The sequence below is a fragment of the Magnolia sinica genome, chromosome 19 (assembly GCF_029962835.1).
Source record: "Magnolia sinica isolate HGM2019 chromosome 19, MsV1, whole genome shotgun sequence".
NCBI classification, from domain to species: domain Eukaryota; kingdom Viridiplantae; phylum Streptophyta; class Magnoliopsida; order Magnoliales; family Magnoliaceae; genus Magnolia; species Magnolia sinica.
The window spans coordinates 16,789,408-16,861,496 of NC_080591.1; the positions used below are offsets into that span (position 1 = coordinate 16,789,408).

The 72,089-nt window shown below is 38.5% G+C and overlaps 5 protein-coding genes, 1 long non-coding RNA gene and 1 other non-coding gene across 8 annotated transcripts; all 7 read right to left on the reverse strand.

Moving 5' to 3' along the window:
• Positions 1–17,062: 17,062 nt before the first annotated feature.
• On the reverse strand, positions 17,063–18,480 carry LOC131234532 (probable LRR receptor-like serine/threonine-protein kinase At3g47570). Its single transcript, XM_058231473.1, has 2 exons — positions 18,070–18,480; positions 17,063–17,116 (listed from the first exon to the last, which is right to left on the reverse strand). The coding sequence occupies exons 1-2, from the start codon at positions 18,478–18,480 to the stop codon at positions 17,063–17,065; spliced, it is 465 nt and encodes a 154-aa protein (XP_058087456.1).
• LOC131235040 (putative receptor-like protein kinase At3g47110) lies at positions 18,075–20,820 on the reverse strand. Its single transcript, XM_058232130.1, has 2 exons — positions 20,472–20,820; positions 18,075–20,379 (listed from the first exon to the last, which is right to left on the reverse strand). Exon 2 carries the CDS (start codon positions 19,752–19,754, stop codon positions 18,549–18,551), a length of 1,206 nt encoding a protein of 401 aa, XP_058088113.1. The 5' UTR covers positions 19,755–20,379; positions 20,472–20,820; the 3' UTR covers positions 18,075–18,548.
• Positions 19,848–20,825, reverse strand: LOC131234533 (putative receptor-like protein kinase At3g47110). Its single transcript, XM_058231474.1, has 3 exons — positions 20,472–20,825; positions 20,034–20,379; positions 19,848–19,969 (listed from the first exon to the last, which is right to left on the reverse strand). Exons 1-3 carry the CDS (start codon positions 20,823–20,825, stop codon positions 19,848–19,850), a joined length of 822 nt encoding a protein of 273 aa, XP_058087457.1.
• A 12,330-nt stretch (positions 20,826–33,155) lies between these two features.
• TRNAR-UCU (transfer RNA arginine (anticodon UCU)) lies at positions 33,156–33,228 on the reverse strand. The gene has a single exon. It is a non-coding gene; the product is annotated as a tRNA-Arg (tRNA).
• A 1,666-nt stretch (positions 33,229–34,894) lies between these two features.
• Positions 34,895–44,508, reverse strand: LOC131235540 (RHOMBOID-like protein 8). The gene is made up of 6 exons (XM_058232731.1): positions 42,940–44,508; positions 39,377–39,540; positions 38,452–38,615; positions 37,175–37,437; positions 36,895–37,026; positions 34,895–35,258 (listed from the first exon to the last, which is right to left on the reverse strand). Exons 1-6 carry the CDS (start codon positions 43,293–43,295, stop codon positions 35,141–35,143), a joined length of 1,197 nt encoding a protein of 398 aa, XP_058088714.1. The 5' UTR covers positions 43,296–44,508; the 3' UTR covers positions 34,895–35,140.
• A 386-nt stretch (positions 44,509–44,894) lies between these two features.
• LOC131234344 (uncharacterized) lies at positions 44,895–46,236 on the reverse strand. The gene is made up of 2 exons (XR_009165685.1): positions 45,568–46,236; positions 44,895–45,467 (listed from the first exon to the last, which is right to left on the reverse strand). It is a non-coding gene; the product is annotated as an uncharacterized LOC131234344 (long non-coding RNA).
• A 105-nt stretch (positions 46,237–46,341) lies between these two features.
• On the reverse strand, positions 46,342–54,671 carry LOC131234345 (serine hydroxymethyltransferase 7-like). 2 transcript variants are annotated; one of them, XR_009165686.1, is made up of 5 exons: positions 53,392–54,671; positions 50,310–50,715; positions 47,129–47,230; positions 46,754–47,036; positions 46,342–46,421 (listed from the first exon to the last, which is right to left on the reverse strand). XR_009165686.1 is itself a non-coding variant. In XM_058231153.1 (4 exons), the coding sequence occupies exons 1-4, from the start codon at positions 54,376–54,378 to the stop codon at positions 46,813–46,815; spliced, it is 1,719 nt and encodes a 572-aa protein (XP_058087136.1). In that variant the 5' UTR covers positions 54,379–54,670; the 3' UTR covers positions 46,423–46,812. The 2 variants fall into 2 exon arrangements, 1 of the variants encoding a protein (XP_058087136.1); XM_058231153.1 differs by lacking the exon at positions 46,342–46,421 and having other exon boundaries at positions 46,423–47,036; positions 53,392–54,670.
• Positions 54,672–72,089: the final 17,418 nt, after the last annotated feature.

The following is a 72,089-nucleotide window of genomic DNA, read 5'->3' on the forward strand; positions in this document are numbered from 1 at the left end:
CCTTTGGTGTACTCTTAATAATCCTGTACAATTTAGATACACGTTCCTCGTATGTAGTCTCAACATCCACAACAATACTTTTCAACTTTCCACCCTTGTACATGTATCAATTATTTTCACATACTAACTCCCCACCATAAGAGCATACTATGATTCTCACAACCATTATCTGAAAACAAATACAATGACATATTCTCAACGAATCATAAAACAATAGAAGCATACCATAAGATAGAACTCTGTTAATATTCACATGCATGTGCTAGGTGAAATTGACCTACTAGTAAGTGATATTAACTAGTGTATACTAAGTGAATTTTACCAATTACTTGGTCAATTACAAAATCTCAATTAATTTTCAGGGAGTTCTCGGTAAATATGCCCGAGTTCTCAGTCATTTACAGTGACTACGTGGTTAATTTTTAGCGAGTTGATTGAGAACTCACTGAAAAAGACCGAGAACTCGATGAAATTGATCGAGAACTTCGTAAAATTGACTGAGAACTCACTGAAATAATAGATGAGTATGATGTAAAGCTAAAGGAAGTAAATAATAAGTGGGGCGTTAAAGTTTTCAAGTATGTAATTAGAACTTAGATGGATATGAATGAATATAATCCCAGTGGACGATATGTCGTACCAGATCTATGAAATTTCAAAGAGGAAAGGAAGGCAACCTTGAAAGAGGGGATCCAATATATACCAAAGCAATTAAATAATACTCGTAAACATAAGATATGTCAAAGAGAAGGTAAGTAAGTAGTCTCATGTTCCATTTAGGTTCGATGTCATGGAAAATTAACCGAGTACTATTCAGATTGACCAAGTAGTTCGTGAAATTGACGGAATACTTCTTGAAATTGACTGAGTAGTTCTTGAAATTGACCGAACACTTCATGAAATTGATAGAGTACTTCGTGAAATTAATCAAGCACTTCATGAAATTGACCGAGTACTTCATGAAATTAACACATGAAATTGACCGATTACTTTATGAAATTGACCTTATGGATAAAGCCCGATCAATTTCAAGAAGTACTTGGTCAATTTGATGAAGTCCTCGGTCAATTTCAAGAAGTGCTCAGTCAATATCATGAAGTATTCAGTCAATTTCAACAACTGCTCGGTCAATTTCATGAAGTGCTCGTTCAATTTCAAGAAATACTCAGTCATTTTCGTGAAGTACTCGGTCAATATGCCCCAGTTCTATTGACCGAGTACTCGGGGAAATTGACAAAGAACTCGTTGAAATTTAACGGGAATTTAGTGGAAATGACCAAGAACTCATAAAAAATTGACCGAGAACTTCATGAAATTAACGAGCATTTCATGAAATTAACCGAGTACTTCCTAAAGTTGACCAAGTACTTCGTGAAATTGACCAAGTACTTCATGAAATTGACCGAGTACTTCATGAAATCGGTCCAGCACTTTGTGAAATTGACTGATAACTTCTTGAAATTGACTAAGTATTTCATGAAATTTACTGAGTACTTCTTGAAATTGATCGAGCACTTTGAGAAATTGACCGAGCACTTCATGAAATTAATCGAGAATTCTTGAAATTGATCGAGACTTGATGAAATTGACTGAGTACTTCATCAAATTGACCTTATGGATAAAACCCAGTCAATTTCAAGAAGTACTCGGTTAATTTCAAGAAGCACTTGGTTAATTTGATGAATTACTTGGTCAATTTGAAGAAGTACTCGGTCACTTTGATGAACTACTCGATTAATTTTAAGAACTACTTGGTCAATTTGATGAAGTACGCGATCAATTTCAAGGAGTTCTTGGTCAAATATCAGTGAGTACTCAGTCAATTTTCATTGTCTTCTTGATGTATTTCAGTGAGTTCTAGGTCAATTTTTGTGAGTTATTCGTCAATTCCAAGCGAGCAGTAGTTAAATTTGACCAAGTAATCTCAGTGAATAACTAGCTGAATTTGCACATGTAGTCAGTGAATTGTCATTGACTGCAACAAAAATACATTCATTATTGAGATTTTTCTCACTATAAACTTGACCTTAACCCATCATCTTTTTTAAACATCCTCACCTCCCACAACCGCCGTACCAATGAAACCTGAGTTGAAGAAGTAGAAGAAGAGTTCTTTGAAGTGAAACAAGATTTAGAACCCTTTGAAAGATTGTAGAAAATCTTTATGGAGAAAACCCGAAAGATTCCAAGTTTTTCAATTCAACAGTTTGAAGGAATGAATATAACCCTATGCAAGATTGCAAATGTAAAATAATAATCTCTGGAGATTCAATGAAGATTTTAGTGAGAAAAATGATGCAAATAAGATGCGTTGATAGGTTTTTAGGTATAAGTGAGTGAAATTTAAAAAGTAAAGTTTGCATAGTTTAGAAAAGTCGGTGGGGTGGGTAAAAGGTGACATTTACAATTAAAAAAAAAAAATCTCTATCAGATTTAACACCAAAAAAATTTATGAAGAGTTACTGAGTGTGATGGCCTAGTAGTAGGTGATATTGACCAGTGTATACTAAGTGAATTTTACCAATTACTCGATCAATTACCAAATCTCAATGAATTTTCAGGGAATTCTCTGTAAATATACCCAAGTTCTTAGTCATTTACAGTGACTACATGATTAATTTTTAGCGAGTTGATCGAGAACTGATGTAGAGCGGGTCGCAGAAAGTTTCATGGCCAAGATGGATCAGAAAAGACCCAGTCGACGATAGAAGTGATCCAGGCCGTCGGACCTTAGATCGGGCGTATCTCGCAATCCGGAATGAGTTATCTGACGTAAAATATATGATTTTGGGGTAGAACAAGCTACTTTAGCCAACCAACCCCGCTATGCCGGGTTACACAGCCCAGAATTGCGAAAAACCCCTGGATCGACGGTCGTTTCCCTGTTTTAATTTCATTTTTACTATAAATAGTAAGTTTTAGTTTGATTATAACTCTTCATCCGTCGGGCTTTAGGAATTGCACCCAACATGAAAAGAGCTTAGAATAATTAGGAGAACGGTTTGGTGAAGCCAAATAGGACACTTACTATTTTTGGTCGAAAACCTTGTGCACTAGTAGACATCACGAACGTCTATAAATAGTAAGTTTACTATTTATAGTAAGTCGCGAATTCTAGGAGTTTGAGTTGTAGTTTGATTCTGATTTCTTTCCCATTGCTTGGTACCCCTATTTAAAGGGTTGTGAACTTGTTTTTATTCATCAATTAATCAATTTCGAATTTATTAGAATTTATTTCTATTTTCTGCTTTCTTTCCTCGTGGATTCGAGAAGTCTTTGTGAGGAGTCCAGAGAAGCTCCGTGGATTCGGAATAGTTATCCTCATCACGTTCATCCCTGCGTCAATTGGTATCAAAGCGAAGATTCCCCTTAGGCCGATGGCAAACAATGAAGGTATGAATCAAAGTCCTATGGACGGTGATCCAGGGATTCGTTATCTTTCGGAAAGAATAGAAGCTTTCCACCGGGAGAGTCAGTTGACCATGCAAGGGCTGCAAGCAACTGTAACATCATAGATTTTCATTGTTTTGGATTTCCAAAAATCCTTGAAATTTTTTTATTATTAATTAACTTATAATATCACTTAATGACCATTAACACTCAATGATAGTCTAAACACGGGTAGAACTAGTAAAGAACCGCACAAGTCTGTTTAATCAGCCGTATGAAGCCAACGAATCCGCCCGATCACCTGAACATCAAGTTAACCCCATGATTCACTTACAGGGGGCCCAAATCTAACCAACCCATCGCTAACTAATCAAGACAAGTATAACTAAATTAAAGATCTAACCGAAGCCGAGTCAGATAAAACCCGGATCTTAGCTAATAGACCAAATCAACCCCGTTGCTCTTTTAGCCTAAAACCAACGGTTCAGAGTAATCATGACCAAATCTCTACTTTCACTAGTTATAAATGGGCCACACTATGAACATAGTTAATCCAAACCTTAATCATTGCCCACGAAAAATCTCACTACCAAATTCATTCTAAAAACGCCCTGATTTTTCGAATAAGCTCTAGACCACTCGTTGGTGGGCCATTAGTTCCAAAATTGTAGAGTAATATTCTTCTTACTGGGCTCGACGTCCATCGCGGGAGTCGGACCTGGGTAGTGTCCAGAACTGCTCAACTTGAGCCGAAGGACAAGTGCATGAGAAACGCAAATACCCTAAAGAAAGGAGCTGGAACTTAAGTGAATTAAGACATCCACTCTTATACAAAGTTGAGGATTTTTGACCGTCAGTTTGCGATCAAACTTCACACGTGGAGTAAGAATATTTCTCTACTCATATCCGTATAGTCGTGGCCCCGATTGACCATCGGTGATCGTTGAACAGACTTTTAATCATATCTATCAATCGACGCATTCAAATGGCGGGTTGATCATGTTCATACGTAGATCATCATTAGGGCTATCTATCCTACGGTGTATATCAATATGTACACCCCATAGTGGGCCCTAGAGCTTAGAAAGACCCTTCCATAGGTCTAGTATAGTAAAAACCCAACGCTTTGGGCCATTTTCACCAAATCTGGCATTATAAAAGCGCCTCATTTGGGCACCCCCTCTCCCCATACGATTTTGACCTAGAAGAGAGAGAAGAGAGAAAGGGGAGAAGAGAAGGAGGACAAAGGGAGAGGAAGAAGAGAGTGAAGGAGGGTGTTGTTGATAGTGGGGCCCAAGAAAGCTCAACCTTGCAACTCTCTACCTCTTCTCCATGGAAACCCTCCACCACAACCGTAAGAACCGCTTCCGTTGATTATATAGGTAAATTCCTCACCCCTTTTTCTTAAAACCCTTGTGATGAGAAGGGATTTCATGGATTTCTAACATGCAAATGATTGTTTTAGGGAATCCGGTCGTCCGACCCCAAAAGCCTCATTCCTAGGTCATTTTTCAAGTCTCCACGATCCATAGGTGCGGACTATTATCCTTAGGTAGCTTAGCACCAATTATAGTAGGAGTTTAATGATTTTGGTTGTTTGAGATGTTGTATTGAAGAATCTAGAGGAAACCTCGGAATGGTTTGTTTGTTGAAATTGCATGGAATGACATGTTTAGTTCTCTTTGATGTTAATCTTGCCTCTCACATGCTCTAGTGGATGGATGATTACATGCTCATGTTGTTTAATTTCTTTTTCTGATATGTGTTGCTTCATATTGTGTATGATTCATTTACGCTTATGTATTTGATCCTTTAAGGTGTAGGAAGTGCTTAACTTCCTCACCAACCCACACCACGCACACACACCATATTCGTGATATTAATAGTTTGCTTGCTATGAGAAATTTGAATTGTATAATGAAAAATATGAGAACATGGTGTTGTTTATGCTTGATGATACATTGGTAGTTGGCATGCTATGAATCACTATTTATACCCTTGGGTTGGTCAGGAACATGAGAAGAGCGAAGGTGGTTCCATTTGTAGTACCGCCTTGAGGCTAAATTCATGGATTTGGGCGAGTGCGTGTGGGCGGCAGTAGTTAGACTACATGGGTCGCTTGCACTCGATGTCGTTCCGCCACGTACTTGCCTGGACTCGTGTGGTCTAGTCCACTGGCTGACCAACCTTGTTTGTTAACCTTGTTTGCCCACATATGTATAGAAATCGGGATACCTTACCACCGTTTTAGCCCATTGATAACGAATTGAATGTTGATCCACTGTCTTGTGAGCCAGGCATGGTGGAATGGGACACTGTGTCCGACCTATCGGTCTACGCTTGGGTGACGTACCTCCCCGTAGTGACCGCGATCGATCCTACATTTTAGCACCCCCTATGTGCTGAAAGTCGGGGATGAGGGAAACCTGATGAGATCAAGGATCGCGAGGACTCGGCCTCACACGTTGGGGGGCCTTGGCCTCGCAACCAGTTTAGGGCATTGATACGTGGGGTGTACCAGTTTTCCCAACCTGCTGGATGAATAGAATTAACTAAGAACTTGGCTAACATGACCATTGCATCGCACTAGCTAGGTTGGCGACTTGGCAGTCGAGGTCACTCTGAGGGAGTGTTGACATATGCGATCATTAAACAGAGTTGCTCGAGGGAGAGTTGTGGCGAAGGCATACATCATATCATCTACCATGCATGTGCATTAATAAGATTAGTTAGGTATTTGTGAAAGATTATTTTTCATTAAATTCTTATTATAACTGATGCTTGTTACAACTTATGGCTAATAGCACCCACTGAGTTGATCACTCGCACCCACTGAGTTGATCACTTACTCCCACTCTGGGACGGTGTTTTAAAACACCAACCAGACCCTTTTCTAGATGCAGGTGAGGCGGAGCTCGATGAGCCGAGCAAGGTGAGCAAGGATAGGGAAGAGGAGCTTCTCTGCTTCCAGACTTTCGACGGATCCGTTTAGTTGAGTTCAGGCTACCAGAGGGTATGGATCAGGGCCCTAGTTGCTTTGGGTTATGTATGGGTGGGATTAGTTCCCTATTTAAATGACTTTGGATTCATTGTCTAGATATTTTTATAATTAGTAGCAATTGATACTGCTTATGACGTACTTCTGTTTCATGCCTTGCTGAATCCTTCATTGTTTATAAGATTATCCAAATGTAATTAAAATATGAAGCCCATTAGGGCACCCATGACACCTGGGAATTCGGGAGCCGAGTTCTTACACAGCCCCTGAAAATCCGGGGTGTTACAGCAACTCTCGACCATCTTGTAGATGCTCTACTTCCGCCCCGAGCCCTAGGTGGTGCTCCACCACCCATGGTTGTTGTACGAGGCAACCCCGATTTTCGTAGAGCACAACCAGTGGCAAACCGTAGCGCTACACTAGATGATTCAAGTTCTAGCGACGAAGACCTTAATGAGGGTTTTGCTCGACGACCAATCCATGGAGGTAATCATCTAGATCGTGCTGAAAAAGACTATCGAGGTAAGGCTGAACTTCCTAGTTTTAACGGTTTATTATATATAGAAGATTTTCTCGATTGGCTAGCTGAAGTAGAGAGATATTTTGATTACATGGATGTGTCAGATCATAAAAGGGTAAAATCGGTAGCGTTTAAATTAAAATTTGGTGCTTCTGCATGGTGGGAACAATTACAACTCTTATGAGCTCGCTAGAATAAGGCGCCCATCTCATTATGGCCATAGATGAGATGTCTTCTTCGATCATGATTTCTCCCCAGTGATTATGAGCATATATTATTCCAGCAATATCAAAATTACTGACAAGAAAATCGAACCGTCACAGAGTACACTGAAGAATTTCAATGGTTGGCTATACGAAACGATCTGTCAGAATCTGAGTCACAGAAGGTGGCATGATTTATAGGTGGGTTGCGACCGAGAATTCAGGACCGAGTTTAGATGTACCCAGTCGGGACCGTGGATAAAGCAGTTCAATTGGAGGGTAGGGTAAAAACACAACTTACAAGAGCTTCTGCTCGTCCATATCCTTCAACTCGACCCCCCATGATGGGTCCCACGCAGGGTCCAGTGCTGGCACGAGGAAAAGATCCAGTAGGAGAACGTCCTCAACCTCCTACAACCGCAAACCGTGATATGGGGAGCGGCTCATTCAGACCTTAACGCACAGCACCCACAATAGCGAATCTGAGTAGGATTCCAAATCCTTATGCTCGGCCAAGGTCGAACAATTGTTACCGTTGTGGCCAACTAGGCCACTTATCAAACACTTGTCCTCAACGTCCCGCAGCACACTTAACTATAAACGAAGGAGGCACTAAAGATGAGGCCGCAGAAGAAGACCATTGCTTTGATGAACATGAACAAACTATTGAAGAAATAACAGGTGGCAATGAAGTGACGGGCGAGGATCGTGGCAAATTTCTAGTTGTGAGGCAATTACTGTATGTCCCACGAAAAGAATTACATCCACAATGACACAATATATTTCGTACTCGGTGTACTATCAATAGAAAGGTTTATGATGTGATCATAGATAGTGGTAGTAGCGAGAACATCGTCTCAAGAGTGATGGTGGACAAGTTACAGCTATCAACGACGAAGCATCCTTCCCCGTACTCAATTGGCTGGATAAAAAAGGTGAATGAGACCAAGATAACTAAACAATGCACCATCTTAGTTTCAATTGGTAAAAATTATAAGGATCAAATACTTTATGACGTGGTCGACATGAAAGCTTGTCATATGTTACTCGGTTGACCCTGGCAGTCGGACCGTGATGCGACCCATCGGGGATGAAATAATGTCTACATATTCATCAAGGATAGTCGAAAAATAATTATTGCCCCTATGGCACCAGAGAACCACCCTAAAGCTTCTAAAGTGGAGGGGAGTTCTCTCTTGACTATTCGAGATTTTATGGAGGAATCTAAGGAAACCGGCAAGGTATACGCCATAGTGGTGAAGCACGACTAAGAGGAACCCTCAAATATCCCTCCAAGTTTAAGACTGTTGTTAAACGAATTCAAAGAAGTCTGGCCTGAGGATTTATCTAATGGATTACCCCCATGAGGGACATCCAACATCACATAGACCTCGTCCCTGGGGCTAGCCTGCCCAACTGCCCTCATTATCGGATGAGTCCGAAGGAGTGTGAGATACTTCAGGGGCAAGTGAAGGAATTGATCCGTAAGGGTCTCTTGAGAGAGAACATGAGCCCATGTGCTGTACCAGCATTATTAACGCAAAAAAAAAAAATGAAAGCTGGCGCATGTGTGTCGACAGCCAGGCAATCAACAAAATTACCATCAAATATCAGTTCCCAATACCACGGTTGGACAACATGCTCGATATGTTAGAAGGGGTCAAGGTATTCTTTAAAATAAATCTAAGGAGCGGGTACCATCAGATTCGTATTCGACCCGGTGATGAGTGAAAAATGGCATTCAAGACTAAGGAAGGGTTGTATGAGTGGCTGGTCATGCCCTTCGGCCTATCGAACGCAACAAGTACTTTTATGCATTTGATGAATCAAGTTTTAAAACCGTTCACTGGCCGATTTGTGGTAGTATATTTTGATGACATATTGATATATAGTCAGGATGAGGCGGAGCACAGGAAACATCTCAGGCAGGTGTTATAGGTCCTACAAATTAACAAGTTGTACCTCAACTTGAAGAAGTGTAGTTTTTTAACTGACAGCCTGTTATTTCTAGGATTTGTTGTAACGTCCACAGGCAATCGTGTGGACGATGAAAAGTTGCGAACTATTAGGGAATGGCCGATCCAGACAAACATTCATGAGGTGAGGAGTTTTCACGGGTTAGCGACTTTTTATCATTGATTTATGCGAGATTTTAGCACCAAAGTCGCACGTATAATAGATTGCATGAAAAAAAGGACCGTTCCAGTGAACCGATAAAGCTGACAAGAGCTTTTCTGAGATCAAGCATCGTTTTTCTACAACACCGGTCTTGGTACTTCGTAATTTTGACAAATTGTTTGAGGTTGAGTGTGACGCTTCATACGTTAGAATTGGAGGAGTATTATCACAGGAAGGCAGGCCGGTAGCCTTCTACAACGAGAAGCTCAGCGAAGCCCAAAAGAAGTGGTCGACTTATGAGCTTGAGTTGTACGCAGTTGTTCAGGCGCTGCGACATTGACAGCATTATCTGATTCAAAGAGAGTTTGTTTTGTACACTGACCATCAAGCATTAAAGTTTATTAATAGTCAGACTAATGTGAATCGTGTGCATGCTAGATGAGTTACGTTTTTACAGGAATTCATGTTTGTTCTGAAGCACAAGTCAGGGCAGCAGAACAAGGTGGCTGATGCACTTAACCGTCGTGCATCACTACTTGTTACGATGAGCAACGAGGTGGTCAGCTTCGACTGTCTCAAGGAGCTGTATGCCGAGGATGAGGACTTCAAAGATTCTTGGATGAAGTGCCAAGAAGGTCACCCCAGTGACCTTCATATACAGGACGATTTTCTCTTCAAAGGGAATCGATTGTGTATCCCTCAAAGTTCTCTGAGGGAGCAGATTATTCAGGAGCTACATGGAAGTGGCCCCGGTGGACACCTAGGGCGAGACAAGACGCGAGCTCTTATGGAAGAGCGATATTACTGGCCGCAATTAGGACGCGATGTGGGAAAAGTCGTACAACGTTGTCATGTTTGTCAGACCTCCAAGGGGTAATCTCAGAATACGGGCCTCTATACCCCGTTACCTGTGCCTAACGGTCCTTGGGAGGATTTATCAATGGACTTCGTGCTTGGTCTCCCATGAACACAACGCGGCATGGATTCAGTGTTCGTGGTGGTAGATCGTTTCTCCAAGATGGCGCACTTTATCCCATGCAAGAAGACCCTCGATGCAACATACGTGACGAATCTATTTTTCAGGGAGGTCGTACGGCTACACGGGGTCCCCAAGACCATTACTTATGATCGTGATACGAAGTTCATTAGCCACTTTTGGTAGACTTTATGGAATCGATTATATACATGACTTCAATTCAGCGGTGCTTACCACCCATAGACTGAAAGGCAGACCAAAGTTGTGAATCACACGTTGGGAAACCTCCTTCGCTGTATTTTAGGAGAAAAACTGAAGCAGTGGGATTTGACTTTATCTCAAGCAGAGTTTGCATTCAACAATATGGTGAACCGCTCGATAGGGAGATCACCATTTCAGATTATCTGATGAGTGCATCGCCACACACTTGACTTGGTCCCTCTACCCAAGCACCCATGCACGAGCATTGCAACAGAACATATGGCAGACAAGATCATGGGCATCCATACAAAAGTATAGACCAAGCTATATGCCTCGAATGAGAAGTACAAGGAACAAGCGGACAAGCATCGACGACAAAAAGTGTTCGAGGTGGGCGACCGCGGTATGGTCCATCTGTGCAAAGAGAGATTTCCGACCAGGACATACAACAAGTTAAAAAATAAGAAGATTGGACCCATCCCAGTCATTCAAAAGATCAATGACAACACTTATGTTATTGATCTTACAGATAACATGGTGATCTCATGGACTTTCAACGTCACGGACTTGACCAAGTATCATGAACCAGCGCAGGATGACAACTCGAGGACGAGTTCTTTTGAAGTGGAGGGGACTAATGTAGAGAGGGTCGCAGACAATTTCATGGCCAAGATGGATCAGAAAAGACCCAGTCGACGACAGAAGTGATCCGGGTCGTCGGACCTTAGATCGCGCATATCTCGGAATCCAGAATGAGTTATCTGACGTAAAATATATGATTTTAGGATAGAACGAGCTACTTTAGCCAACCAACTCCGCTATGCCGAGTTGCGCAGCCCAGAATTATGAAAAACCCCTGTATCGACGATCGTTTCCTTGTTTTAATTTCGTTTTTACTATAAATAGTAAGTTTTAGTTTGAATATAACTCTTCATCCGTCGGCTTTAGGAGTTGCGCCCAACGTGAAAAGAGCTTAGAATAATTAGAAGAACGGTTTGGTGAAGCCAAATAGGACACTTACTATTTTTGGCCGAAAACCTTGCGCACTAGTAGACATCACGACCGTCTATAAATAGTAAGTTTACTATTTATAATAAGTCGCGGATTCTAGGAGTTTGAGTTGTAGTTTGATTCTGATTTCTTTTCTATTACTTGGTACCTCTGTTTAAAGGGTTGTGAACTCGTTTTTATTTATCAATTAATCAATTTTGAATTTATTAGAATTTATTTCTATTTTCTGCTTTCTTTCCTCGTAGATTCGAGAAGTCTCTGTGAGGAGTCCAAAGAAGCTCCGTGGATTCGGAGTAGTTATCCTCATCACGTTCATCCTTGCGTCAAGAACTCACTGAAAAAGACTGAGAACTCAATGAAATTGATTGAGAACTTCGTGAAATTGACTGAGAACTCACTGAAATATTAGATGAGGATGATGTAAAGCTAAAGGAACTAAAGAATAAGTGGGGCGTTAAAGTTTTCAAGTATGTAATTAGAACTTAGATGGATATGAATAAATACAATCCCAGTGGATAATATGCCGTACCAGAGCTATGGAATTTCAAAGAGGGAAAGAAGGCGACCTTGAAAGACAGGATCCAATGTATACCAAAGTAATTGAATAATACTCGTAAACACAAGATATGCAAAAGAGAAGGTAACTAAGTAGTCCCATCTTCCATTTAGGTTCGATGTCATAAAAAATTGAGCAAGTACTTATTGAAATTGACGGAGTACTTCGTGAAATCGACTGAATAGTTCATGAAATTGACCGAGCACTTCATGAAATTGACCCATGAAATTGACCGAGACTCAGTGAAATTGACTAGTACTTGATGAAATTGACCTTATGAATAAAACCTGGTCAATTTCAAGAAGTACTCGGTCAATTTGATGAAGTCTTTAGTCAATTTCAAGAAGTGGTCAGTCAATTTCATGAAGTGCTCGTTCAATTTCAAGAAATACTCGGTCAATTTCATAAAGTACTCGGTCAATATGCCCGAGTTCTATTGACAAATACTCAGGGAAATCGATAGAGAACTCGTTGAAATTTAATGAGAATTTAGAGAAAATGACCGAGAACTCATAAAAAATTGACCGAGAATTTCATGAAATTGACCGAGTACTTTATGAAATTAACCAAGTACTTCCTAAAATTGACCGAATACTTCATAAAATTGACCGAGTAATCCGTGAAATTGACCGAGTACTTCACCAAGTACTTCATGAAATTGATTGAGTACTTCGTAAAATTAACCAAGTACTTCATGAAATTGACTGAGTAGTTCGTGATATTGGCCGAGTACTTCGTGAGATTGACTGAGCGCTTTTTGAAATTGACCAAGTACTTCTTGAAATTGACCGAGACTCGGTGAAATTGACCGAGTACTTCATCAAATTGACCTTATGGATAAAACCCAATCAATTCCAAGAAGTACTCAGTCAATTTCAAGGAGCACTCGGACGAAGGTGCAGCAATCGTTGCAGTCGGACAAAAAAAATGTCGTGAGATGATATGAGGGGAGATGCAATTTGAACTCTTACTAAGAAAGGGATCACCAGCTTAGTTGACAGTAGCAGAGTGTTTCCTGTAGTAGTGTGCTGATGAGCGGAGCGGTGGTGATTCCGGAAACTGCAACTACAGTTAGCCCAACCTATAAGCATAGGTGGACAGGTTATAAGACTAAGCTCTTCCTTCAGATCTAGTGCACTATCATAGACGGGAGGGAATTACTGCTACTGGACCGATTGCACTACTCTTAAAACTAAGGGTCTATGGTTGATAAGCAGTCGAGGGTTCAATCCTAGACTAAGACAAACAACATTGCACTATACTGATTTCAGATTCAATCCGAAACATCTTGATTAAAGAGACCGAGAGAGACTGTTTGTGTTTTGGGGGTTGGATGATTTCTTCTTCATCAATAATCTTCTCTTTATATAGCTTTTTCAAAGTAGAGGGAGAATAATCGATTGTCTGATCTGCATCCCCTCATGCAATCAGTTGGAAAAGAGCGGCTACACTTTCTTCTTTTTTTTTTTCTTTCTTTTTTTTTTTTTAACCGTGGTGTCTTTGCCGAACGCATTCCATCATTGACGTGATGATAATGGTCGTCCATCCTTAGTTGGAGAAAACTGTAGCAGTAATGCTTCTTAAAAAAAATTGTATGCTCGGCATGTGCCTTAAAATATCGTGTGTGCCATGTGTCATGATCTACAACATTGATCTGATTTGCAATATTTTAGTACAAACATCATCCCCTCACACTTCTTGTTATTTGGCAAAGAATGGAGAGAAAGTACTTTATTTTTTCCACAAAAAAACTTATTCCGCAAACACAAATTATAAAAATATAAAACTTGGCAACTTGTCCTATTTACTTGTATTGTCATAATTTCTATCTTTTATGGGACCTAACTTATTATTTTCATACCTCTAAATTTGAGACTTTTCATAGCAAATATAGAGATGAATGACTTTAATATTTTATGTTTGTTACGTATGGTAACATGAATTGATTATGTAAGAAGACAATTGTAGATGATCCTCATCGCAAGGCGCGTTGGTTTAACGGGCTACACCATTGATGATTTGTTTTTAGTTGAAGAAATAACTCAAATATCTATTTGTTAGGGCTTATCATGAATGGCTTATGATCCTAAAGAATCACTTTTTAAAAAAATCACAACCATCTCATCAATGGCGGAAAGGAATTGGCCATAGAAAATAAGGCCAAATAATGGATGGAATATTCTATCATCCAATTGGTGTGGTTTTGCATGGTAATCCATGAAATGGATTGGATCATCCCCTTGGTATTGAAAGGAAGCGGATTGCGTGTTGAGTTCGTGGGCCAACTGTGGCTGTGTGTTATCCTGCCTTCCATCCATTTTTCCATATCATTTTAGGGCATGAACCCAATGTTGAAGCATATCAAAAGCTCAAGTGGACCACACCGCAAGAACACAGCCATAGGTGGGGATAATGACGACAATGACGTCCCTCCTTGAAACCTTCGTAGGGCCCACAGTTATGTTTATTTGTCATCCAACATGTCACACAAGGGAAAAACAAATATCAGTTTGATCAAAAAATTCTGTGCCCCCACGAAGTTCTCAATCGTAAGTTTTTAATTCACATTGTTTCCAATGGTGTGGTCCACTTGAGCATTGAATACACTTCAGTTTCGGTCTCTTGCCCTAAAATGAGCTTTTAAAATAGATGTAAGATTAGGATAAGATAAGATATATACATCATGGTAGGCCCTACAGTTTCTCTGTATATACATTGAATATGGTCTATTAAAAAAAATGAGGTGGTGAACCTTGATGTCCATGCAAAACTCATGTCATCCCATCATTTTTCTAGCTTGTTTTAGTGCATGAGCCCAAAAGTGAGGCAGATCCAAATCTCAGGTGGACCACACCACAGGAAAATGTGATTAAAAACTTCTTGGGGCCACAGAAGTTTTGGATGAAGCTGGTATTTGTGTTACCCTTCATCTAGGTATGTGTGACCTAATCAATAGGATGGCAAATAAACATTAAAATGGGTCCTGGGAAGTTTTTAGTGGTGGGCATTCAATCATCCACTATTTTACTGTGGTGTAATCTGAATTTGGATCTACTTCATTTTTGGGTCCATGTCCTAAAATGATCTGAAAAAACTGATGAATGGCTTGGACATGTAGCACATACATCAAGATGGGCCCATGGACAGAGCAACACCCGCTAATGTGTTACCGCGGTAACACATAATCCGCAGCCTGTTGCCTTCTTGCGTAGCGTAAAACATAATGGGAGAAAGTTCTGTGGGCCCCACAACGATGTATGTGTAATATCCACACCGTCCATCCATTTTTTCAAATCAATTTAGGTATGAACCAAACAATGAGGAAGATCCAAAGCTCAAGTGGACCACACCACATAAAACAGTGCGGATCGAATGCCTACCATCAAAAACTTCAACGAGCCACGGAAGTTTTGGATCAAGCTGATATTTGTGTTTTCCCTTCATCCGGGTCTGTATGACTTTATGAACTGGTTGTATAGCAAATGAATATCACAGTGGGCCCTAACGAAGGTCTCAATTATGGGTGTCATTGTGCTCATTGCTTTCTGGTGTGGTCCACTTCAGCCTCAGATCTGCCTATTTTTTGCTCATGCCCTAAATTGATCAAGAAAAAATGGATAGATTGTGTGGATATAACAAATACATCATGTTAGGGCCCACAGAACTTTCAAAGCCTGAAGGGATAATATTGCTTTTTCAAAATATTGGTAGGGATGACACTCATTAAAAAAAAAAAAAAAAAATTTAAAGGAAAATCACTTCCTACATTTAATGATAAGTGATAAGTGAAGCGCCGGTCGCTGATAAAAAAATTAAAAATTAAAAAATAAATAATAAATAAAAATAAAAAAATAAAAAACCATCAATTTTAAGTGATTTTTAACATTAATCTTTTATCTTTAATAAACAGTCTGAATTCTCAAAATAGTTGAAAATGACAATTTTCAATGATAAATCGTGAAATTAAGTTTTACCAAACAACACCTTAACACAAGCACAAATTGAAATAAACCAACTTGAAACACACACACACACACACACACACACACACACACACACACACACACATATATATATATATATATATATATATATATATATATATATATATATATATCACATTCCATTGAGATGAGAAAATTTCTTGTTTTACTAGCTTCGATTAGGACCAATCAATGCATATGCGGTTCTCACAAGAAAATATTCACATGATCACATGGTTGGATTTGCTTTTGTTGGAATTCACCTAATTAGCTGGACAAGCATTTAGGTTAAGCAGCAAGACATTACAATGTTTGAATGACTCTAACATGCTTATTAATGGTGTATCAATGGCCATTTGTAAATAGAGCAATGAGACACATTCATCAGGCAGAATATCTTAATCCATAACAGGGTTCTGCTGGATCGTAATCCAATTTGAAAAGGGTTTTATAAAATGATTCGTTGATTAAATATCTTAGTAATCCAATAGTCTTCTTACCATAATAAAATGATATCTTTATCATATTACATTCATGATACAGTCTCCCTTTCCCTAACACCAGGATGAAAAAGAACAAAAGAAAGAAACTCATAAGCCAAGAGAAATGCATCTAAAGCTTGTTATTTTGAAATCTTTCTCAACATAACTCCTAGTAATATCTCAGTGGAGGTAAGATGGACCTTCACCATACACCTGTGAACTAACTTGTTTGTCTTGGTGAATCCTAACCCCAAGATATAAGTCATTGATTGCATGCATTTCCGTGATAACATCTTTCATCTCCATTCGTTCTCTTGGAGATTCCGCAGAACACAACACACCAATTCTGACCATTGAAATCAAACAGCCTAGTATTCTGTTTCTGGTATTGATATGATTTCCATTGGCTTGAGTAACTTCAGCTTCTTCTACGAGTAGTTGTGGATCTACGATCTCCATTACTCGTTCAGGAAATGCCAACTTAGCGAAATGATGAAGGCTTAGATTGTCTTTAAACATGTCATCAGTTGGCATCTTTCCGGTTATCATCTCCAATAGAAGGATTCCATAGCTGTAAACATCTACTTGCGTAGACGCTTTACCACCCATCCCATATTCTGTAATTTATGTCTCATATTTCAATGTAAGCAACCACTTAGATACAAATAAAGATAGTGGCTGAATTTTAAGATAAAGAGAGGATAGAGAAAATATTCCATTTAAATAAGTAATTAGCATTTCTGTTTTTCCTTAAGTTTGGAATTTGTAACATCAATTGATGTGCTATGAACTTTAGCCTTCCAATCTTATTATTAATGTTATTTCTAATTACTTGAGTAGATATCAGAATCCTACTCTGGCTGTAGGTACAGGAATATACTCTCACTTCTAGGAATAGCCTAGAATTTTGCAGTCTTATCTAAATGTGTGCCAAAGTTGTAATAGAAAAACAAAAAAAAAAAAGAAGACAATCAGAGGATTTACCAGCTAGAGCCCACCTAAATTAAAAACAGGCCTTCATCATATGTGTAGTACATAAACGAATGCGTTTCAACTAGTGGGACCCACTATGAAAATAGTCGATGAAGACAACAAGAAGTTCCATTAATCAGTTGGGCCACCAGTATGAGAAAAATTGGAAACTTAAAGCTATATGACTAATGACGTTCAAGGTACATGTAGCTGATCAATGCACATGGGTCAACCAATTCAACCCAAAAGCATGAACTTAGCCAAATACTTGTTTGAAATGGATCTCAGAGGATGAATGGCTCTGATTTTATGAATGTGTGCCACGATGGTATAGTCTACTATATATTGTTGTACATGTGCCACCAAGAAAATCTATCCATCCATCTGATAATTCATAAATCTATAACTAGAGAAATTCAATGTTTATGTGAACATTTACATGTTACCTATGTAGAAAATCCACCATGCAAAAGGAGGATGCACCATAAAGATTATTTGGGACAAAAACTAGCTAGGATCGTCCACTCATTAGGTAGCCCAAACCATCAAAATTAATTAACATTCGAGTTGTCAGAGTCAGTATGAAAACAGTGACAACTTCACAAGACATACTTAAAAATATATATAATAAAAGAAAAGAAAATAGATAAACTTCTTACCGTAGCGATGTAGCCGGTAGATCCCTTCACCCCAAGCGAGTTGGTTTGAGCAACCTCAGATAAGAACCTCGCTAATCCAAAATCACCCACATGAGCAATCATGTCATCATCAAGAAGAATGTTGCTCGGTTTTAAATCGCGATGAATGATTGATGTATGGCAATGGTGATGTAGATAATCCAGTGCAGAAGCCACATCAATAGCTATATTTAGCCTTTGAATAAAGTTTAAATTTCCCCTCAACTGATCATCCCCATCTCTGTGCAACCACTTCTCTAAACTTCCATTGGGCATGTACTCAAAAACCAAAGCCTTGAACTCGTTGCCTTTAAAATCAATGCTTGAGCAACAAGTTAAGACTTTAATAAGATTCCGATGCTTAATGTTTCTCAAGGCTTCGCATTCAGCCATGAAGCTCCTTAGAGCTCCTTGCTGCTGAAGATTGAGGACTTTCACTACAATAACAGTTCCATCTTGATCTAATGTTCCTTTATATACACGTAACCAAAACTTCCAATACCAATCAAATTTGCAGAAGAGAAGCCATCTGTCGCTTTAAAAAGCTCCACGTATGACATGTTCATGAAAGGATCCTCCATAGAAGGCACAGGAAAAGGTTTCCTTCTCGACTTTCTTACCCAATAAAGAGTGGCAAAGGAACACGACAATGAACTAAGACACAGGACAACAACAATTATCGAGATTTTTACTTTTGAAGCAAGAGACATCCCCCGTTTCTTGAAAGCTTGGCTAGAGCATGCTGGCAATTTCAATTCTTGAATACCCCCACAAAGCTTACTATTTCCGAGTACTGAAACTTCACTGGCATTTCTAAAGACACCTTGTTTTGGTAATTCACCCTCGAAATTATTGAAAGATAGATTTAGATACCGCAAAGCAGGAAGGTTCTCCAGGTATTGTGGAATGTTTCCAGACAAGTTGTTGCTTGAAAGATCCAGGGATTGAAGGCCTGTTAAAGTAATAAATGATGAAGGAATTGATCCTTGAAAGAAGTTCCCATCCAAAAAGAGATACTCTAGTCTTAGACAATTCCCTAGCGAGCTTGGAATTTCGCCTGACAATTTGTTATTGGAAACATTCAATACCTGGAGATTTTTCAAGTAACCAGCTTCCAATGGCAGATTACCAGTAAAAGAGTTGTTTCTAACATTGACTTCAATTAAAGAGGGAAATCTGAAAAGTTGTATGGGTAAGCTACCACTAAGATTATTATCATGGAGGTATATGAACTGCATGTATGTACAATTTCCAAGACTTGAAGGTATGCTCCCAGTCAGACTGTTTCCATCTAAATCAAGTTGATACAACCGAGAGATGTTTCCCAAGGAAGATGGAATTTGCCCAGATAATTCATTTGCACCCAAGAAAATTTCCTCCACTTTCTTAAGCTTCCCAACACCAACGGGTATAGTACCTGTTAAGAAGTTATTCATCATATCCAACATTGTTAAGCCGACAAGATTCTGAATCCCAGACGGGATGCTTCCGAATATCCTGTTTCTTGCAAAAGCTAGCCATGTCAGTTGGGTCGAAAGATTAGCCATGGAGTTGGGCAACGTACCGTCGAGATGGTTACCGCTTACGTCTAGCCATTTTAAGCTACTGCAATTGGTCAAAGAATCGAGAAAACTCAAAGTCATGAGTTTTCCCAATTCCAAGTTCATTGTCCCACAATAATAAGATGGAGAGATCCTTGAGGCTTCCAAAATTCATAGGCACTGATCCACCAAAACTATTATTATCTAGTTGAATAAGTCTCAGTCCTGAAGCATTGGATAATGAAACTGGTATGGGTCCTGTGAATTGATTGCTTTCGGCATAAAGTTCTTCGAGATTTGGAAGACTGAGGCCCAAGTTAGGAGGAAGGTTTCCATGGAATCTGTTATCTCCCACTGCCAAAATGTTAATAGAGGAGAGATTGTATAGCCGGTGCGGAATCTTACCTGAAAGTTCATTTCCACCTACGCTAAAAACATTTAAATTCACTAATTGACAAAGTTCTTCTGGAATGCTGCCATCTAGACTATTTCTTGTCAGATGAAGGTAAGTGAGAGACGAAATGTTTCCGAGTGAAGGCGGGATGCTTCCTACAAGATTGTTGTGAGAAAGAATCAAGTAGCTGAGCTTGGGTAGAGAGCCAAGCTCAATTGGAATCCTCCCTATGAGCTGATTCCTATAAAGATGAAGGAATTCAAGTTTCAAACAGTGGGTCAGATTTTCTGGAATTTCTCCAGTGAATGTGTTATTTAGTAGACTAAGATACTGCAAGCGAAACAACCGGCCCATCTCCTGATGAAAAATTTAAAAGAATGAAGTGAGATTACACTCAATCTAAACAGAAAGGGAAAACTGTAGATGGAAAATGAAATCTTTTCCAATACCTGAGGAATTGAGCCATGAAAGTAGTTTTCTCCAAGATCAATTGTCCTGAGGAAGGTGAGATTCCCAATGAAAGGAGATATGGGGCCCACCAACTTCTGTCCAGTGAGGTTCAATTCAGTGACCCTTTGAGGGTGCCGGCGACCATTGCATGTGACTCCTTGCCAGTGGCAAAAGTGGAGAGTATGGTTCCATGAGCTCAAGGAATGGAAAGGATCTTCAGTTATTAGATGTTTGAAGTGGAGCAAAGCAAGCCTATCTGTTTCATTAGACAAATTAGCAGCAGATCCCAATAACCATGGAATGTAGAGGAGAAATGACCAAATTGCCCTTAGCCTAATAGGTGGGAATTCCATTACTCAGTGATGATGAGTGAAATATGAAGGGGATCCTCCTATTTATAATAAGAGAAGGCTCACCTACTATATAATTGATGAGTTGTAGGGAGGCTCGTAATAACATAATATAATATAATTTTGTGGCTCTGAGTTTTCCTTCATTATTATAATTTTTTGTTTTTTGTCAAATGATCTAACCGCCCTCATTAAGAATCCAACCTGTCCATATGTTTATGAGATCCACCCATGATAAACATTACCCTCGTTACATTGATTTTCCTTCCATGTATGTCCATTTTTCCTTTCATGTATATCAGCTCATTAATATCTTTCTTTGTATAATCATTTTACATCTCTATATAAATTTCATTTGGGATAAATTAAATAGATATAAAGTCTTAAAAGAATTCTCCAATTTGTGGCTTCGCTCGAAGCAATCGAATTTGATTGTATCGCGGCTTGAGTAAGACTTGGCTTAGATCACACAAGGTAATCAGACAGTTCAAGAATTTTATAATGTAATAGTGGGCATTACGGGACTATTACGAGAGCATTACGGGGCTGTTACAGGGCTTTTACGGCCTGTTTTTCTGTAATGCCTTTATGGCCATTTCAATCCCTAATGCATAACCGTTATGACCATCACCATTACATGGACATTACGTAACCATTTTTGAATACCTTATCCCAAATGCTTATACAGGTAATGCATGGGATAGTCATTGAACCATTTTGTACAAACATTTGTATAATGGCCAACACATATCTGATGCAAATGTGATGTAGAGCGGGTCGCAAACACTTTCTTGCTTAAGATGGATCAGAGAAGGCCCGATTAGAGGCAGAAGTCATCAAGACCGTCAGAACCTTAAAACAGGCATATCTCGCAAACCGGAATAAGTTACTCAACATACCATATATGATTTTGGGGTAGGACGAGCTACTTTAGCCAGCCAACCTGGCTATGCCAGGTTACCAATGCCGAATTTGCGAGATTCCATCATATCAATGGTTGAATTCCATGTTTAGTTCTGTTTTTACTATAAATAGTAAGTTTTAGTTTGATTATAACTCTTCATCCATTGGGCTTTAGAAGTTGTGTCCAACATGAAAAGTGCTTAGAATAATTAGGAGAATAACGTGGTTAAGTCACATAGGACACTTACTATAAAAGTAAATTTACTATTTATAGTAAGTTACGAATTTCTAGGATTTTTAGTTATAGTTTACTTCTGATTTCTCTCCTATTACTTGGTATCCCTATTTAAAGGGTTGTGAACTCGTTTATTTTAATGAATTAATCAATCAATTTCGAATTTTATAGAACTTATTTTCTATTTTGCTTGCTTTCTTTCTCGTGGATTCAAGAAGCCTCTGTGAGGAGTTCAAAGAAATTTCGTGGATTCATAATAATTATCCTCTTGAGGGAGACAGTGCTCGACCTCACCACGTTCATCCCTGCATCAAAATGCCTCTAGAAGTCCTTGCAGAATAAGCTTAATTATTCTACAAGATATTCTCGTATATGTAAATAGTTATTCACTTGCTTGTATACTATGGCCTGTTGGGGGCAGACAGCCATACAATGTATGCATTAAGTGGACCTCAATAGAATAATAAGATGCACTAAGAATCAGGCCTGTCCCATATTTATGTGCGACATGGAAAAAAAAAAATCAACCAAAATCCTCAAATTCACTTGATGGCCCATTGAATGGTTGGATCAGCCAGATTTTTGGAGCGTCCATTTTAATGTAGGGAGACCCTGCTGGACAGGTTGGAAGCCACACAGACAAGTCAATGGGCCTATATGCATAACTGTTATAGAATAAGCTTATTCTATGAGACACTTGTAGAAGAAGGGTCCTCATAGAAATAGCACAACGTTGGTATAGATATTACTAGCATTGTATGATAAAAATTTCTTGCAAATAGAGTTTTAACTAACTAGCACTGATCACCATACACGTCATGCATATGTATGTATCTACAGTTTTCTTCTACTGAAGGCCTCGTTGGAGAAAGATTTTCTCATTGGATATTCATCCGATGTGAAAGCGGTACAAGTCTACTGAGAAAACTGACATCTCCTCCGAGTACTGAAAAATAAGTATAGGGACAAAAGTCGTGCCATCATCCTCTACTTTAGAAAGTAAGTCTCCCATGGATTTAATATTTAGGGCGTTTGGATCGTATGTTGACAAAAGTGACGCCGTGTATCTTCCACCATTTTGAGAAGTTGGGGATGCCACTAATCGTAAGTTGACAAAGGTGACGCCGTGTATCTTCCTCCACTTTAAAAAGTAAATTGGAGAGAGAGAAGATGTAACAATCCAAAATTTTGAATACGAGTTTACCTTCATGCATAGATGTATGATTACACTTGTTAACTATACACTTGTATATCTATTAATATTTCTGTAATTTAACCTGAATCTAATCATATAGAGCACTTTTCAACTGTTGATTAATAGAATGACCCGTTAAATACCCTTATATTCTTACTTGTACATTAAAACTAACCATTGATATAACATATCACCATCAGACGAGGATATCTGACTATCCATTTTGAATTTGGACCCTCTTATCAAAGTAAACTAATTACTAAATCTTCACATCCACTTGTTCACACATCAAATTAAAATTTAAATTCGCTCATTTTGTTCGTCACTTATAAATATGCTTAACTTACCGTCAAAACTATGATCTAAACATTTTACACCGATGAACCGAATGCTTGAATCTAACGATATACATTTCTAACATAGATCACATCCGAAAACTACTTTTTATGTATCCGTTTACAAAACTGACCGTACAATAACCCGTAAGTATGATTAACATCCTAATCATTCAATTACTTAAATTTTAGCCATTCATCTTCCCGTCTATCATGTTTGTATCCGCCAAATGGACCATCAAAATATCAAAATAAATTATTCATTTGAAATATTATAGGACATACATTACAATTGCCAGTAAGTTTTCATATGAAACATTAATACACATTGATTTGAATTATAGGTAGATGTGAGTCATTAAAAAGGCATTTTGGCCATCTTAGTAAAATCAAGGCTCGAACTTCACTTGATAATAGAGTAGACAAAATGATGGGCCATGGTAAAGTTTCATCTGAAATTGATGGTGTGAATGAAAGTTATTTACATTTTAAAAAAATTCCAAAAACTAAGGGAAGTGGGACTTCGGGTCTATGCAAATTAATGTCCTATCTTAATATAATATATTATATTTTAAAGAAAAAAAAAAGAGTAAAATAACTATTTTGGCATCACACGTTATTTCTCAACTCCGGTGGTTGCGAAACGGAAGTGGATATTTACCAGTCGAACACATCACCCTTTCATCATAGTAGGACCCACTGCGAAATCCAAACCAATCATCAAATCTAGCCACGGAAAATTCCAATAATAGCCGGGTTCAAATTGATTTCCAAACTTTGTGGCACACATGATTACCAAATAAGCTCCATTTTTAGTCCATAAGTTAACAAGATCCAAGAAGTTGAATGAACGGGGTGGATTTTCCCAGTGATCTACACTGTCCCAACTACGTGACCCCTAGTCACTATCAATCCAATCCAGCCAACCATCTATCGTCACCACTCACCCATTGTTAGATATGTCTTGTCCTTTCGTTCATAACCTAACATAGATAGACAGAAGAGATTGCTCATAAGAAATATGATGGACTCCATTGGTGAAACAAATCATGTTAAGAACTCAAGATTTGAAATCATATGCACGGAGGATTTTCTTCCTTAAAACGATTTATTCAAAAAAACAAACCTGTCAGCAATGCTGGAGAGATCATCTCCAACAGGATCATTTATTCTTTATAAGGACGGATGTTTCTCTCCGATTATAAAGAGAAAAACAAAAATGAAGAGAGAAAAGATAAAATGAGAGAGATTAGATAAAATGGAAGAACGGCTTGCAAGGTTAGTATTTATTTTATTTTAATTTATTTTTTATTTTAAATATGCTATTATGCTTTCGGTTTGCATGATGGACGGTGTGGATTTACCATTGGTGCAATGCATGTGCACATATATCAATATGTGCGCATATGCACGATGCACCTTGGAGCACCTTACAATCTCGTAAACAAGAAAGAAAATGAAATGCCTAAGTACTTCTTTGTTTTATTTTACTTGAATTAAGTGTGAGGCTTATTTTGCATATGGGGCCTAATCAATTCGGTCCATCAGGTTCTAAGGAACAAAATATGGCAAACATCAAAAAATTAGGCCAAATTAGCCTTTTGGTAGGCCATAATATGTAAAATAGAATTTATTATGCATTCGCCGTTGGAATATTCATCGAGACCGCAGGAACTTCCGATGGAGATACTAAATATTTTGACCATTAAAAAATAATTAGGTGATCCAATGAACAACTTGGATCTTACATAGACAGTTAAGAGGGTCCGAAATAAGAAATGCATATGTTTTAATGGTGGAAAAACAGTTGGTGTTGTTCATAATGGTTTGGCCCACTAGAATCACGAATCTGGTTCTTTTTTTTTTTTACAAATGTCCTAAAACGATATTGGTAAATTGGTGAAGGGAATAGATTTAATATACACACATTATGTGTGTACCGTAAGGACAAAATTATAATAATATAAAATAGGTATAAAAACACTACAGCGTGCAAAAGTAAAGTTCATGTATTTTCGGAACGGAATTGATCCCGATTGGTGGTCCTTCTATACTAGGCTTTCTTGATATGAGTGGCAAATTCATGCCGTCTATTAATCTTGTCAGTTAATAAGAGACATGTGGTTAAAAAATTTATTCGAAAGAAAACTCATGTGGACCATAGTGCATGCTTTAAACAGTGAAAATTAGATGGTTACCATTTAGTGTTTGTGTGGGCCACAAAAATGTTGTTTCGAGGAGATTTTTAGGCTAGTCCTGTATGAAGAGATTACCCATCTCACTCATGGTTTAGATTATCACAGGACCTATTCAAAAATTAAATAAATAAATAAGTACAAAAAAAAAAAAAAAAGTTTGGTTTCCAACGTTGAAACAAGTGCGATTTCTAACTTTACAGACCATCTTAGGCCATGAGATTGTGGACCCACAGTGATATATGTATTGTATCCACTCCATCCATTTGATTTGGAAGGCTACTTTGGGTTAGGAGTGTAAATTTAAAACATATCCAAAATTTGTGTGACCCATACAGAAAGAAAATAATGATAGTTAGCATGGCATAGAAGGTGACATCGAACAGGCTGTCGATGGCATCGACAGACCCAGTAAAGTACTTGATTTAAGACATCTCTTACAACATATGTTTCAGCCATTGTGTGTGTGTGTGTGTGTGTGTGTGTGTGTGTTTGGTTTTCAACATCATATAAGTATTTATCCCTCATGTTGGTTCAGTCCACTCTTAATATCCATTATCCATCATGAGGATGCACCTTTGACCTGTCTTCAATGTGAACCATCAATCGTGTTGGGCCTATCTTCACGTGGACCATCCAACTTGTGAGGCCCACCCTCAATGTGGGTTATCCATCATGCAAGGCCATCCATCATGCAAAGTCACCTTTAATGTAGATCATCCATCATGCTAGGGCCAACTTCGAAGTGAGTCATCCATTAAGGGGGCTGCCTTAGATGTGGGTCATTCATCATTAGAAACCAACCTTCAATGTGAACTGTCCTCATGTGGGATCCATCTTGTCATGGATCATCTTTCATGTAGGGCCTACCATCAATGTTATTGTCCATCATGTAGGGCCCACCTTTAATATCCACTACTCATCATGTGGAGCCCGCATTTTATGTGGACCATCCATCATGTTGGCCCCACCTTCGATGTCGTCATCCATCATGTGGGGCCCAACTTGATGTAGGTTGTCCATCATGTGGGGCCCCCTATCAAAATAAATTGTTCATCATGTGGGACTCACCTTCAATGTCCACTACCCAACATGTGGAGTCTACCTTTAATGTCAACTAAGGGTGATAAGTAAAAACCAAGGGTGATAAGTAACTTTCATCACATAAATTACTTTTACAATAGTGCATGCCAAACTTAAGTAAAATAGAAGTAACTTATTAATTTTCATAAGTTAAAAAAGTTACTTATTGAGTGGTATCCAAATGGTCCCACCAAATGAGTTACTTTTAACTTCTTTTTTTAAAAACTTTTGTTTATTGACATGGGATGAAAGTTAGTTACTTTTAACTTATGACAAGTCATTTAGTAACTTTTTTTCACTTAAGTTAGTTTGATAAACATGGTTGCAAAAATAACTTATGTGCTTAAAGCTAATTATGTCCATGAATTCTTATTTTTAACTTTTGACTTCTCTTTCTCTCTCTCCATATGAAAGGAGAGCTCACATGATGGACCATCCACATCGAAGGTGGGACCCACACCTTGGACGGTCCACATCAAAGATGGACCCCACATAATGGATCACCCATATTAATGTGGGCCCACATAATGCATGGTCCACATCAAACATCAACCTCTAATGATAAATAGCCCCATGAACCACCCCCCCCCCCCCCCCCCAAGAAAGCGGCGACGAAATGATGCCCATGCTTCCTTGGCTTTTTCCATTGGTTGATTATGGCTTGATTTAATTGAAATACAAGATGACTCAAGTATAAAAGTGAGTTTGATTTGGAATATGTACTAGCCAAAACAAAGCTTCAGAATATACGGTTGCCTAGAACCCTTAGAAGCGCCTAAAGAGCAAAAAATTTGAAAAATTATCAAGTCAAGTGACTCCTGCGTTGGTCTGCAACATATATAGAGCCTCAGTTATGAAAAAGAAAAGGGTTAGGCACCCTTTTTCCACCCGTGCGGAGCACGGTTTCTACTTTACGGGGCTATGCAATTTTTAGGGGGATTTGGGGAAACTTCCAATGTTACATAATTACACCGTACTATGCGTGGCCATCGGGGGCCTAAGTAAGCAAAATGCAAAAAGTAAGAAGCAATAGTAGGATGAGGAGAGTGTGCCGTATTAAGCCCTACTTCGCGGGTTTGTTAGGACCTGGGTAAGGTAAAAGAAGAAAATAAAGTAGTAGTGAAGTAAAGAGAACATGCGATATTAAGCCATATTACACAGATTTTTTAGAACCTAGGTAGGAAAAACATAAGAGGAAATGAAAGCGAAAAGATATGTGAGTGGGTGCAAATGTTATTGCTATATAGGGGATGTGCGGAGTGGAATACAGCTTAATTTGAAATATGAGAGGGAAAATGGAAAATCAGACATCCTTTTTTTGTCAAAAGAGATGACCAAACGTCCCGAGTCCCGACCCTACTTGTCGACTTTAGTGTTGCTTTTGACTTCTCAATTAACAAAATGGTGGTCGGAGAGTGTTTCCTAAGGCAACAAAGGATCATGTGCGTTTGATAGCTTATAGTGTAACGTCCCAAAACCTGGCACCCAAGTCCGAAGACTCGGATCCTAAATTCTAGAGTATTAAACATAAGATGGTCGGTGGATTAACATTAACTCTTCTAATGCCCTACTTTTCACAGCTTAAGTACAATGCCCTCGTAGTGGAAACTCGGGTTTTACCCCAGGAGACACCTTACATGGGAGAATTTTTCACATGTCTACACAATTGGATTAACATTCATCATATACACAAAATAAATACATATCTTACCCAGAGATAAGTAAGGATAACTAAACCATTAAGTTAGCATGCCAACTATCCAAATATAGATATATGAATCCAAAGGCGCCCATAGGGACCGCCACAAACCATACACATCCTAATGCATAAGATATACACAGATAAAAAAAAGGAAAGACTGAAAAGATGCATCGACTGGAGCTTCCAAAGCTCAACCAAAGTAACACTACTTCGCTCCTAATTGCCTAACTCTCCTCTGAGCTTTACCCTTGACATCCTAAACTCCACGACTCCACCTACCTACATCACTGCTATTTTTTGAATTTAAGTCGCGAGTGGCCAAATTAATAAGAAATCCTTCCAATTTTACACAATGACATATTAATCAAGTATAATTTTAGAAGATAAAGCTTGCAACACAATATCAATCATAACGCATTCTTGTTTAAAATGCATGGATGTTATGAATGCACATCACACTAAGGATGCTCATCTAGCTGGCTTTTGGGAGTAGCTACCAGTAAAAATACCTCTAGGTATATGCCTAAAAAATGACTACCCACCCATAGTAATGGTGGGTAGGAACTAGCAAAAATACCTGAAGGTACATGTATCTAGCCACAAATGAGCAATTCGAATAGTGGACTAAAAACCAATGAAAATAACCAAATGTAGAGCTCCTGGTGAAATGTGGGCCCCATCCATGCACCGCCCACCATGTGGATCACCTCAAAATCTAATGTGGGGTTAGGTAGAGGAAAGAGAATTTGAACCCCACCTCGAGGGTCCCGCTCATGTTGAACAGACTCCTTTGTCCCTAGTTTTTCCAAAATTACTCCATTTATCACCCATCCAACCAATGGCAAAGTGCCACATGGTACACCCATTCACACAGACAATCACAACCTTCCTAGCCTCTTTTAAGCCTCAAACTTTCCAAAATTCACCAAAATGCCACCCTTTACACCTATAAAAACCCCTCCTCTAGTTACTTTCACATCATCTAATCATCTCTTAATCCCATGGGAATCACATCTCACATTCACGTCATCTCATCCATCCACCAAGGAGAGAAGGAGAGTACTGGAGAGAGCCCATCCAACCCCTAAGCTATCTTAATCGACCCAAGTCTTTGCCCAAACCAACTAAAGGCCGATCCAACCACACTCCAACTAATCCTTGCGATAGCTCCTCCACTCCTTCAACCTAGCTATTGATCAATTGCATTCGCATACACATTGACATTTTACATCATCATTTTCCCCTCTCAATCCTTCTGCTTCCTAGTCTACCTAAGTGTATGCTCTACAACTTACAATATCCTAGATCCTACCTATCAAAAACTCGGATTGACTACAACCCATTTTCATTTATTTACCATCCATCTTCAAATAAATAGGTCATGGCAGATCACCTTTGCCAATCCCCCATTCCCTCTCCTAAGTTGAACATTGTGTTGGACGTAGGCCAGTGGGGTCCACTAGTGAGCAATCACTAGTGGGTGGGTCTCATTAGTTTAGGCTTCTTCCGGCATCTTCCTTTTCTATTATATTTCAAATTCAACTTTGAATTTGATTTATAATTGTTCACTCCCCAAGTATAGGGTTGTGATGTAGTAATAAACTCGGTGAGACCGAGGTCGAATCCCAAGGGACTGAAACTTGTACGTAATCTGAAATTAAGTAGAACTAGAACTATACTAAAATGAAATCTAAACCAAGTGAATATGAGGGAATAATGGTGAAAGTATTAATCTAGAAATTATAAGAATCAAAGGTAGGAAACTAGGGTGTCAAGGATCCACTTGTAGAAATCAGGGAGATCTACGCTTGATTCAAGAACTCAACTGGACTTCGAGTCTCATCTTCATCCAGTTGGAATATATACCATGAAAATCAAATCTGAACTTCTTTTAATCTAGTTTTCAAGAGATAAGACGGATGTAAATTAGAATGGATTCCATCACAAAACCATGCCCATGAGACAAAACAAACAACAGAATTAAACCAATCCACATCCAATATAAGGGATGTGTGAATGTTAGGAAGGATTCTGTCATCCAACCATGCCCAGGAGACGATGGTGAACAATAGGGTTCCCAAATTCACAAACCCTATAATGCTTAGAACATGCTCAAGCTATCGCAGATCCATTGTAATTTGAGTTACAACAAATCATTAAAAACTGAAAGCACTCCTTATAATCAAACTATACTCAAAATCAGTTCATATAACATAAATCAAGCAGTAGAATACTACCCATCACGCCACAAGCTTCACCTCTTAGCCCTAGCTAAGAGGTTAGCTAACCACAAGCATGATTAACTACTTCTTAAAAGAAAAGACAAAAAAAAACTAAAACAAAAAAAAACTCTAATCTTTCTCTTGTGCTTCACGTCCCAGCTTGGATCCCCTTTTCTTCTTTTCTCCTCTCCTTTATATAGAACCAGCAAGGTTGGTCGGCTGGGAGTGATTGCTGGAGTCGATGGACAGCTGTAGGAGTGGAAGTCAGACGAAAAAACCTTTTACGCAGCCAAGAATTTCCTTGCGTAAATCTTGTTTACACAGCCAAGAAAACGAGCCGAAAATTGCCCACTTTCCTTTGATTCTGTCCAAAAGAAAAATGTCCCTTGGGGAGTTTTGGACAAGCCTACACGATGGACGGTCCAGATCGACCGTCCGATCATCACTATAGGCGTACAATAACCCCAAAATCGATCGATTTTGGTCACTACAGGGCGTGCGTAACAGAGCTTACACTGATTGATTGGTGGGCTCCATGATTGAGGTCGGTTGGGAAATCCACACTGTACATTGCAATCCTCTCGAAAAACCAGTTGGAAACGTCGCGGTACAACTCAAATTCGGTGTGGCTCACGGATTTTCCATTCAGTCGTCCGTCCTGCGTTTGATGACAATCCGTTTGTGTGTGCATGTATGGGACCATAAGGAGATATTGGAGAGGGTCTTGGCCACCTCCTGGACCGAGTAAACGGTCCTGATTATCCTTGTGATGAACGGTGAGGGCCCACTACATGTCCCAGCGTCCGGTCGTGCGGACGCTGGTGAAAACGGAAATTTCCATTTTTAAAGGAAGGCTCGGTCAAGCCTCCGTTTGACTGGATTCGTCATCCAGTGCATCTCTTATACACGTGTACCCATGTACATGCAATGTAATGTGGGGTCCATCGTGATGTATCTTGGGAATCCGTTCCGTTTATCTATTTTCTCATCTCATTTAAACAGTTGGAACCAAAACCAAGGCATATCCAAATATCATGTGGGCCCCAAATCAGAGATTCATAGGATGGCATGTCCGTTGGGTCACTTACATAAGGATACAATGGCTTAAATTTTACGTGTACGGTTAATTTATAGTCTTTAAGCTATATATGAAGTTTCGAACTGAACGGATGGTGGGAACCCTGTGATCTCGCATTCTAGATGATTTTTTGGGCCCGTTTAACATTCGTGACCTGATTTTCTCAGATCTCTGGCGTTTAAATTCTTCGATCTCAGTCCCCTGGAATCCGTCCCTTGCCCTGGTGATTCTGGAGCTTCAATTCCATGCGTTTAGTATCTTTTTCAGTCCACGCTTATAAATCCACATTGCAACATAAACATGATTAAACCAGGCCATTAAATAGTATCATATTCATAAAATCAGGTAATTACTGAGGTCTGATATGCAATATTTGACCCTCAACAATAATAGAAGATAGGGATATGATCGGATGATATGGTCTCATCCAAACTCTCATGCCTTACTATATAAAGGATGAGACTCTCTCTCGTAAAAGGCATCATACGAAATACCGAGAGTATACGGAGAGAGATATAGTGTGCACAGTATTTTGTCCATTTTGGCCTGTCCTTGGGACGATCTAATCTATATATTGCAATTCGGGACCACTTATAATGTAGGATCAGAGGTATGAATAGATCCATCTGCTCCAGTAGTAGATAGGCAGGCCGTCAGAGCATTTATCTTCTGCTTTGTGAGGGTTCCAAAACTCGTGTAGACCGTCAGATCTTAAGGGCTCACCTTTCACGCTTCCCAACACATTGCACCCCCATCTACAACATTCGGCATTTCAAGCATCTACATCAGCATAAATCCTCATCAACCGCTATGCTTTCTTAGTCTACCTGCATTTATGCTCTACAGCATGCCAAAAACTTATTTAACTAAGTAATGGTGACTCCAAGTCAAATATCTAATACGTGAGTTACAACTATATCACTCAAAAAACCCTAAAAAACCCCGTGAGTGCAATCCCCACTATCCAACTTCCATTACAGTACAAGTCGGAGAGCACTAAAGGCACGGGCATTCATGACATAGCCTTCCAACGTACAAAAGATGGTCCACACCATGCATCGAGCCATCCATTGCATGCATGCCACAAACAAGTTACCTGGAGTAAAATCATATGGCCTGTTATGAAAATCAATTTAGTCCTGGATAAAAGAGGAACTCAAATCCAGTTTGAGATTAACCGGTTCATCAAGAAGGCAAGTTAATCGCCCACACCTGGCAGTCCATCTGGTGGGTCTTTTATGTAGATTGCTAAAGCCATTCACACCAACGGACCAAGATAGCCATTCTTTAGGGCCCTTCAAATGGACGGTGCAAGTGGAAGATGGAAAACCCTTCGCATTCAAATAAATAAATAAGAGCAGAAAAAAAGGAAACTAAAAAAATTACACGCCCGGTGGGACTCGAACCCACAATCGCCTGATTAGAAGTCAGACGCCTTATCCATTAGGCCACGGGCGCTATGACGCCTCTTCTTTAAATAAGATTATTAAGAATGATAGATTTGTGGATACTTGACTGAGGTGAGTCCCACATCAACTGACGGTCAGCAGTAGGCCCTCCGGATATCTTACGATGATCCGTGCCTTATGACGTGGACGCTATGGCCATCATCTATGTGCTAGGCCAGCCAGCATACCCCAGTAAACCTGTTAATAAGTTACTTTTCCTACTCACAATAATAGATTAGTAACTTATTTGAAATAAGTTTGGTTTGTGATCAATTATAAGTAATTTTTTTATATTTAAAATTACTTAAGCACTTCGGTTTAATAAGTAAAAATCATGATAAGTTAAGGCATAAGTACTTTATCTTAAGTAACTTATGATCCAAACGCATACTTAATCACTTCAGTTTAATAAGTAGAAATCGAGATAAGTTACTTAAGGTATAAGTAATTTATCTTATGTAACTTGCGATCCAAACACCCCCTAAGCAACTAGCCGCTAAGGTGAAACCTAAATTTGGCCTAACTGCCATTTTTACAACCTCAACTACTAAAAACAATAAATTTTCACTAAATAATAGAGAAAAGAAATATATATATATATATATATATATATATATATATATATATATATCCTAGATTTAAGGGATTTTAGGTGTTATTTAACAGTGGAATGGGCCATCAATTTCTTCATCTAACAATAGATAAATTATTAAAATTAAATTAACAATCATAGAACGATAATAATTACCGATGTCTTAATAGGTGCAACCGGATTCATTGCCTCCAATAGCAACAAATATCTTCCCTTCAATAAATACATTGTCCTCTTACGATGGACCTTAGGGTTAATTGTGATATCTATTTTTATCATTTCGGAGGTGTTTGGATTATAAGCTACTTGTGCCTCAAGAAGCTTATGTTGGTTTTTACTTATTCAGCAAATGAATATGTTTGGTAAACAACATATTTGTATGTTAAAAAGTTGAAAAGCATGTTTAGCTCCCAACATCACATAAATATTCATTCATCTAAGTTTGTCGGTCCACCTTAAATTTCCATTATTCATATGGGGCTAATCTTTGATGTGGATTGTGTATCATGTTGGGTGCAGCCAACGAAGTATGTGCCATACAGATTTCCTAAGTCCTTTATGCGGGCAACACGTTAAAAGAAGAAGAGTCAATGCGGGCCACTCATAGAAAAGTGAGAAAGGACAAAAATGCCCTTGAGCAATGGGTCTTGTCTTATTAATTGCAAGGGTAAAATTAAATAATAGCCCAAAAATGCTTGAGTAAGTTATTTGCTCACTTTTTATGAGTCAAATCTCAACTACACCCTGAACAACAACCACATTTTTTTTTGTTTTAAAATGCTTTCCCATATTCATAAAACATTCAAAGATTTGAACTGTGGATGTCATTATCCCTCATTTTCCTATAGTGTGGTCTACTTGTCAGTCTACCACTGACGCATGAGTAAGGACCTTACATACTTACAGTGTAATTCTAGAAAACAAATGGGCTTAGAAGCTACTATTTATGACTAAAGGTATTCCATTGTATTTATTTTTTTTTATCACACCAAAGAATTTAAATGAGCTGGTTTTCTATCAGACAATTGGTGGACATCTAATATAGATGGTTAAAATGAAAATAGTCAACAGTCTCATTTCTCCATGCAATTATTTTCCAATCAGATAACAGCATTCTCTAACAATCTGATTATAAGGTTTTTTCCTGTACCAACATGGAAAACAAATGAAAAGACATACATACACCTGAAAATGTACATGTTCATGTCATGGAAAGAGGTGTACCAAGCATTCCATGCACCTTCACCCATTCACTCCCCCAAACATATTCCAAACTACACATGTCAATCTCATCAGTGGGCCCCATACACACACAGATATAAGCTCTTTTTTAGGAGCAGATCTGACTGCACAAGTCCCTCACCCTTGCTTCTGAGATGTCAGCATAAGGGTAAATCCGGAAATGGCCATTTTCTTCACAGGTCAAAGTCAATCTCCCCACACTAACCCTTGCCTGCAATTTGCATTCAACCACATTGGCCCACATCAGCACCAGAGTTACTTAGTGCCTCGAATTGTGCACGTGGCATTCATGTCTCTCCTATCGAACCGTCCAGATTGTGGGCCCCACCTTAGATAGATCATAGTCCTAAAATCGGACCAACTGGATACCTGATTGGCACACATTTGTTTGTTGACTACGTTTCATTTTGACCGTCTGTTAGATGTCCATTGATCAGCCTATTCCCACATAAATTCATCACGATTGTTGGTTTATGACCCATCTAAAGTGGGTTCACACTGTTTGGGGAGTTTAAGTTTGGTTAGGTACATGCCACGTGCACAATTTCTGAGCGCATGTATATCAATCAGCATACATTTCCAGAGTAACAAAGCTTTTCTATCACAATAAGAACAGCACATATATAAACAGAGGATCCAGTGGTAAATGTAAATATCGTAATTCTTAGTTATCAAACACGAGATCTGGACCATTCCTCTGATGGCCCCTATTACGTACGGTTGATAAGACAAAACTCGCACTAGTCAGAATATCTGATCCATCGAATGGAGAACTATTCTCCATTGACTGTTGACCGTTGGTTGGATAATTTTCTGGATACTCCCCATCTATGGCAGGTTCCAAAAGATGAATGGTGGGGATTTTTGTACCAGGTGATCATCATCATCATCATGTGTGGCCCATCTTGTTTACAATGAGATATTCTATATATGTGACATTGTTGGCGGGAAATGGATGTATCTGATCATTTCTCGTTTGAAATTTACCACGTATAACAGCTGAAATTATTTGGGCCAATGCCCACCAACCATCTATTGTGAAAATGACCAGAATTCTATCTTTTTGTACAGATCACAGATAGCCCATCAAGGTGTGGGGGCCAGTATCCACGATAGAAGAATGCCTTGAGAGCCAATGGTGGAACTCGGTCAGTGAGTCATTTGAGCAATGGATCAGCTTTTGAGTTGTATGTGGAACTCATGCATGAGACTTTCACATGCAACCCAGGTCCCAAGTTCCGTAATGTCATGTGTGTGGGACATTTGACATACACACAATGTGGACCCCACCATGAAGATCATCGAATGCAAAGGGCATTTTCACACCGGGCTCGAGTGGGGTGGCCTATGGGATGCAGGGGCACACTCGGGGTGGGCAGCCCATGTGAGGCGGGTGGCTCGTGTGAGGCGGAACCCATGTCATGTGGGACCGACGAGGGGGGTTCAACGGAGATCCTAACCCATGGGATGTGGGGCCTAAGCTATGAGATAAAGGGATTGATTTACCATGCTCTATCAGTTCGAGTTTTAGAGCGAGTGGTTAATTGTCCTGCATCAAAGTGGTATCAAAGCGAGAGATCTCATGTTTGGGACTCCTCACTAGGGGTGATTAATGCAGGGGTACCATGCTCTATCAGTTTGAGCTTTTAGAGCAAGTGGTTGATTGCAAACCAACTCGTCCAGTCTCAAGTCGAGTCACTACTCAGCCAAATGAAGGGCGAATTGGCCCGAATCACTAGAGTTGCATTGAACCAGATTGGGTCTGATTGAGTCTGACTCAACTCGGTCAAGCCTAAGTGTTAGAACCATGCTTGTAGGTGATCATCCATGCAAATGGTATACATTACCTCACATTGGGTTGCTTTCTCATTGCAGTTCCACCATTTGGTGGGGGCACAATTGATGTAGTGACACCAGCTGCAGCACTCATTCGCATTTACTCCTCGAAGAACTGCTACAACACCTCCTGAAAGACTTGAGTCATGGAAGGAACTTCTCAAACAAGATCGGCAAATATATTTACCCATTAATCGACATTTATGCATTTAGGTAGAAATGTATGCATGCGTATTGGATGTTGAGTAGATAGAAATGTATTCTTTTGCAAATGCAGCAAACTTACACTAGGCCAAATAGAACTAGAGAAGCAATTCTCATTGCCGGCTTATCGAGTTTGTCCTTGAGCCTCATAGAACTTCGGACATCATAGTCGAACAGACCTTTTTTCTGCTCCACACGACACAATAGAGGATTGTAAAGGAGCACGAAACCGAGGAGAATTCCAGATAAGAAGCCTCCGATGTTTGAAAAGTTGTCCACATGAGGTAGCAAGCCTAGGACAAGGTTGATTATAGCTAGGACAAACAACATTGTCGAGGCTGCAACCTGCATTCAAGCCAATTTAATAAAGAGAGAGAAGTTAATCCATGTTTTCCTTGAATTGACAAAAGAAGGTGAGTGCCCAAGTCCTGTAGTAGTGATTGCAAAGGCAAGTCCTTGGTTGGTGGTTCGTTGTTGAACTTTTGTCAAGCAATCACGAGCAAAAGAAGCCAACACAAAATAGCTGGGACAGCCTATGATGATGATGATGAGAGAAGGTGAATTGATATATCTACATCCTCTGATTTATTTAGCGAATTTAAAACAAAAACAGAAATTGGGCATGGGTGAATCAATCAGGGTGGCTGTAGGGAAGAGAAGAATTCAGTTTAAATAGGAGGCATCTGCAGGAAAAGAATTTGTTTTGCAGAAAATCACTGTTTTCCATTACTTGGATTGCAAAAAACAGTGGACCCTCAAGTCTATTTCCCTTGCATTTATTGTCGTTTGGAAATCATGATAACCTTTTTCCATAAAATCTTTGTTTTCTACTGTTTTGATTACGAGAAACGTTGAATAATCCTCTAGTATTTATCAAGGATTTCTCTTAGAAAACAAATAATTCTTACTTTTCCCACAAAATCAATGTTTTCCATTGTTTGGATGGCAAGAAACGATGAGAAATCCTGAATACCATGTCCATTGCATTTATTATTACATTTTCCCATTTCCTCACCCTTGATTCCTCCTACCCAAATAGGCATAGTTACATCATTCCTGGTTAAAGGAGGATCGATGTCAGGTTGGCAGCTAGTCGTTGGAACTTCTGCCAAGCAATCACGAAAAACAAGCCAAGAGAAAATAGATGGAACAGGCGATAATGATGATGAAACAAATGGAACTGATATCTACACCCTCCCCAGTTGATTTGGCTACCCCCATTTTCCATTTTGTGAATTGGAATAGTACAAAATGTACTATTTCAGTTCCACACATGGAGTGCAAGCAAATCAATAAAGGTGGGTGCCACTACCAGTTTTGTTAAATAAGGAAGAGGAGATTAATGGAGAGGTAAATAACCTTATCGGCATATATACCCCAATTTTGAATAAGCCCAGAGAGCATCGCGCCAAGTAATCCAAATAAAGCACCAGATGACCCGACAGCGGCACTGTACTGTACAAAAAGTGTGGATGCCAAACTGCCGAGAAAAGCAGAAAGTAGGTAGATTATCCCAATCCTCACTGCAAAACAGAAGCCATAGTTTGTTTTTTTTTTAACAAATTCTTCCAATGGCATTGTCTTCGAAAGGCATTGTCTAATCACTAGGAACATGTTTTCCATGATATATTGTTAAGGGTGTGTTTGGATGAATCAAATATCATGATATTTCATGATATTTGGCACTAGATTAGGATGATTAATCATGATATTTGGCACCAAATTAGACTGATTAATCATGAAATTTCATGACATTTTGAAGCAACCAAAAACACCCTTGCAAGATTATACAGTAAGGGTTCGTTTGAGCACAGTGAAATGAATTACTAATATTCAGCTCAATCAAGTAGGAAATAAAGATAACAATGTTTCTCAGTATTGATGATGAGAAAGTAGCCCTCAAATTGCAGTTAAATTCATTCCTAGTCCCACTTTAAATGAATGAAGTTGCAATTTGAAGCCTCATCCCTCAATATGGTCATTCCACTTTATTAGAGTGATAATGGAAATTCAATTCAATACCACATCGATTCGCACCCAAGATTTTCAATACCAACATATGTGATCAATCCGAAAGCTTACCCACCTAAGTGGGAAACCATAGTTTGATGAGGTGAGTAAACGCTCAAGAAAAATCAGTAAAAAAAATATACATATAGTTTATCTTGTAGTGAACAGATGCATCATCCATTATGTGCTTTAGAATTTCTAAGACTCAACTGATTCTCTCAAATTGAATGAGATTAATGGCATATAATATTGCGGTTAAGGTTGGAAAACTCACATGGTCCAAACTGCTGCTCTAAGCGAATCCCTATAAAAATTACACTGGAGAGGTTGAGAATTAGATGAATGACCCCAGCATGCAACCATATCCATGTTGCAAGGCGCCATAGTTGGTGATGTTGTATTACCGAGCTCCTCTGAAGAGCCCCCATTTCATCCAAGCTGCCATGGAACACTGTCAATGCTGACGATGGACAGAAAACCGTGCAATACAGTGGGCATGTTCGCTACATTGTTCAAGGCATTTTTTGGAATTACATCTTCATAGTTATATGTCAGACATTTATAGACACCTACTGATTTCATAAAGTCATTATACTATGTGATCAAGAATAAAAGAAAACTCAGAAAAACCATATTTCCAGATAATAAAAGTAACTACAACATCCAGTTAAAAATGTGGAAATGCCCTCATGGACATTTTGAGTAGGTGATAGCTAAACGTGGATATGGAAAACCCCCCGGAACCAGTCAATGTGGAAAATAGTGAAATGTTGAAAGGTCATACATGTTGTTTGTTTCTCAGCTTGATTTCCACAGAAATGTCGAGAGTCAATGGTCAACAGCGAGAGGTGTCTCACATTATCATGGAAATGCCTGTGAATTAGCTTTCAAAAAGAAATAGAAAAAGCTACTTTCCGAGGAAGAGTGTAACCATGACTCATCAATTCTCACAGCTACTTTTTATAATACAAACAGTGAAAAATACCATATCCATGGAAAGGAAATCAATTTCCTAAGGAATCCTCATTCCCAAACAGCCCTTCTTTAGTATCTATTATCGCTCTAATACATCCACTTATTAAATTACCAACAAGAGAAACATATACTTCACTTTTGCTTAGTATAGAATCTAATGTCACCTCGTAAACTGATTCACCAATTTTCTCATGTCGAAAAAAGGTCGGCGGCATAATTCGTAACTTGCCAAAAGATGGTGGTTGAAGAGGACAGATTAGTTAATCCATATTTATGATTCACCAGCTGCATTGTTGTTTGTCAATCCAAGTGGAGCTCCATCAACATTTCAAAATCCAAATTACCAGCATTCAAATATTCTTGAACTTGTCAAAGAAACAATAACATTCATCAAGAGAAATAGATCACTGTAGTTGAAAAACCTTTTGATACTCACAAGCAAATTTTTCTTTCTTTTTTCAATCCCGTTATATGAAGTATGCCAAGGAAAACAAATTCTAACCATGCCTGCTTCCATAGTTGGCAATGATGAGCAAGTTCCCTCATATCACATAATAAACACAAGCACCCAAATTGGCATTGGATGCATGTGTACCACCTTTGGACCAAAAGTGGAAAGGACATGCACAAGTAGTTGTCTGCAAAGAATGATCACATACATCCCATGCACGCAAAACTTTCACATGAAACCCCATAAAACATGCCAACGTATTATGTGTTTTCCTCATAGGAAAATGCTCTATAATATATTGATTTCAGATTTCAATAAATGATGATGGCTTGTTGCAGTATATATTAGCTAACATGCACTGCCTATAAACTCCTTAAATAATGCAATGTGGTTACTGTTGGAGTGTTAAGTCCCTTGATATACATTGATACACCATCCTCCGACAACTCGAGCTTTTAGAGAGAGTGGTTGTTTGACATGATATCAGACCAGAAGGTCAAGTGCTTGAATCCTGGGAGCAGCGAATATGCCTCCCTAATATGATTTCAGGTCTAATTAAAACAAGTATGCTTAGTCAACCCACATTCCCCTTATTACAACAGACAATTGACTTTCAGCTGTGTTTGGATGCACAAGTGAATTGAAATACAAACTTTCAGTATATTCACAGCCCTCGAAGATGTTTGCTCAAATGCTTTCTGACAATTGCAATACGATATATCGGGACTTTAGCCTTTGGATCCAGGTCATCTTACATTGATCCAAACTGTTTATATGACAAGTCTTGCTTTGTACGGTGGAAAGAAAACAAATTTGATAATTTGGCTCTTTTGCTATGAACACCATAACCTCTGTACAATCAGTGGGCTGAAATATTCTATTTGAGAATTTTTTTGGGCATCCCCCATCCAAAGGGAGCCCTATAAAATAAACAGTTTGTGTCATTGAATACATTGGGATGTATTCAAGCAAACCTCACCCTCAAATTGCATTTATATTTCTTTCATGACCAACCTGAGAGAGACATAATTGTTATTTGGAGCCAGGACCCTAGGCATGAATGTTAAGGGGAAAAAGTTGCTACCTGTTCCACTTTACTAGACTAATAATTGCAATTCAATTTGATAGTGCATCCAAACACACCACTAAACAAGCACTCAGAGGAGAACATCCTGAGCTGGATCAACACTCCCTCACCTTCAATAGAGTGCAGCCAATTCTTACAAACATGCTTACAATTGGATTCCCAAATGGCCCATCAATAGCTAAAGGCTAACATGTAAAAGTCTTACCATCTCTGATATGGACAATTTTTTGAATATAAGAATATTTTCTCTCTCCAAATGTACCAACCAATGTATTGAAAGCTTGCTTTGAGAGCTTCTTGATTCTATTCCAAATTGGAAGAGTGCATTTTTATTTGGTCAGAAATATTTCAATTGGTTTTCTCTAAGGTTTTCAAGGGTTCTATCAGTTCCTAAAATGCAAAAAATTCAGCTGACATTGTGCATAGTTCAGACTATTTGAATAACCTCGATTTTAATTGACTTTGAGGCATCCACTATTTCAAAGGGTTTTCTTTCTTTTCTTTTCTTTTTTAATTTGAATATGAGATTTTTCATGCTATAAGGCAAATGTGCTTGGGAGTTCCAAAACACCCAGAAAAAGAAAAGTATACAATTGACAAGATCGACATCCACCCACCTCCATTCACAAGAATCACGGAGGTTATTCAACATGTTGGTTTTAAGAGTTTCGGGGTTCTGATTTGCAGAAATGTTAATCTGAAAGTCATCTTCAGACCATCTAGGTAGATCAGATTCTCTTCAAAAAATTGATGAATAAAATATCAAGTCAAAAGGAACAACATAATAATAAAATACAAATTTCCTGGAACAGGAAATGTACAATGTTGAGCCCTAATTACTAGTGTTCATTTATCCATTGGACCCCACTGTCAATGGATGAAGCTGCTAAAACTTCCCTCATCACACTGTACAATTTTTCATTAGATACATCGTCTGAAATGGACGGTCGAAACAAATATAGCCAATGGTCTGTATGCAACAGGAAAAGGTCTACTGGTAAGATGGACTGGATTGTTCTATGGTGAGACTGTTAGCCCATCACTCATCAATGTTGGGGCCTACCAGATGAATGGTCTAGGTCTCTGAAATATGGGCCTGGCCCACATGGTAATTCAAGCCAAGCACTACTTTTTTCCCTAGAAATTTCAAGTACCCAAATCTTCATATACCAAAAAAAAAACAAAGATTGGTAAAATCCAATACATGAAAGAAACCCAAATGCAATCAACCGAAAAGGCATCCAATTACTAAAGATTTCTTTCATTTCAACATTGGGATGGAAGAGAAACAAGAACACCCAAATGAAAAGAAAGAAGAGCTCACGTCGAGGAGGATGGCCCAAGGAGCGGGTTCTCCGCGAGGGACTGGAACGAGAACCTGCCAAGGGATTTCAGCGAGCAGTCACCGCGCGAATTCTGTGGGCAGTCGTTGATGAACATTGTCGCGACGAAGACCACCAGATGGAGAACCACAAACAGCAAGATGACCCAAGTGTTCTCCTTCCTCTGGTAGCGGGACCCAAAGAACAAGATCTGTTCTTTGGGTGATTCCATGCCACTTTCTGACATGGTGGGGTCAGCCGATTTGATGTCGAGGCTGAGGTGGGGCAATTTGATTTCGAGGCCCATGTGAGGCGATTTGATTTCACGGCCCAGATGGTTCTTGATGATTCCTGCCATGGATTTTCTTCTCTTTTCTTTTACTTTTTTTTTTTCACCTTCTCTTCAAGAAGAAGCTGATGATTTGTTCTTACAAACCGTTGGAATTCTGTTATATTTTCATATATGGGATGGCGGGAAGTCTGCTTTTCAGGGTCCTGTATGCATCAGGAGGAGAGTAGTGTCCTGCCGCGTATAGTTCTTGCAGTTGCAAGTGGGAGTTCTGGTGATCCAGACCGTTGATCTGATGGTCCCTAGTCTGGATGGAAGATTACATAAAAATCTTCCAACATTGAAGATCCCATTTCTTTATTAGCGGCCTGTAAATGGACGGTTAAAAAAAAAAGTATATCAAAGGATGTGGAGGAAAGAGATAAGAATGGAGGGCTAGGATCATCTAATCACAGTGGGGCCCACATGGCTCGACTTTACCATAACTTATGGTAAGGTGGACCTTAGAAGAACATTTTCCACATAATAGGCCGCATGGTTGGATCATAGCTCAAAAACTCACACCGATCAGATTATTTGAATGGTATGATTTAAACCGTCGAGTTTGAAATTTGACCATTTTATTTTTAGTATCCACCTTATAGATGGCTAAATCGGCGTGATGCTTGTGCCATGCACCATCTGATTTTGGGACCCATTCATACAAACTGAAAACCCAAGCGTATGTAACGCTATCATACATTCATCTTCCAAGTGGGCCCGGTTTATGAGGATGCATTGACCCAAGAACCAAGATTGTTCGCTCATCAAAGCCCGGTACATGTAGACATTGAATGTGGACCATTGGCATTTCTGATATCAACTTGTAGCTAGCTGATCTGATGAGTGGTTTGCCCTGTTTGCATCTGCATGCTTGTAGCCCGCCCAATGGATGGTTGGGTCCGACAGACATCCGTGATAGTACACTTGGTATATAAGCAAACCCCATGTTGGCACCTCTTCCAAATGGATGGTTGGGTCTAACAGGCCATCTTTCATAGTATGTGGCCAATCTCTTTTCTAATTCATATCGCTGTGTACGTATGCCTGATCCTAGTTAAGAAATCATAACCTCGGATTAAATTCTAAAAAATTAACACGCAACACAAACCTACAGTGGTGTGGCCCACTGAGTTGTAGAAAGGGCTAATTTATGGCCCTAAGACCTAATGGGTGGCCCACATGATGATTGCATGGATCATAGATGTTGGAGCCTACATGATGCACTGCAAGTTTTCTTTCTTCCTTCGTTTTTTACTCTTCCAAAAATTAAAGTCGTTGAATATGTTAGGCCCACCAAAAAAACAAAAACAATGGTTAGCCATCAAGAAAACTCCCAATTCACATGGGGGCACCCATGTTGGTTGGATGGGGTCGATTTTTGGGCCATCTAATTTTCCTGGTCGGTCACCCTGATGGACAGGTTAGATATCATACATACACTCAGGTGGCCTCCATGTGCAACAGCGTACATGTTGGTATTTTGTCTAATCAATGTTATTTTAGTCATGAAAAAGTTCTAAAACATTAAATTATATTCACTTTTATAAAGTAGCATAGGTATGCAAGTGTAGTTTAAAGGCAACCATTGATTCGGTCCATGTTTCAATAATCCAAACCCTTTACATGTGGGATTTTTGGTGCATGGATGACACCCAAAAATGTCTTCTTAAGTCGAGACTTATTTCCAACATTTGGATCAAGCTCTCTTCGTTACAGGGCCGGCCTGGCCCACCCCAGCCGTATAGGCCCATGTCCAGCCTGATTAAGGCCAGGGATTAAAGCCGGGCTACTCCGGCAACACAGCACAGCAACATGCTCGATTCAACCTTTGCAACCCCGAATTTAAAATAATAATAATAATAATAATAATAAAACGTCCAAGAAGAGGTGACCCGGAGCATTTTAAATTACTCCTACAAATCCCAATTGCAACAAGAAGAGATCTCTCATCCATGGAAAATGCATTGCCTCCCACGGCTGCATCTCTGCCGTTAATACCATTCTGTGCCAATACAAAACATATGTACAAGATCCAAGCTTTCCATCAGGTGGGCCGTGCTGTACATATCACGCAGATGGTTGATAAACTCCCCTTTTAACAATTACTAACGCAACTGTCATCCCATCTTCAATGTTTTCTTCATCAGTAATACCTGTGCTTTCTCACCACTTTAATAAAGAGAGCACACAAACGTACACCTACAACTGTGCTTTCTCACGACTTTAATAAAGAGAGCACACAACATGCCTACAACTGTGCTTTCTCACCACTTTAAAAAGAGAGCACACCAACGTAGACCTACAACCGGTGGTAGTTTAGCAAAGTTATGAGCTACAACCCCATCAACCGTGTCTAAATTTCATGCACATGCCACATCCGAGCTGTTCAAAAGACGTACCCCAGCATGAAGAACACTAGCCACAAAAACCGGGCTATTGCAACCATCATGTGGGCAGAGCAGGACATCGACATAGAATCAGCCAACTCATCTAGTCTCAATTAAACTGTCAACCTGTTAGTACTTCATAGACCTGACCTGATTTTGGCTGGTTTTTGGACCCATCAAGATTTTGGGTTGGGTTTCGGTCCAAGCCATCCACCTGAGGCTGGTGAAAACGAGGGTTGGGCCTACTTAGTTGTAATGTTGATATTACATATAGACACACCAGCAGCATGAAGTTTCCTAAGCTGTATACATAAGAGAGCCCATCCACAGACCATGCATGTCACATTGGCACGTACAATCCAATCCACCCGATCAGGTGGGCCCGACCATGTGAATGCCCAAATTGACCCAAACCCAACTGGAAACCTAGAGCTAAAAACCTGATGGGTATCCCCAATAGGACCTGAATTCACAACACCCAAACTTGGTTATCCAGGTATAGGTACCATGAACCCCCACCAGTTGACAGCCTACGAATTATTATTGAGCTGGCCGGCTTTTCACAACCAATGATGGGTGGGGACCGCGACAACTTGCATGTTGGCGGCTTGTATGATCCTTAAGCAAAACCAGCAATGGGTTGTTGGCAATCATTCTTCCACAACCAATCCACATAGACCAGCACAAAAACACCAACCCAAAACTGGGCCTCCTTTTAAATTGGGGAAAATCCAAAGCTGTAAGTAGCTCTCTTCCAAAGAAAAACCTGCAAATAGAATATGCACTGAACTTATTGTTCCAATATGAGTTCAATAAACAAAAAATTACAAATGGCTCCAAACATAACAACTCAACGACATGAGCACTTGTATCAATTTACGATCTTCTATAATTTACAGCATCCTATGAGGCTACAAAAGCCAAAGAGAGGAATGACATGAATCCGATCCGCTCGCCAGATGCAACAAGGTGGACAGAACCAAGAAAATTGCACTTTATGCTGACGTTGAATAACAAATGACCATCTTATATAATTTACAAAGAGTGTGTAGAAAAGAAGGCCACCAAAGGGGGTAATGAGGAATTGAGATTGCTCACCATATATGCGTTTTGGATATGCAGAAGGACAGCACTTGGTCAGCAACTCTCAAACGCATTTACATGTCAAATGCCGGCAATGCAAACTGGGCAGCAAACGTCTCAACACGGTTCCGAAGCTCCACAACATCCTTGTTGTTCTGCAGACCTTTAAGAAAATCTGCTCGCAACTTACCATGTTCCCTCTGCACAAAGCTTGCAATCTGTGCTGCCCTGAGAAGGAAGTCAGCAATTGTCTCAAAATCACCCTCTAAACAGCCTCTCGATGTCATAGCAGGCGTGCCTGATGAGAGTAAAACCATCAGCTCATAGTCAGTACCCTCCACACCTTTGAAGAAATTTATGAGTTAAAAATACAAGGACATTAGACCCTACCTATCCTCACGCCTCCTGGAGAAATAGCACCATTATCACCAAATATGGCACTTTTGTTCAGAGTAATGTGGCAAATCTCACAGACCTTCTCGTAGTTCTTACCTGTAAGAAAGCGAGGGTCAGGACATGCCATTGGTTCACTCCAAACAATAAACAACGTGACTTACACGTATGACAACATTATTACCTTTCCTTTTGATGCATATGCATATGACATTAGATTGCAAATAGAGAAATTCATAAATTTAACAGTCTTGATGCTTCAAACCTAAGCCTTTTGAATGTCATGTGTCATTAAGGAAGCGTTTGGATCTTAAGTTATTTAAGCTAAGCTATTTATGCCTTAAGTAGCTTATCTTGATTTCTACTTATTAAATTGAAGTGATTAAGTACCTTTAAATAAAAAGGCTACTTACAATTGATCATAAACCAAACTTACTTATCTTATAATTAAAAAGCTACTTACCCTTTCCTTTTGATGCATATGCATATGACATTAAATTCCAAATAGAGAAATTCATAAATTTAACAGTCTTGATGCTTCAAACCTAAGCCTTTTGAATGTCATGTGTCATTAAGGAGGCGTTTGGATCTTAAGTTACTTAAGATAAGCTATTTATGCCTTAAGTAGCTTATCTTGATTTCTACTTATTAAATTGAAGTGATTAAGTAACTTTAAATAAAAAAGCTACCTATCATTGATCATAAACAAAACTTACTTATCTCAAATAAGTTGCTTATCTACTGCTAAAAGTAACTTATTTGGTGGTATCCAAACGGGCCCTAAGTGACAGGGTGTATCATAAAGTCACTGGTTTCCTCACCCACCAAATTTTGGTTGTTTTCCCCTCCATGCAACTTCAACTGATGTTTACTTCCATTCATCACAAATAGTGGGAACCCAGTTGTTTGATATTTTTTTTTACTTAGATTGAGAGAATCTTGTACATCATTTGCACTTAAGAGCCATCATCATTATTGGTCTATATGTGATAGGGCTCAAATGACCGTACGGTCAAATTACACATAATATCCATCTCTATGTATGTGCCTACATATAAATGACCTTCTCCTTTGCATATAGACTGTCAGCCTGCCACCCATATTTGTCTGTTTGTTTGTTTTGATGAATAACGCACCAACCAGCAGTAGACCATTGCCCATGTTTGCTTCTAAACATCCTTTTGACGAAGACCTATAGGATGGCTAGGTTATATGAACCAATGTGATTTCTGTAGGCCCATCCCACGTGGGGCCCACCAGACTACTGACAAATTGAAGCAAAACATTCTCTCTAAAAACAGTAATGAGGTAATCTTTTTATAAATAATAGAGCACTCTGCTGCTGCTGCGGCTGCTGCTCTGCTCATCTTAATACTAGTCTCCTACTGCTACTCGCTCCGGCTCCTGCTCTGCTCATCATACTACTACTAGTCTCCTACTGCTACTCACTCCGGCTCCTGCTGCAATGTGCACAAAATTCCACTTAAACATCTCTCACTGGTAGGCTGGGTGCATTTGAAATGCTTGCAAGATTTCCCACCAACCATCTCTTAGCAGCAGGGGATAACATGCACAGCGACTCTTGGTGCTGAGTGTGTGCATTGAAGTCCTGCTCTTATCATTATGTTGTTGTTTATTTGTGGGTTTTTTTATATATAAATAATTGCAATATACTACTAAATGTAGTATTTTTTAAAAATAATTGAACAGAGAGGTGGGTGCCTGACTTTTAAAAGTCCATCACATCTGACGTGTGGAAAGTGGATCATCTATTTGTGCACTGTTCCTTATCTTTGGACATGCAGGCAATTTAGTCAGGCTTGGAGAATGCGCTCTTCAGTTGGTAAAAGCTTCACAAGGTTGAAATTTGCGTTCATAAGCAACTTATGATCCAAACGTCCCCTTAATGTCATCTGGACCATTTGACGGAAAGCGCTAGCAACGAGCCAGGCTCAGGCTGCGCAAATGGCAAATTTTGAATAGGTCTAACACCTACAAATCAAAACTCGGGCCTGGGACCTTTCAAGTCATGATGATTGCTGGCACCGCTAGAATCCAAAAGGATGATCGAAAACAAATCCATTTCTGTCAGTTGATTCATAGAGTGGGGCAAAGTGGTTTTTTTTATCAGTGAGGGGCAAGGTTGTTCTTCTGCCTTCGTGCATTCAATGAGTTTGTGGGCTGTGGGAGAGATGATCTCCGGGAAGTAGAGAGGCCTAAAGGGCTATCAATGGGACCAGATCCCTTTATTGGACCTGCTGCAAATCCGATCAGGTTTGGATCTCACCTTCTTGGACCCAGAATTGGGTAGGGTCAAGTCAGGTCCTAGTCATTTTCAAAATAGTAGTATATGTATTAAATATATATTAATTATTCTAGCAACCAAGTGAGGTTTCCTAAGCCACATACATGTAGGTGAACCATTTACACACCATGCATGTGTCAAAGTGGCACATGTGTGCGATCTAATCCATCCTTGGGTGGGCCCAACCATGTAAATGCTCTTATTTGTCCTGGACCCAACTTGAAGCCCAGATCCAAAGATCCGGTGGGTATCCAAACCCGAACGGATCTTAAAGAACAAGACCTAGACCAGGAAAGACCCAAAACCAGCAAGACCTGAACCTAGTTAACCTGGGTACACACACCTACTATAGGACTCGGTCCAATGACAGCCCCATTAACATTTGAGTACTAGGTCTCTGCTGGGAGATGTGTTTCTAGTCATTCCAGCCCTCTTTCAATAAGCTATTATGTACTCTTCAACAGGGTGGGGGGGACCATTTCAATCGAGAAATGCAGATTATCAACATCTTCAACATGGCCAGAGACATAGCCAAAAGCTCTGGTTCGAAATAAAGAAGATATGTCATGCATGTAGGCATAATTACCAAACAAGATACAGAGAATCTGACGAGGAGCCACTATTTACACCCCACCCTTGTCGATGGTTACATCCCTTCTTTTTTTTCTCAAAGATAAGGTTATATTAGTTTTCGTAACACAATAGTACAAAATTGTGCTTCATAAGTAGAAAGAGAAGGATGTTTCTGTCATTCTTTTTTTTAAAGATATGAACTCCCTTCCATCATGGCCTGAAAGAAATGGAAAAGATGCTCCTTCATAATTAACTATTAAAGATAAAAGTGAATGGAACAATGCATAAATTGGTAAGTACCTGTTAAACCCATATTTCTTAGATCCCACAGCAACAAATGGTTGTCTGTCCCACCAGTCACCAATTTGCATTTTCTCTTCATCAGTGCAGATGCTAAAGCCTGAGCATTTTTCTTGACCTGATGCATGTATGCTTTGTACTCTGGCGTAGCAACTTGTTTGAATGCTATTGCTAGGGCTGCAATGTGATTGTTGTGGGGCCCACCTTGCATTGATGGGAAAACAGCAAAGTTTATCCTCTCCTCAAAATCATATTGATCAGCTTCATCTCCTTGACAAAGAGACATCCCTCGCTTTCTTGGTTTCGCCCCTTTCCTATAAAAGATTATACCTCCCCTTGGACCCCGGAGACTTTTGTGAGTCGTTGAGGTAACAATATCACAATAGTCGAAGGGGCTTGCGCACTCCTGTAATGGAAACACCCATATAAAACATAAGTGATTACTGTTATGATCCGTGCGGCATAACTAACATGGAGATCCCATTACGATAGTGTCCTGAGTGCTTTTCTATTAACAACAACTCAAAAGTTCACTAGAAAGAAAGAGCGAAAGGGGTACTTTACAAAACATGCCTGAGGGCAAAAATAAACAGGTTGGATCAAGTGTGCAACCAGTATCATTTAGACATAAATGGTGTCAACCCAATAACATGTAAGATTGACAAATATGCTGAGCAATCTGATCCGATCAACTCACAAACCACCTCATGGATGTACCTATGCTCAACAATTGAAGCTAGTTGTTGTCCATAGATTTTTTTTTCCCCAGACCTTGTTCTATCTACAGACAATTAGAAACATCGGAACAATTTTTGCACTATGGCTAACCCATGAGGTGGTCAACTGATTGGACAGTCAGAATCCATTCCCAAATTACACCAATCATCGGTTTGTGGGGTTGAGACCATTCACTAATTGCTACTGGACACACTGGGCATTCTACAAAGACTGGATGATGACAACGATGATGACAACGCTATGATGACAAAGACGATGATATGATGATGATGATGGTAGAAAGACACCTGATCAATTCGATCAGGAAAAAAGCATTTTCTGTACATGCACCATCGCATATGTCAACATATATTATACACATTAAGACAATCTTGCTAGAAGTGTAGTTGCCTTCAGCAGCGATGCCAGAGGATAGTAAATCATGTGCCCCAAATTTGATGAGGAAAAGGAAATCAAGTTGGTGTCAAATATATCATCCAAAAGAGAGAGACAATCAAAACCAACCATGATTACAGGTTTAGCTGACCATACTAGTGGTACAATTTCTTGTTTTTAGTTTGGAAAAAAAAAAAAATACGATTTCCCAAAATTTCTTCTATAGCGAGCATAAAATATAAAAAAATAGAACGGACTAGGGTCATGCATGCGCTCCAAGATCATAACTGCTTTCAAACCAATATGTGGTTCATCAAATAATAAAGTCCCTTGTCCTGTTATAATTCCGTGTTTGCTTGACTTTTTTGGTTAAATTTTCATTTTCTTTTGTTGAGCGTGTCATGTATGTGGTACAAGGTTAGTTTTGCAATTTTATATTCAAGTGTAGTTCCAGTTTGTTTTCCTTACACTGGGGATCAAAAAGTTGAATTGAATCTTAAAAACTTCCAAATTCTTATTCCTAGTTGGTCAGTAACTAGTTGAGCTAGCCTTTAGCTTTTAGAGGTTATTCATTTTCTTCTTTAGGAGGAGCAAGAGAAAAAGGTGAGTTTCCACTCCTGCAGCCTACCTTCCATTAGAGATTTTGCATAGAAGGAAAGGGCAAGAAGAGTATTATGTTGAAGATTTTCTCCTTGTTACATATAATTTTTTCTTTTGCAAACTCTAATTTTGATTTGCTAGTTGCAAGTTTTTTACCTTGATTGAATGCATGAAATTTTTCGTTTGGAAATTTTTCTTGGCCATGTGAAATGCAAATTCTTAAGCTTGGCATTTTTTATTGGGTGTGAGTGCGGAATTAGAGGGCCTAGTATACTGCGATGTGTGATTTGATCGAAATTATGATTTTACAGATTCAGAATGAGAAACTGTCATCCTATTCAATCCGATTGGGATGCCACCGGATCTAACATGTCTCTTGGGAGGAGGAACATGGGGCTCAGAATTATGGGTATATACAATACTTCCAAATGAAAGGGGAATTGATCCAAATTTTCAATTGCAATTAAAGACAGGACCTTCAATTATCCTTCATATATATATATATATATATATATATATATATATATATATATATATATATATAAGAACTTCAAGAAAGAGTGCTTGGGCTTGAAATTTAAAGCATTAATCTTTTTACCATCATGTCAGAAGCTAATACAATGCAATGTCATTCCTAGCCATGCATTCAAAACATATGCTTCTCAGCAAATCAACATCACAAATTCATATCAGATTCTGATATCGAGGCACCATGATTCTCAGGGCGCATCTGAACGCACTATCAGATTGAATTGCTATTATTACAACATTAGTGATTATCGCCATCTCCAAATTTGGATGGAGAGTAACCAAAAATTACACTGGTAAAATGGTAGTAACCATCTGATTTGGGCCTTATAATTTGGACTCACTATTTTAATTTAACCATCGCTTAGATAGTTTATATTGTTTGATCAGTGTTTTTTTTCCACTAAGTTTCATCTGCATTGTGCCCCACAATTCGGATATCCACAAGTTCCACACGTTAGGTGGATGGGCCCCCACCATTTTCAAAATTGTGATGAACTATCATCGGATTCTAAAACATGCAAAGATGTGAATCATGGGGTGCAAATTTCGTGTAACCCCTGCATAGAAGAGTCCCTATAGGCATAAACTCTGCTGGGTCCACTGTCATATCTGTGGACATTCACTACATCAATTTAGTTCGTGTTGTCCTCAAAAGAAGTATAACTGCAATCTAAGGGCAACTTCAACATTACCGATGATAGGAAATACCACTAGCTATCGCCATTTCATCTTGATAAATATTCATGTACAAAATTAGATTCACTTGTGCATCCAAACATAAGCATATCACAAAAACCCTTCAATCCAAATGACATAAATCTAGTGCAAGAATCTGTACCTGAGCAGCCACGAGGCCACTAATATGGGCCATGTCGCACATCAACACGGCGCCGCACTTATCGGCAATATGCCTAAACCGTCCATAATCCCATTCCCGTGGGTATGAGCTCCCCCCACAAATCAGTATCTTGGGACGGAAATCCACTGCCCGATCCTCAAGCCTATCATAATCAATGTACCCCGTTAATGGGTTCACCTTATATGGGAAGCTCTCAAAGAAGATCGACGCGCCTGAAACCTTCTTCCCACTCGGTGTATAGTACCCGTGGCTCAAGTGCCCACCCGACGGTGAATCTAACCCCATGATCCGATCCTTCGGGAGAAGCAGGCCCGTGTAGACCGCGAAATTGGCAGAGGTGCATGAGTACGCCTGGACATTCACACCCCAGCCCTCGGGGTCGAGGTGGAATGCCGCAAGAGCCCGCTCGCAGCAGAGCATCTCAATCTGATCAATGTACTGGTTCCCACCATAGTATCTCGCACCCGGCATGCCCTCAGAGTACTTGTTTGTGAGATGGCTGCCAAGCGCCTCGAGGACCGCCCGGCACACGAAGTTCTCAGATGCGATCAGTTCGATTCCCCTGAATTGCCGCTGCTTCTCCTTCTCCATGATTTCATAAATGTCGGGGTCAGTGGCAGAGAGGGGCTGGTTGGCCCAGGACCGAACTGCAGCTCGCCGGGTCTCAAGATCAGCAGGGGGCCGCTTCAAGGGCAGCGCAGATGACGAGGATTCGGAGTCGATCTTGCGTCGTTTCAAGCACATGGAGTGGCCCAGAATGATGAATTCCTCCTCATCACGGGGCTCTCCGTCGTCGTTGTTGTCGGGCAGTTCTTGATCTACGGTGGAGGAATTATCCGGCTGTGGCTCCAGCAATTGAAGGGGGATCGATCGGACGGTCAGGGACGGGTCTCGGCCAATGGAGTCGTCGGCGATCGACGGGTGGAAGGAGAGAGTTAGATTAGATTGGTGATGTGAGAGATCCATGAGAGAGAGAAGAGAGGGGTAAAATGGGAAAAGGGGGAGATTTTTGAGATGGGTATATTGAGAATTAGAGAGATGAACAGGAGCGACGACAGATGGTGCAACAACAACAGCTCATGGAGTCGCAACAGAGGTAGGGAATGATGCAGCAGCAACGTGCGGAGGTTGAAGGAGAAGATTCCATATAAAAAGAAAAACCCTAACCCTAGAAATGGAGGGGATGAGGTGAATGGAAGGAGGAGCCTTTCCAGGCGAACGATTGAGATGTGGTTTTTGTTTTTGGGGAATATCGAGCGGGGGATGTACCTGGATGGGATTTTGGAATTGGGCTTCGTGACTTTCTGGCGTACGGATATTGTTGTTGTTACCGGGTATAACCGGTAAGCAGATTCTAGGGAACGGTACAGACTACAGAGTGGGAGTATTCGACGCGCGTTGCATGAAGCCGCTATGCAATCTCCTCTTGAAACATATGGTGATCGCAACCGTTGGTTGTGGTGGGCCGTCACGTGGAAAGTATATGTATTGGAATTGATCTGTTATTGATATCGGAGAAGTGAGCTGAAGAAAGGAACGGTTAGATAATTGCATGGTTGTACCATTGAAATTCACGATGGATGGATGGTCAGAGTTGTCCAATCACGGTAATCCGTAAGATTAACAGACCAGATCACCGCATATTTGCCTGCTGCATCTGGATGGAGGAGGGAGCTGCATTTAACTTCTATGCAGCGGGCGTACAAATAATGGCGTTGCTATGGGTAGATGGCTGGAACGTGCCTACAACTTATGTGGAGTAAACTTCCATGAAATCCACACCGTCCCTCTGCGGGATCCACAGGGGCGTATGTGTTTTATCCACGCCGTCAATCCGATAAAATAAGCAGATCTAAGGCTCAAATGGACCACACAGTGGGGATTAAATTCTAGCCATTAAAACTTCTTGGGAGCCGCAGAGATTTTGATCAAGCTGACATTTCCTGTCATACAGTACATGTAGAGGTGTACACAAGTCGGACCAGTCGAGTTTGGCACCGATGGACTCGGCTCAGCCATTAGCTTACTTCATCTCTAACTCGGCTTAGCTATGTCCTTGATCTTGATTAGCCACCTGACTCGGTCCGTTTAGAAGCTCAGGCCAATTTGAGCCAAAATCTAGCCAGTGCAGCATTTTTACAAATACATGGTGTGTTTTGAATTTCTCACAGTATATAAAATAGCAACAGTTATTTACAAGTATTTCATCAAGCAACATGTGGGCATTATTATATATATATATATATATATATATATATATATATAGTTTCAAATACATACATTTCTTGCTACTGGTCTATACTTGTTAAGTCATTTCATCAAACACTTGTTCAATCCAAGTTTGATTCCAGTTAGGGTTTGATAAAAATTAGGGTGAGCTCTAGCAACTTGAACTCAGCTTGAAATTTTTTCAAGCTTAAAAAAATAACTTGACTTGGCCAAACTCAATTTCAAATCGAGCTTTTTCGAGTCATGCCAAGCAGGCTAACCGAGCTAATTCAGTTAGTGTACAGCTCGAGTACATGTGACCTTATAAACATGTTGGATGGTAAATAAAGGAAGGTTTCAACAGTGGCCGTCATCATTACCATTGCTTGTGGTGGTTCACTTGAGACTTGAACCCGACTCTTTGTTATTGGGCTCATGCCCTAAATTGATATGACAAAATGGATGGATGATGGGGATAAAACACATATACCACCGTGAGACGCAATCCGTTGAAACCCTTCTTTATTTACCATCCACCCGGCTTGGATGAAGGGAAAACACAAATACTTACGTGGCTCCAAGAAACTTTTAACGGTGGCCATTTAATCCCCACCGTGTGGTCCAGCCTGACTACAGTCGGTCGGGCTAGCAGGGTATCAAATGGGAGAAATAAGGCGCGTACGCACGTACCCTTGATACAGCGCTTCACACATATGAAACAGAATACGTGTGAGAGATCCTGGACGGACGATAGGATGCATTTAAACGGTAACATACATTAGATTAGTGGTTCATAACTCCTTTTAAGTAGACGGTTAAGAGTAAAATACAGCAGCATCCCTTAAAATGGCTTTAAAAAAATTTATGGCTAGGATCTTTTAGTCCAGCAGAGTCGTAATCTTTAGGTCATTTGTCATCCTTATTTTCGGTGGGTCACATAATAGCAACGGTCTGGATCAATCAGCGATATGCCCCAGTTGTTGGAAATTTCTGTATATAGGGCAATGTTGCAGACTAACGCACTAGACCTTTAAGTTCTTCAGTCCCTTCTCCGCCGTGGGAGCCGATTAGGTGCGGCTCAGCCTAACGTTACACGGTGCAACCCGGACCTTGGGGCCTACCTTGATGTATGTATTGTACATCCATGTGCTTCATCCATTTTTTTTTAAGCTCATTTTAAGGGGTGAACTAAGAAGTGAAACAAATTCAAATCTCAAGTGAATCACACCACATGAAATAGTAATGATTGACCATTAAAAATTTAATGTGGGCCACAATTTTTGAAACAAGCTTATATTTATTTTTCATCTCTTTTTTATTGACTCTATTAAGAGGTTGGATGGAAAATAAACATTTTGGTGGGCATTAAGGAGGGTCCTTGTATGCTTTTAGCTTTTTAATGGTCAGCATTCAATCACTGCAGTTTCATGTGATCCACCTCATTTTAAATGATCCACTTGAGATTTGGATACGCTTCTATTTTGGCATCATGTCCTGAAATGAGTTAGAAAAATGGACGGACAATGTAGATTTATAATAAATACATTAAGGTGGGTGTCATTGTAAGGTCCCCATCTAATCCAGATAAGGGGTTATTAATTAAAATGGTCATCAATTATGAAGATGCTCACATCAGAATTTAAAGTCATATCTTTTTTAGTCTTTTGAGCAGTTTTTAGCTTTTTTTAATGAAAATATCCATGTGTTAGCCATTCCCACATACCGCGGTAGTTGAGAGAGCCTCTTGAGAATAGGGAGTGGGCCCTAGTAAATCAATGATTGGGGTCCTCTCGACTGATCTGATCCGTTTACTCTAATCGGACAGTCGTAAATCAATAATATAGTCATTTATAAAATTGGAGTTTCCTATGGCTCAGAACTACATTAACATCGTGAGTTAATTCTAAATTGTATCCTCAAGTGTAGTCCATCCGCGATATGTTTTACCGACAAACTTAGGTAGATGGCATGAAATTAAAACATCTTTTATGTGGACGGCTTGGATATGCTACAAGATGATCCATTGAGCCCGACATAAGATGTGGCATTTTTTCTGTATTTCTTCTTCATTTTTTTTCATGGGAGGGGATTATTTGGAAATTAGGATTATTGTCACATCCTTGGGACCCACTCCGGCAAACTTTCGACAAGCTTTCAATATCATTCCCTTATTTCCAGCAAGCTTCAAAGTGTTTTTTTTTTCAAAAAAAAATAATTTCAGTCATACTCTCCGACGTAAAAGCTATGACAGCCAAAGGTAGGTTTAGGTTAGGATAATAGTAGCTTCTGATTTTATTTTTTTTTTAATAATAGGATTATGTGAAAGGGAGGAGGGCATGGTGGTTACTTTATACTTACTTTTTTTTATATAGGTATAAAATAGTGAGAGTTTGTGAAAGTGATGAATTTTGTAATTGAAGAATGTTATAATTAAAGAATTTTAAAATGGAAGAATGTTCTAATGAATTAATGTAATAAATGTTGAAATGGATGAATGTTGTAGTGGAAGAATGTTGAAATGGACGAATGGTCATACTGTCATAACTCATCTGTTACATGTTTGATTTGGGTGATCTTATACTCGTTGGAGAGATAATTTAATGAAATTTTAAATGGATTTGAAATATTCTTATTTGTAAACCATTTGGTTGCCCAAAAGTTAGCCCAAAGTTACTATGATTTATCAATACTCACTATGGATCACTGGTACTCACTATGTATCGTCAGTCCCATGAAAATGGTCATAACTCTATTATTATATGTCTGATTTGGGTGATCTTGCACTCTTTTGAAAGGTAATTTGATAAATTTTAAATGAATTTAGAATCAAATCATTTAGACACCATTTGATTTCCCCAAAAGTTATTCCAAAGTTACTTTAATTCACTAATACTCACTATAGATTGCAGATCCCACGAAAATAGTCGTAACTCTGTCATTACATGTCTGATTTGGGTGATCTCATGCTCATTGAAAATATACTTTAATGAACTTTTAAATAGTTGTAGAATTACCTTATTTGGACACCATTAGACTGCCCAAAAGTTAGCTCAAAGTTTATTATAGTATTTACCACCGAATGAGATATCCAAATAGATGAACTTTGACCCACTGTTGGGCAATAAAATGGTGTCCAAATGAGGTAATTTCAAATCCATATAAAATTTCATCAAATTAACTTTCCAACAAAATTACATAAATCAGACATGTAACAAGGGAGTCATGATCATTTTTGTGGGATCTGTGATCCACAATGAGTATCGGCAAACCTTAGTAACTTTGGGCTCACTTTTTGGAAAAAAAAATGGTGTCTAAATGAGTTGATTCCAAATTCATTCGAAATTTCATCAAATTACATTTTTAACGAGTATAAGATCACCTAATTCGAACATGTAATGAGGGCATTATGACTACTTTTATGGGACCAGTGATCCATAATGAGTACTAGCGATCCACAGTGAGTATCGGGAAAAAACAGTAACTTTAGGCTCACTTTTGGGCAATCAAATGGTGTCCAAATGAAGTGATTTTAAAGACATGAAATTTCATCAAATTACATTTCCAATGAGTACAGGATTACTCAAATCGATCATGTAACGAACGAGTTATATTCGTTTTTGTAAAACCAAAAATTTAAAAAAAAAAACATTTGAAAGCTCACCAGAATGAAGGAAATGACTCCAAATACACGCCAAAAGTTCGTTAGAGTGGGTCCCACGGAGGTGGCAACGGTCCTAATGGCCAAAATGATCGCATCCTATGAAAAAATCGAAGAAAGAGAAAGAAAATGCTAAACGGCCTTCCCGGGTAAGGGACCCACTTATTGAACCCATCTCATATCTTGTGTCGGGCTCATTGGATCGTCTTATAGCAAATCTAATCCGTCTACATGAAATGGATTTTAATTTCATGCCATTGTCCAAAATTGAGGGTAAAACTTATCATGGATACACCACACCAATAAAACAGTTCAGAATTAACTCACAACATTAATTTAGTTATGGCCATGGATAACTATAATTTTTTTAAATGACCTTACTGTAGGTTCACAACTATCCAATTAAAGTGAACAAATAAGATCGACCAAGAGTTAGCCCTAATAATTGATTTAGTGGGGCTCACACTTCATTATCAAAAGGCCCTCTCGACTTTTACAAAAAGTTTCCATCGTACAAGGAGATAGCTGGCAGAGAGACATTTTCGTTAAAAATAAAAAATAAATCAACAGGTATCGAGAAGGCCATAAAAGATATGGCTTGAACTTCTAGTGTTAACGCCTTTTATTACATTATAATTGAGGGTTATTTTAATTAATAACCTAATGAAGGATAAAGTTGTACATGAGTTGAACCGGCTCGACTTGGTCAGCAGCCAACCCTAGCTCATACTCGGCTCAGTTCGGTCATAGAGTCTGGTTGTTCAGTGTTGAGGGTCAAATATTGCATATCAGACCTAGTTATTGCATGGATTTACAAGCATGATACCGTTTAATAGCCTGATTTAATCGTGTTTGTGATGCAGAGTGTATTTACAAGCATGAACTGAAAAAGGGTGCTTAAACCATGGATTTAATACTCTGATGACACCCAAGGCAAGGGATGGACTCCAGGGGACCAAAATCGATGGAATAACACACCAGGGATCTGAGGAAATCAAGTCATTCACGTTAAAGAGGCCCGAAATTGGTGAAAAATGCAAGATCACATAGTTCTCGCCATCTGATTGGCTCAAAACTTCATACATGGCATGAGGGCCATAAATTAACCATACATATCAAATTTCAGCCCTCGGATCACTATGGAAGTACCTCAACTGACAGATCAGCCCATAAACCATTGATTGTGGGCCCACCTGATATCTGGAACTGTCTCAACTTTAGTCTCGGCGGTTTAAATAAGAGGAGGAAACAAATGGATGGATCGGATCTTACATATACATTACAGTGGGCCCCGTATATACAGCGTGTGTACATGAGGTACACACGTGCCGAGCCGCACCGAATCAACTAAAGCGGGTCTGCGCTGCTGACCTGCGTCTTCTTCCTGACACGGCAATTGTCGTTTTAAGCTGTTGAAACGAACGGACGCTGTCCGTTTTGCGGACGCCAGTGGGCCCCACACATTGTCCCAGTGGATGATCCAAGCCGTCCATCTTGTAGAGGGCCATGAATTCTTCAAACCCATGCTGAACTTTTAGACCCATGCAAGCACACGTGCGCGATATAGAGGCCACAAACAGGCAGTCCTGCGACGTTAAAAACGATTTTTGGGGTGATTTCTTCTCTGGGCTGCGTCAATGGACGTTCAAAACCACCCATTCTTGACTGAAATTTCATCCTGAATCTAATGGACGGGGTGGATTTCTCCGAAAATACCTCTGTGGGGCCCACCGATCACGTCAGAGCCGGACGTGCGAAAGGCTATGCACCTCTGTGGGGCCACAACTTTCCAGGCAGTTGTGGCCCACCATCTTTGATCATATGGTAGATCTGAACCGTCCATCGTGTAGGCCAGCCAAAATACTTCCAAGAGACGTTGATTTTACAGGAATAACGGAAGGAACGCGAGAGTTATGAAGCCCCGAACTTGGCTGCGAAAAGGCTTTCGCTGCGCGTGCGATAGCTTCCCAAATCCGATTTCCACCACTCCAAAAGCTATAAAAAGAGTTCCAAACGTGGAGAAGAGGGTATGCTTGAACAGGGGACGTCAGATAGAGAAAGAGAGGCGGAGAGAAAAGTGTTTGGAATTTTTATGTATTTTTTCTTTATTTTTCTTCTTTTTCCTATGATTATGGTAGGCTAAATCTCTTAGCTAGGGCTAAGAGGTGAAGCTTGTGGCGTGATGGGAGCTTCTACAGGTTTGATTTGAACTGAACTGATTGACTATGTTTTGATTTAAGAAATTCTTTTAGTCATTAATGGTTTGTTGTGATTTAAATTACAGTAGATCTATGATGGCTTGAATAATTCCTTTCCTTTTATTTTGATGTTCGGAAACCCTGTTGTTCGCCATCGTCTCATAGACATGGTTGGATGATGGAATCCTTCCTAACATTCATACATCTTTTAGTTGGTTATGGATTGGTCTAAGTTCTGTTGTTTACCTTGTCTCTTAGGCATGGATTTGTGATGGAATTATACCTAATTCTTATACCTTTCATCTCTTAAAAACTATATCAAGTAAGTTCATTATAAAATCCATGAAGCAGGCATAAGATCTCCCTGATCTCTACAAGTGGATCCTCTGAATCCCTAGTTCCCTTCCTCTGAATTCTTTAAGTTTAGATTAATATTTCACCATTATTCCTCAAATCACAATTGGTTTAGATTTCATCCTAGCCTAGTTCTAGATCTGGTTATTTTCAGATAACGTACAGGTTTCAGTCCCTGTGGATTCGACCTCGGTCTTACCGAGTTTATTACTACATCACAACCCTACACTTGGGGTGTGAACATCCAGCTCGGCCTGGTTTGGTTAACAAGTCGGGCCCAGTTCGAGTCAAGTTCGAACTCAAGCTTCTGAGACAAGTTAAAGTTTGGCATTTCGATCCGAGTTCTTGCTTTCGAGTCGAGTTCGAGTGTTCACACCCCCAAGTATAGGGTTGTGATGTAGTAATAATCTCAGTAAGACCGAGGTCGAATCCACAAGGACTGAACCTTATACATAATCTAAAAGTAACTAGAATTAGAACTAGGCGAAGATGAAATCTAAATCTAGAATAATTAAGGAAATAATTATGATTAAAGTGAGTAAAACTAATAAAATTAAAGGTGGGAACTAAAGTTTTCAAGGATCCACTTGTAATTTAAGTCATAACAAACCATTGAAAACTAAAGGCATTCCTTATAATCAAACTAGAATCAAAATAGTTCCTTAAACATGATCAAAGCATGGAAAAATACCTCATCATGCTACAAGCTTTACCTCTTAGCCCTAGCTAAGAGATCTAGCTGCTAAGAGATCTAGCTAATCAAGGATCTGATTAGACTAAAATCTCTTAGGAAAAATTCATAACCAAAAAGGAATTAAAGAGAAAGGAAGAAAACTCTTGATCTTTGGCGAGCCCCGTCTCTCTCTCTCTTTATGCTTCACACGTTCAGATCTGATCCCACATCCAAGATTTCAAGATGGCCTCCATGGCTGCACTGGGGATCTCCACGTCTAAGGGATTGCCTTCACTGTTGCCCCCAATATCTCCTCCCTCCTCTCTCTATCTCTCTCCCTTTTATAGGCTGGAATGGAGGCTAGGTCGGTCACCAACCTTGTTTACGCAACTAGCAAGTCGGTTTACAAAACCAACCTTGTTTTGCGGTGCCGAGTGCAATATAGTCGAATGCAGAAAACCGGAGTGGTTCTCTGGAGTGATCTTCGAATGGGATTTCTTCATCAGTTGGTCTGGTTGTACCCATGAAATCCAATGAATGGTTTGGATCTCCCCGTCGGCTAGTTGTGGTGGCCCACCTGGATCTTAGATCCGTTCACAAAACCGATCTCGTGCACGTCTTCTTGCGCTGATGATTGGTGGGGCCCATGATTGAAGTCGGTTAAGAAATCCACTTCGTCCATTGATCTCTCCTCGAAAAATCGGTTGATAATGGACAATTTCAGACTGCTTTTGCTGCAGTCCACCTTGGTTGATTATGCGGCGACGAAACAAATGATCAACGAGATATCGGCCGCTGTCGAGCATGTCCCAGTCAAGGATCACCCATCTCTTAGTTGGGATCCCAGTCCGGTTCGAATGGTCGGCTCGGATTGAGCTGATGGATCCATATGGTGGCCCACAGAGATCGTGCGGTGGGTCTCTGCTCAGGCATTTGCAGGCGGAAGTTCGAATCTGAGAAGGAATGGGTCAGCGGTCTTTAACCGGTCTAATTGGTTCAATGCACAGCTTCCGTGTAATCCATCCACATAAAGTGGGTCCCACCTTGATGTTTTTGAGTGATTAGATCTGTCTATAAATTTTTTCATCCCATGTAAGGGGTTGAGACCAAAATTGAGGCATATCCAGACATCAGGTGGGCCCCAAATCAGTGAATTGTGAGTTGGTCTGTCCGTTGAGCCACTTCCACAAGGAACTAATGACTGAAATTTTATGTGTATGGTTAATTTATGGTCCTCAGGTCAGATATAAAGTTTCGAGTCGAACGGATAATGGGAATCCTGTGATTTTGCATTCTGAACGACTTTTAGGCCCCTTTGGACCCAATCACTTGATTTTCTCAGATATTTGGTGTGTATATTCTTCGATCTTGGTCCTTTGGAGTCCGTCCCTTGCCTTGGTGACTTCGGAGCATTAAATTCATGCTTTTAATATCCTTTTTTTAGTCCACGCTCGTAAATTCACCTTGCAATATAAACATGATTAAAATAAAGCATTAAACAGCATCTTGTCCGTAAAAAGCATGTAATAATTGGGGTCTAATATGCAATATTCGACCCTCAACATTGAATTCAATCTATTAAGTTTGAGTCAAGTTTTAATTCGATTTCAAATTCGAGTTCGAAGTTAAAACTAAAATGCATAAAATACCATTATAATCCATTCTAATTACATCCATCATAATTACATTGTTCACAGCATTAATCTAATATCCTCCGTATGAGGAGTGCCTTTCTGGCATATAACTATAGGCTCTTGCATCCTCGTTTGATCTATCCGAACTGTTCTCTAATTTTTCGTATACATATTGGTTCACCTTTCTGAATCAGAAGATGAAAAGAGGTTTCTTTCTTACTCTTTTATAGTTTGAACTAGATTTTTAAAACTTTATTTGTGTGAAAATTTATACGTAGTACCCAACGCCTAATAAAATTCATCAATACGGGCAATAAACTTGTATCTGTTACTATTTTCCTTTTGTTACTTATGCTCGATCCTGCTTCAGTATCATGTTGTCTTTAAGGATATTGTTGATGTCCAAAAGCCTCTTCCATAATGCATTTTAAAGCGAGTTGGAGTTGCTCTTCTTCTAAAGCTCTTAATATGGCTCTCTCATCTGCCTCTTCCATGTTTGTTATTCATGTACCAGAAGATTTAAATGGAGTGAAATGCTTCTTATTTGAATATAAAAGGGCCTGAAAAAGAATTTGGACCTCCTTTGAAACTTTGCATCATCATCCCAACATGTCAGGTGTAACTGAAGCCGATTAGTTTTGTTAACAAACTTTGCCCCATACAAATCACACACAATCTTCATTCTTCTAAACCGTGGCGATTCAACTAGGGAATCTTAGCTCCAAATGTTGGTCGATGGGTCAGATGAGGACATATATCTACACCCAATTTTAAAAAAATAATATATTGAGGATTTATAAAAATAAATCAAAATTAAAAATAAATAACTTGATATATTGGAGGAAATGACTGGCATGCACGGCTAAAGGACCTCTTACCCGACTAGTTAAGAGTTATTCGGCCCGCAATCGATGGTCTCCAACCAGAGAAGACGCGGGACAACTCACACAGTTCGAGATTGGAGAGGAACGGCTCGAAATAGCGATCCGCTCCTGATCTCTCTTGATCTTCCCTCCACTCTCTCACTCCCTCCCTCTCTCTCTTTCTCTATTATGAGAAATGAAAGAAAAGTGATAAAAAGTGCTTTTATGGCCCTAATAAAAAGTTGGTGGTTTACAAGCGTATTGATTTTTTGTGCCTATAGGTCGTACCGACATGGGCTGTTGGTTGGATCGACAGGAACCGACGGCTCTATCAGTTGAACCGACAGAGCATAAATTTCACAAGTTTACAAGTTTACACAGTTGGTTAAATGAACATGTCTGTAGGTTGAGCTGACGGAGCATGATCTCCTCTTATAAATGAGATTTTTCATTGCTCTAAGTCTTAGGGTTCTAACTTATGTGTTCTATAAGTTAATCACTCAAATCGAATACTCAATCTAGTGTATTCCAACATAGATTTCATCTGACCGAGCATAAGGGTCGGATGGACAGTGGATCTAATGGTTTGGGTTCAATAGGTATTACAATATGATTCAATCTTTTAGGATACAAAGTTTGGCTGAGTTACGGATTCTTAAGTTGAAGTTTTGGGCTCATAATCCCCAAGTCTTTCGGTCTACATGCATGTGAGCCTGTGTAATTATTTATTTTAATAAAAAAATTTGGTAACATCCGAGGTCATTTGATACCCGAGTATTTAAGGGATGGGGTGTTACAATCCCTTATGATCGCTAGTTGCACAATAAAAGAGGAACATACACAAAGAACTCAAATTAAGCTTAAATTGAAAGGTAACATACTATAATTGAAAAGAATAGAGTTCAAACATGAAAATCAAACTAATGGAAGATCACTCACATGATGCGACATTACCCCGTCTATATTGTGGCTAAATTCTACTTGCACTCGGACCAACTTGTATCCAGTTTAACTAGGCTTGAACTCAATTGATTCAGTCCTGACTCAACGAGTTGGAACTCATACAAGAAGATATATATATATATATATATATATATATATATATATATATATATATATATATAATTAATTAATTAATTGACAACTAGATCATTCAAAGAGGGATGATTTACCTTATACAGCGCATCAGCTTCAACCCAATCTAGCCCATGGGTTCAATGAACCACCCAATTAGTTGACTCGGTTCGACTCAGGGAATTTCAACATGACTCAATTGCGAGTTACTGAATACAACACCAGATCAATGCCCTGGTGATTCAGAAAAACCCCTGTCCGAATTTCAGATGTATTGGACCCCGACACAACCCACACCTAACTTGACTCTACTGAGTCGACCCAGTATAGAACGCTTGATCACACTCTTCTCTCTTAATCTCTCTTTTCAAGTGTTGTAATTTGTTCTCTCATCCATTGAAGGTTTTTGCAAGGCCTTATGGTAGTATTACAAACCTCCAGAAACTACTACATACCACCTCAACGTCGAGTTAATGCGTTTTCTAAAATAACATGAGTTTCACGTGTCCATTTGAGTTGGTTTTAGATCTAAAGCCACGATGATTCTTGTTCACTCTCCAAGTATAGCGTTGTGATGTAGTAATAAACTCGGTGAGATCGAGGTCGAATCCTAAGAGACTGAAACCTGTACGTATTCTGAAACTAAATAGAACTAGAACTAGAACTAGAATGAGATGAAATCTAAATCGAGTGTAATTTAATGAATAATAATGAAATAATTATCTAAAACTTAAAGAATTCAGGAAAAAGACACTAGGAATTCAGAGGATCCACTTGTAGAGATCAGGGAGATCTTATGCCTGTTTCAAGAATTCAACTTTACTTAAAGTCCTATCTTCATCTAGTTGAAGGGTGTAACCATCAAACTGAACTTCCTTTGATATAGTTTTCAAGAGATGAAAGTATGTGAATTAGAATGGATTCCATCACCAAACCATGCCCAGGAGACAAAGTAAACAACAGAATTAAACTAATTACCAACCAATCAACAATGTATGAAGGTTAGGAAGGGTACCGTCATTCGACCATGCCTAGGAGACAATGATGAACAATAGGGCTTCCTGATGTCATAATCAAAATAAGGCAAGGAACATGCTTAAAGCTATCGCAGACCTATTATAATTTCAGTCACAACAGACCATTAAAAACTGAAAGTATTCCCATAATCAAATTAGTATCAAGTTCAATTCAACCTAAAAAAACACAAGCAAAAGTTCTCCCCATCACGTTACAAGCTTCACCTCTTAGCCCTAGCTAAGAGGTTTAGCCCAACATAATGGGGTTAAATCTCTCAAAAATTGTAATGACCCAGAATTTTGGTATACGTGCGTACACATACATGTATGTACAATTGCCTTCATTAGAGTATACACACATAGACCCATGCATACATCCACTCATCCATGCATACATGCATCTATCGGCTCATGTAAATTGTGACCGTTGATGTGTGATCGTTTTGCTTAGTGTGAACTATTAATTAATGTCATTAATGATTACATGATTTTGGTAGAATATATATAAGTTTATTTATAATGCACTCTCTCAACTCATATACTCAAGACCACGTGTTTAATTATTAACTAATCCAAATCTAGCCAACATCAACTATTGACTATGCATTGAGATTAATCTGATCTTAACCACTAGATTGTTGTTAAAAAATAAAATAAAAATCAAGAACAACCCATTTTTTGTGGGAACCAACCCCACCATCCGCTTGTGTGTGGCTCACCTGAGTTTCGGATCAGCCTCATTTTTTGCCTTATATCTTCTCTTGGCCAGACCGAGATGATGGATGGAGTAGATTTAAATTATTGTTAGTGGGACCCACCATATCTTAAAAAATAAAAATAAAATAAAAAAATAAAAGTTATATCTTCCGCACGGCTAAACCACTTTCTCCACTTTCCTTCCTTTTTGTACGGTAATGGCCGCCGAACCTCCTACTAAATGAAACCGTCCCATAATTCTCACTCCTCCATTCCATTACGCATCCATTTATAAAAAGAAAAAAAAAAGAAAAAAAAGAGAGAATCGAATGAATCAATCAAAAAAAATTTGAGTGAGGGAGAGAGAGAGCTCTATAAATCAAGAAAGAGAGATTAAAGCGGCGCCGGATCATCAGACTTTAAGGTAAGTGATCTTAACCTGAAATTTATCATTTTCAGTTATTATTATGTTTATTTAATCCAAATTTTCGTAGAAATATTATTGTCAGTTGAATTTTTTTATGTAGGGAATCTACTCATTTAGGAATTTTTATTTTATTCTTTTTAAATATTTAATACTGAAATAATTTATAGATAAATAAAATAAAATAAATTTACAGAATAAAATAAATAGTTTATTTAAGATTATTTTATTAATTCTTAAATATTTTGTTAAAAAATTTTTTTTTATTAAATTAAATTTCAAATAAATTATAATATCCTATAATGTTTTACAGTACAAACTAAATATATAATTAATTATTTAAAGTATTGATGATTCATTATGCAGAATTGTAAATATAAGTGATGTAAGATTGATAAGTATATATAAGCAAAAATGATTATGAAAATAAAATAAAAATGTATAATAATAATAACAAATTATAAATTATATAATTATAATATGTAATCAGTATTAATATGATATATAATAAAATAAAATAAAATAGAAAGGTATATAAGATCATTAAGGTATAGTAAAATATAAATATTATGTTTCATAATAATATAATAGTAATACAATATAATTATAGGTTACAAAAAAATAAATAATGACAAAATATATAACATAATTAAAGTAAACATGTGTAAGATAACATTATATTACATAATTAATACATAAGTATTTAATATTATTTATATGACTATGTTATAAGTAACAAAATAGAAAAGTTTTATTTGATAATATATAAAAGTTGTGATAAATATAATTTATTATTTTTAAAAAAAATTATGTAAATGATGATATTAACAATTTAACATAAAAGTAATATCATAATTATATTAAATGTATCAAACAAAAGTAAATTTATTAATTTAGATAGTCAATTATAAAATAAGGTTAATCATATTGACATAATGTTGTAACAAATAATTTATATAATAATAATAGTATCAAAAGTCCAAATTAATATCTTCCTTAACCTTATTCAATTTAGATTTAAAAATAAATAATAATAAAATTCTAAATTTAGATTTAAATGGCTAGATAAAAAAAATAATAATAATAATAAATTTTAAATTATCAAATAATAGTTTAATTATATTATTAATGTTATATTATATAAATCAGTGTGATAATTTTTGTTCTATAAAGATTAAAATTCAAATTTTAATTCTAAAATTTGAAGAGTTAATTAAATTAAATTTAAATGAACTTAAGTTTAAGAAAATTTTTAAAATTTTGGAATTGAAACTAAATTGATTAGATTTCTATATTTTGAAATTCTAGTGATTAATGTATATTTAAAACTTTATTAAATTAAAATTTTAATAAAGTATAATATTAGATTTTTAACTTAAAAAAAAAAAAAATCTTTTCTTTATAGTTTTTAATTTTTGTTTAAATTAAAATTTAAATAATTTATCGATTAAACCTAAATATATATTCTCAATAAATTATCAAAGAGAAATTAAAATTTGCTATAAAATAATCAAGCTATTTCAATATATATGTGTGTGCGTGTGTGTATTTGTTAAGTTTATGTGATAAATAAAATAAAAATTTTAATTTTAGAATTTAGTGAATAAAAATAATAAATATTTTTATGCTAATATTTAACATTATTTAAGTAAAAATAATAATTTAATTAAAGTTAGAATTTAAATAAAATTTCTTGTACATTATTTCACTGTAATTCCTAAATTAAATAATAGTAAAAATAATATTTTATTTAAGTATTTGAATTATTAAAATTTTAACAAAATGATATCTAGAATTATTAATTAGAAATAAAAATTATATTGTTGATATTTTCGATTGTAAAATGGTGATTCATTTTACATACCATATCAGCCCAACAACACGAACAGTAGAAAACCTTAATTGAAAACAGTCATGGTTAAATAGACTAACCTGAAATCCAAACCATTCATCAAATAGACCACTTAGGTGTTATTTTCTTTTGGTAGATAGTGTTCTGAAACTTAACTTCTCACGCATCTAGCGAGTGTAGACAGCAAGTTAATACTATGTGTTGCGTCCGTGGGAGAGACTCGTTGAGAGCGTAAATATGGGTCAGGTCTAGCATGCGACGCTAAGTAGGTCGTGGGCGTATGGTTTAGTCCAAAAATCGACGGTCCAAATATCAGGTGGGTGATTCTCCTCCATTTATAAACTTTCTGATTTTATATATTTTAGAAAATTATTTAATTAATTAATTATTTATTTTTTAACATAATGACTTCAAATTAATATTATCAAATTCCTTTATACCCAATATCTACTTTTCTAAATTTTAGCATTTATTAAATCTAATTAACTTGTAGAGTTAGATTTTAATCTAACTTTTATTTCTAAAATTTGGTGTTAAGATTTAGACCTTAAATCTATATTAAAGTGATTGATTTAAATTAATTGGTTTAAAATAATATTAATTAATTTGATTCTTCTAAATTTTGGTTTTCTTTTTTTTTTTTTTTTTAAATGGCAAAAAAAATAACTCGATGTTTCAGTAAATTTCAGGAATTGAATTTTTACGGTATTAAATTTCTACACATTTGTATAGAACTTGCATTGTTGTATCGGGATTTAAATAATTAAATTATTTTGCTATTGATTTTGGAATAGTTCATGACATGCATTCATCTCTACTGATTACAGAATTATGGAAAAAGAAAGAAAAATGAGAAAATGATTGTGATATTAGCAAGTAGGGTAATCGTGTCCCTTGGGTGAAAGACCCTAAAGCCACCAAGTAGGGCAATCATGTCCCTTGTGTGAGAGACCCTGAAGCTAGTAAGTAGGGCAATCGTGTCCTTTGGGTGAAAGACCCTAGAACCCGTTGGATCTTTCGGAGTCTCCTTTGTGTACGGCGTATGAATACAATTGTGTGTGTGGACATACGTCAGAGGTACAACTGGAGCAGTAGTCTGACCAGCTAACGTATGAATGAGTTCCTCACCACGAGGTACCAGTGTGTGGGCGTTAATGCAACGTAACTATACACCTAAGTACGGTGTTGTAAGATGTGATGATTATTTAATTTTATTATTGAATTCATGATAGTATAGCATTCAGTACGTCTTTATGATTCTAGCATCGCATTTATGTCATATTTAATATTCAATATTTTGATTTATGTTTTGAATTTCAAGAAAGTAATTTTATTATTTATTTTTTTAATATAAATCTAGAAATTTCAGATTTGGTTGGATAAGATCCCACGAGCGGTTGTGCTCGTACCCAAAATAACAGTGTTTCAGGGCATCAGAGTTTAGTCAAGGGCAAAGTGGAGTGAAGATCCAATCATCAATTTACTTATCTTTTATTTGTACCAATGGAAAAAAAAATGTATAATAAGAATTTAAAAGTGAGTTTAGGCTGTAATAGTTAAAGGTTATATTTGATGAACGTTGTTATCGTAATGAGATTGATTAAGTGTAGTTGTGAATGTTTAATATTAAATTATGACCTGGGATTCGGACCTGGGTCTGGCCAACTCGGGTATCGAATTTCAGGGCGTGATAAAAATAATCATAAAAAAAAAGGAATTAAACAAATAAGAATTCAAACAAACTCTCTTTGCTCCACGCCCCTACTTCCCAGGATTGGATCTGAATCCCCTCTCTCTCTGTCTCCCTTCCTCTTTATAGCAGTAAGAGGGTCGGTCGGATGGAGCTTCCGCACCCAGAGGCGGTGGGAGTTTCTGTAACAGAGTCGGAGACTTACTCTATTTACGCAGCAAGCTTAAAAGCATCTTACGCATCTGTCCTAATTGGTGGGCCTTTGATTGAGGTCAGACAGGAAATCCACTCCGTTCAGTGGGTTCATGTCGGATTTTTGGTCGGGAATGGATTGATT

Coding starts and splice junctions, on each gene's coding strand:
- LOC131234345 (XM_058231153.1), bottom strand. CDS start 54,378: ATGGATCTCTCACATCACCAATCTAATCTAACTCTCTCCTTCCACCCG. Junction 50,716..53,391: donor GTGGCCTCGTGGCTGCTCAG/GTACAGATTCTT, acceptor TTTCCATTACAG/GAGTGCGCAAGCCCCTTCGA. Junction 47,037..47,128: donor TCCAGGAGGCGTGAGGATAG/GTAGGGTCTAAT, acceptor TACTCTCATCAG/GCACGCCTGCTATGACATCG.
- LOC131234533 (XM_058231474.1), bottom strand. CDS start 20,825: ATGGAATTCCCACCTATTAGGCTAAGGGCAATTTGGTCATTTCTCCTC. Junction 20,380..20,471: donor TTCATGGCTCAATTCCTCAG/GTATTGGAAAAG, acceptor ATTTTTCATCAG/GAGATGGGCCGGTTGTTTCG. Junction 19,970..20,033: donor AGGTGGAAATGAACTTTCAG/GTAAGATTCCGC, acceptor GGGAGATAACAG/ATTCCATGGAAACCTTCCTC.
- LOC131235540 (XM_058232731.1), bottom strand. CDS start 43,295: ATGGCAGGAATCATCAAGAACCATCTGGGCCGTGAAATCAAATCGCCT. Junction 37,438..38,451: donor GGGGTATATATGCCGATAAG/GTTATTTACCTC, acceptor GCTTGAATGCAG/GTTGCAGCCTCGACAATGTT. Junction 35,259..36,894: donor GCAACCCAATGTGAGGTAAT/GTATACCATTTG, acceptor ATTGCAGGCAAG/GGTTAGTGTGGGGAGATTGA.
- LOC131235040 (XM_058232130.1), bottom strand. CDS start 19,754: ATGAACTTGGAATTGGGAAAACTCATGACTTTGAGTTTTCTCGATTCT.
- LOC131234532 (XM_058231473.1), bottom strand. CDS start 18,480: ATGGCTGAATGCGAAGCCTTGAGAAACATTAAGCATCGGAATCTTATT. Junction 17,117..18,069: donor CTACCGGCTACATCGCTACG/GTAAGAAGTTTA, acceptor CTTAAAATTCAG/CCACTATCTTTATTTGTATC.